Consider the following 63,904-nt stretch of genomic DNA (forward strand, 5'->3'; position numbering starts at 1 on the left):
GAGTCATCACAAACATCTAAACATACTACTCATTTGGGGAAACCGTGTTTAAAGACCAACTCTGATGAAAATTGTGTTTTTTTTTTTAATATATTTTATTTTTCTAGGAAAGTTAGATTACAACACAAATTGCTACACAAGCTCGTTCATTTCTTATAGCTTTCCATGCAGGTCATTACAATAATAAAAAAAAACAGAAATAGAAAATAGGGTATAGAACAATGAAATACACACCAGAAAGAAAATAAATAAAATAATGGAGAAAAAAAAAACACTTAGTAACTGGACAGCAATCTGTCTGACAAAGATAAAATAAACCAAAGTAAACACACAAACCTAGATTCATATAAGGGACCACATAAAGACTAGCATTGGGGTCTAAAGAATGTACAATCCAGCAATTAGTTTGTAAATCTAACCAGGTCTGTTTGACATATTCTGTCCATTTACACCATATTTGGTTGAGTTGTTCTGTCCGTAGTTGAAGTGAGAATGAGAGTTTCTCCATTGTGTAGATGTGTTTGGTTATTGTGATCCATTCCTCTGCTGTTGGTGGGTCTCTGCTGAGCCATCTTTTAGTAATTGCTTTTTTACTCGCTGCCAGCAGGATGAATGCAAGTTTTTTGTCTGATGGGCTAAGACCTTCATGAGTCCAGTTACAGAGATACAGACTTTCAAAAGAAAATGGAAAATCAATCATAAACATATTCTTCAGGTGTTTGTAAATTTCTAACCAATACTTCTGAATAACCGAACAGCTCCAAAATATATGAAAATGATTTGCTCCCTTGTTTCCACATCTCCAACAATCATCTCCACTGTTTGGATATTTCTTCTGTACCGGGGTGATAAAAAACCTTATGATATTCTTCCAGCAGAATACACGCCATGAATTTGAACAGGTGGTTGTCCATTGTACCCGACATGTACTCTCCCAACTTTGTTTTGTGATTGATATACTTCCTTCTTTTTCCCATTTTTTCTTTACGTACCATGTATTATGTCTTTCACTTTGCATCATGCCGTTATATAGCTTAGAAATGATCTTAGTTGGTGATCTTATTTTTATTAACGAAATAAATATTTTTAAAAAACTATGGTCTTCAGTTGGGATTTTAATGTTCGGGTTAAAGTAGTGCCTCAGTTGTAGATATCTTAAAAAGTCCACTTATATTTTTCCTTAAGAGTATCAAAAGCAGGAAACGCCCCCTTGTGGACAAATGAGTAGTGATCTGTCAACCCCTTACTAGTCAAAAACTGGAATCTGCTGTCTTGTTTGTTTGGAATAAATTCAGAATCGTCAGCACACCATCTTAATATCTTTGAATATTCCTCCAGATGACAGTTTTTTATTGCTTTGTTCCAGGCAGAAAACATAACACTACATTTGTTTTCACGTGATGTATTAATTTTGTCTTGTAATTTCGGGTCAGCTATTAAGGCTGCGAGTGGTATCCCTCTTATAATAGTTCCTTCTATGTCCTTCCATCCTGCTGTATAGGTTTAGAGCACAGACATACCACTGGCCTTAACTGAGCTGCTAAGTAATATTTTTGAAAGCCGCCCTTATCCTTTTGTATTTGCAAAGTTTCATATTTGACCCTTGGTTTTTTACATTTCCAAACATATCTGGAAAGTAATCTATCTAATTCTGTAAACTGTTTTAGAGGTATAAAGAAAGGAAGAGATTGAAATAAATAAAGAAGTTTTGGAAGGATGTTCATCTTAATCGATTCTATCCTTGGGTGTAGATCTAGGAAGGATAAGGAGTTCCATCGTTGAATATCAGATTTTATTTCCTTATAGAGAGGCTCGTAGTTGACTTCAGGAATCTTATCTAAGTTTTTATGTATTGTTATACCCAAGTATTTTATACTGTTAGCTTCCCATTTCCACTTGTACTCATCTCTTATTGTATTGGGCGGGTCATAGCTCAGTGCTAACACTTGAGTTTTGTTAACATTAACTTTATATCCTGAAAAAGTGCCGTAAGTCTTCAGCATTTTAATAACTATGGGGAGGGTGTGTGTTGGATGTGATAATGTTAATAGCAGATCATCTGCAAATAAGGCCAGTTTCTGCTCCATCCCCATAAGAGATATCCCTGTGATCTCGTGGCTTTCTCTGATCCACTGGCTGAGTGGTTCAATACATAAAGTAAAGAGGAGTGGAGAGAGACAGCATCCCTGTCTTGTTCCTCTTTCTAAAAGAAAAGGTTCTGTGAGATCTCCATTTATCTTAATTCTAGCTACAGGTTTTGTATACAATCCAGAGATTATTTTGATAATGCATTCATGAAAACCAAATTTATCGAGCACTTTATAGAGGAAGGACCATCTCACTGAATCAAATGCTTTTTCAGCATCCAGGCTCATCACTAGACTCTCCAATTTTTGTTGTGATATGTGTTTCAGAATGTGTAGAACTCTTCTAATATTATCCTGTGTTTGTCTCCGTTTAATAAACCCTGTCTGGTCCTGATGGATTAAATTTGGTAGAACTGTTTCTAATCTTTTGGACATGATAGAAGTGAAAACTTTGTAGTCTATATTTAACACACTAATTGGGCGATAGCTGTTACACTCTACTCGGTCCTTTCCCTCTTTGAGGATGACGGAGATAATAGCTTTGTTCCATGAAGGAGGAATTGTTTTCTTTTCCATTACCCAGTTAAAAGTTTTCAGCAGAGAGGGGGTTTAATAGTTTTGCATGGTTTTATACCATTCTGGGCCAAACCCATCTGCTCCTGCCATCTTTCCTTTTTTTAACCTTTTAATCGCTTGCAGAATTTCTTCTTTTGTTATAGCAGAAAGAAGAGCCTTATTCTGTTCATCAGTAACAGCGGGTAGATGTAACTCGGATAGAAAGGAGTCTATTTCCTGTTGATTGTCTGTGAAAGGTTGGGAATATTTGGCTTTATAGTAACATAAAAAACGTATATTTTTCCGTTCATGTTCTATTTTATTATTAAGAGGGTTTTTCATTTAATTTATGGATCTTTCTGCTTGTTGTTTTCTCAGTTTATAGGAAAGAGTTTTAGTGATTTTCCTCCCCCCTCAGAATATTGTTGTTTATTCAAAAGAAGTTTTCTCTGAATTGCAGCTGTATTTATTTCATCTATTTCTCTTCTCAGTTTTGATATTTCGACTTTCGTCTCTTCTTTTAAACTTATTGAGTGTTCTTGTTGTAACTTAAGTAGTTTGGCTTCTAAGTTTTGAAGTTTCTGTTGATTTAGTTTTTTATGCTGCACTGAAATACTAATAATTTTACCTCTAATTACTGCTTTCATCGCATCCCATACCATTACTGGAGACTTCGTTATTGTCGTTAAATTCTAGATATTCATTCATTTCTTTTACAATTATCTGTTTAATATTTGAGTTATTTAAGATATTTGTGTTTAATCTCCAGAGGGTATGTCTGTTCTCCTTCTCTATGAGGAGGTTAATGTTGACCGGATTGTGGTCAGACAGACTATTAGCTTCAATTGTACAGCTTTTTATCTTAAGAAGGTCATTTTTAAACATGAAAATGTAATCAAGTCGGGAGTACACCTTGTGAGCGTGGGAGAAGTGGGTATATTCTTTTTTAGTTGGATTCATGTTTCTCCATACATCAACTATTCCAAACTCCTCCATGAGCTGCACAAGAACTGTGCAGAAAATGGTGTTTTTAACACCTTATAGTAGCATTTTTCTCATGATGGAGGACATACATATAATAATCAGATTGTGAATCAGGAACAGATGAGAAAAAAACTCTAAAAAAAATAATAGTTGTTACGACAAGTGGAAAACAGCATGTAAATAGTAAATGGGATATACTTGTAAACACTGTTCTACTCTCTTTGAAGGCCCAAAGCACTTTACAGTCTCAGACCCATTCATCCATTCACACACTGATGGTGGCTCTGCTGCCCAACCTTCTACCAGAGGCAATGTGGGGTTCAGTGTCTTGCACAAGGACATTTCGACACATGGGCGGGAAAGGGAGGAATCGAACCCGCAACCAATCAGTAATCGACCGCTCTACCGCTGCTCCACAGCCGAACATGTACTCATCACCAACAGTCCTGCTGACAATTGTGAGGGGCTGCAGAAGCCGCAGAGTGTTTAGTTAAAACCTCTTACCAGGTTCTCATTGAATCTCTAAGGCAGGAGCGTAAAACTCAACTGAACTGGGGGTCAAAATTCAAAAGACACAGCCAGTTGCGGGTCGGACTGTGGGATATCATTCCTTTGCCTGTCTGGGCAGATTGGGGTTCAAGTGTTTTTCCAATGTGTCTGGCTGTTTTACTCTGTTTAGTTATTTAATCTTTATCTTTGATTCTTTCTGTACTATGAGTGGGAGGGAGGAAGGAGAACAATGGCACCCTTGTGATGTAAAACGCTGTGTTTAATGAGGAAAATCCAGAAGTCATTCTAACTGATCTCTCTGGCTCCATGGTTGTAGTGTTGCTTCAATATGTTAGCAAGATAACAAAGAGCGCTAATAATAATAATAATTATATGATCTGGAGGGCCGGATAAAATTAGGGCCTTGACTTTGACACGTGCTCCATGGTGATCCAGAATTCTATTGCTGTAATATACTTTCAGCCTCCGGGTGGCGCTGTTAGCACTTTCTTTGCATGCAGTTATGGGTGAAACAACCCACAAGTGAGTCAGTCCTGGGCTTTTTTTGTTAGAAATTCCCAATTCTTCTGATGCTTATAGCGTCCTTTTTCAGCTAGCCAAGATTGAGTGACAGCGGCAAACAGATAAAGTCAAAAGAGCAGCTCTACTTCTCTCATTAGATCCCAGTTTCCTGTTTGTATTTGACCCGCAGACCAGCATTTAGATTTTGGTCCTTTGAGCGAAAAACTTTGGGCCCCCATGCTCTAGACCAACAGTCCCAAACACAAAAGAGCAGTTAAAGTCCTGCTGTTCTGCAGAAACTATTTCCTAGAACATTACAATGATTATTTTTTTGGCCAAAAACGGCATAATAATCATTAACCCTTCTGCTCTCTTTGGGGTCCAGATGACTCCACCCACATATTGATGTGATTCCTTCCATGACAAATGTGGACAAAGGTGGACAGGATTTTATGTCTGCCGTGGACATTAGTGAAACTCAAAAATCAATGATGAAAAAAACTTGTGGGGTCCAGATGACCCCACTTTAATGTAAACAAACCAAGGACAGCGGACCACTGGGAAAGATTTTACAATAGATCAAAAGCTGATCACAGTGGGACTTCAATGTGATTGATTGACTGATTGATTGACTGATTGAATCCTCACCTGTCTCTCCTGGTTTGTTTGGGCATCTGCTTTCCTGCCAGCGCACACAGTTCTCCCTCTGAAGGATGCTTGAATCTGAATAAACTGAGAGGATCAAAAAGCAGAGGGTTTATCACCACAGCAGGTAGGATTGATCGATGAATGAATGAGAGTCTGCCAGCACTGCAGCAGCAGGTGAGTTTTACCTGCCGTTACAGAGGAGCCAGCGAGCAAAGGAGAAGTGAGGAGCCATCCTCTGCATGATGCTAGCGGCCAGCAGGCTGACCACCAGCTGGACCCCCATCAGGGCCTGTCAGAGGAAACAACAAAACTTTACAACAGAAAATAGAGAGCGAATGCAAAAGCACTACTGAAGTAGTAACAACCTAAAACAATAACAAAGTCACGCATCTAAACTAAGACGTGGCGTGCTTTTGCAAAATGAATTGAAGACAGCAAATGACAGCAAATCTAAATTTAGCTAAAACTCCAGCAGCTGTCCGTCCGCCTGCTGGGACTGTTAGCCAGAGCTAGCATGTGCGGTTCATGTGGGCGCGCGGGCCGATCCAGCGGTGCTGGAGGATCAACATAAAACCTCACGGTAACTCACCATCTCCTCTATCGAAACACGGGCTCACAACGAGACAAGCTGCAGTTTCACGACGTTTCTGAGCATTCTTTAACGTCTTCTGAAAGTTACAACGGCTGACATGTGAACGACCCGACCCGGATGTGGATATTACGTCACTTCCGGATCTCACGTGCTTCGTGTTTTTGTTTTTTTCAATTTCTTTTCTTTGTTTTCAATAGTTCATACGGAGTTGTTAAAAAATTAAGTTCTAAAACAGCTTTAAAAACGGAAATTCCTAAATAAACTTAAAAAGATTTTAAAACATACAAAAAAAAAATCCTTAAAGGGTAACCAAACAGGGAAGTCGGAGGCTGACGCCACCCACAGCCGAAAAGTGAAAATCCAGTCAGACTGGTGGGGCTTGGGAACAGGACTGTTATCATTACTGAAGATACATATCATGACATGAGACTTCTGAAATGACGTGGGGCTTAAATGGTTTGACCAATCACAAAATTAAACTGTAATATCTTCTTTCAACCAATAGGGGACAGCACGCAGAGAGTTTTTGGCTATATTTCAAGAATTAAACAATTTTATTTTCTTTTCTTTTTTTTTAAATTGTCAATGACCTAAAGACAGAACATTTAAAGCCCTATTTATAGAGGTCAACAGACAAAAAACGTTGATTTAGGGTTTGGTTACACTTAGACCGTCAATTACCCTCCTCAGCAAATGTGCCTACTTTCTCTTTCCGACCGGGTCTAAACACAAGAGAAAGATGGATTCACTGCGGTCTGAAAATGCTTGCCAGGATGTTCACTTATTCAAATTCTGTATTTTTCTGATGTATTTTGATCGTCTGTATGAAGACCAGGTTCAACAGTTTTTACTGCAGCTTTGGTACTGTGGAGGAATCCTGCATGACGGTTACTGGAGACGCTACGGCTACACATGCTAACAAGTGTTTGTGACGTGTAGATTGTTGGTAGAATCAATGTGAAATACGTTAAAAGTTGTTTTATTGAGCATGAATTCATCCGACCACATTTGAATGAGTTTCCGTGTCTCATCGTTGTGGTGTAATTTCAGTGTTTTTAAGAGAATTCTGTTGGAACTACAATAGAGCTTTAAGATGACGTCACGGCAGCAACCCGCACGTGCCGCATAATAAGACACAGAAAAGAGAGTCATACGTTTTTCAGTGTTAAAATAAACGTTGTAACAAGTAAACAGTCATAACAATCATTTCCTTTCAGCTAACATGACAATCAAATGCTCTACATTTGTCACCGATTGTCTCATTTCTAACATGTTTACATCACATGACTATCGGGTACGGTGGCCATTTTGGTTCAGTTGTTCCTCTTGGTTCGTTTCGTATTCAGACTGAGGAATCTCAGAGTGAACAGAAGTTCAGTCTGATTGAAAACGAACCGAGACCACCTTGAAAGATGGGTCAGATTGCTGTTCCTACTCCTGTGGTGCCAAGGTAGTTATCCTCTGCCAGCATACAGATTCTGGCAGGAGATAACTGCCTCGGCACCACAGCTCTGCTGAGAAAGTGGGTGTGTTTTCGTTGTAGTCTGGGGGCGGAGCTTGCAGCACAGATTTCTCTTGGAGGGAGCCGTTTGCATCGTGCTGACATCAGCATGATACCACCCGCTCGTTTTGTGGGTATGGGAGGGGCTGCTGCAGACAGCGCAGGTTTTTAGAGGATAACTCAGAAATTGATGAACGGATTAAAACACCGCTTTGGGGTTCTGAATAGTGAGGAATGAACAGTATAATACACTTAAAAGCTCAAAAAGCAGAGTTTTTATGGTAGGGCCCCTGTCAGGCCTAAAGTTCTTTGTAGTCACAGTCCCACTCACCCATGAACACGCATTGACACCCTGATTGAAGCTCTACTGTTGAACACTGGCACCAACTTGTAACCACCAGGAGCAATGTGGGCTTCAGTCAAGGTGTCAGGAGTCAGAGCTCTGTCTCCCCCTCTGGTCATTGGTGGGAGCAGTCTCCAGAGTACTGACTGGACTACATCTCCCAGAAGCCCCAGCCCACAATCCCAGAATGCCACTCAGCTCTAACAATCACCCACCTGCTTCGCAGCATGCAGAGCCTCACTCAGTGTGAAGTGTTGTTTGTGCTGTGAACCTGATCCTACTTTATCTCTGATTGCTGCCTGCCCTGACCCTCACCTGGACTCTGACATCTCTAGTCTCTTTTTTGATGATCCCATTCTCGTGATTGGCCTCAGCCTGTCTGACTCTGATTTATCTTTGTGGACTTTTAGCTGTGCTTCATTCCTGTCTGAACTAATAAACCTGCTGCAGGTGGAACCAGCTGTCTGCTCTATTGTGACACAAGGACGCTTCAACACATTGGCAGGCGGGCCGGGAACTGAACCTGCGATCTTCCAATGAGAGGTCGACCACTCTGTCAAATGAACAGATTTTTCCTTTGGGCAAGAATCTAATCAACTGAGCTTGTAAATGCTGATTACCCAGGCCCAGAAAGGAGGAGGATTGATTGATGAAGTTCAATAGTATGACTGGCTTATATTATACTTGACAAAGTGAAGTAGCGTGTCTGTGTGTCTGTTTGCTGTGTTTCTGTCATGGAGCAACCTGCTGCTACCGTCTCCAGTCACCAGAGGGAGCGCTCACCAGAGTTCTGAGCTCACCACCTGCCATTACCTGGACTCATCAGCTCAGCTGTTCTCCATCACCTCATCACCTCCTCAGCTCATAGTCTGGCTCCACACTCCACTCCCCGTGAAGCTTTGTTTGTGCCACCTTGCCTGCAACTCTGAGCGTTTACTCCTGACCTGATCTTCTGCCTCCGACCCTGCTACTCTGATTGCCTGCCGCCTGCCCCTGACCCTCGCCTGGACTCTGACTCCTCTTCTCGCTCGTCTCGGATGATCCCATGCCCGTGTATGACCTCTGCCTGTCTGACCCTGCTTATTCTGTGGACTATTAATAAACCTGCTGCACGTGGAACCAGCTGTCTGCCTGTTTGTGACAGTTTCCTGGGCTAAATTGATAAGCTGAAAATATTAGCCTGTTTTTCTGCTAAGAGGAACTGGTCTCTGCTTCTCTTTTTTTCCCAAAACCCAGCCGCCCCGCTCCCTGCTACGGAGCTCAATATACCTCTGCACAAGTATAATTTGGGGGTGAACATTTTTCCACATATCCCATGATGCACAGTTCCTTGGTTATTGAATTTATTATCAAAATAAGTGAATTGTGGTGTTCGCTGTACGAGTCCATGGTCTTGCCTGATCCTGGCTCCGACCCTCCCCAGTCCCTGCCTGAAGAACTTCCTGTTTCCCTGTTCTCTCCAGCCAGATGAAAACACCTGGTTGACCAGTATCCTCACCTTGTTCACCTTCCTCCTGCTAACTCCACTCCCCCTCTCTGAGATCCTCTCAGCGCTGCCCCTTCAGTAAGGCGGTGCCTGACCCGTTTCTCTCTGTTCAAATATCACTACCTTCTGAATCAACCTGTTCTCTAACTAATCTGGGTTTTTGCTTCCTGGGGTTTGGCTACTTTCTCTATCTCAAGTTCCTGTTTAAGTCTTTGGTGGTGGATGGTGTTTTATTCCCATTCCTTCCACTTTTCCTGTTAATGAATCTTCCGTCACTTCTGTGTGTTTTCCAGCTGAGAACAGCCACTCCTGTTTTAGGGCTAGACTTGTACGAGGAGAAGGAAACAGCTTCCTAATGTTGAGAAGATCTAAATACTTCTGAATTAAGTATAATTTGTGTTTTTCTCTCTTTCCATTTTGGAAATAATCTTTTTTTTTTATTGGGTTTAGACCCAGTTAACATTAAAATACATTATTTTCAGTGTCATTATTTTTTACACGTTATTACTGTTGTTATTCATCATCTGACCCATTGTAACATGAGGAATGTGAATAAAACCCCTTTGGAAAGCATCATAATGTGAATAACGGGGTTCAGTTCCACCACTGTAGTGAGGGATGTTCTCCCTCCTTTGTACAGTCAAACTTAAAAACAACAACTGTCCATTCTTTGGTGCCTTATGTCTTTCTGCTTTATATGATCACATCTCATTAAAGATCCTATTGAATACATTTTATTCCCGGGGTCCAGCTTGCAGCTTCTCCTCATGATGATGCATTTTCCTCTCATACGCTTTGGGACCGTCTCGAAGGCCCAATCCGACTTCTTCCTGTCTCCCTTCCCCTTTGTTTAGCCCTCCAAACACAGAGTTATGAACAAATAGTGTTTCATATTTCGGACATCACTTTCTTCGTTGACATCATAAATAATCACCAGTCTGCTAGCATTAGCTCTGAGTTTCCAGCACTTGAATACACATACCAACAGCGGTTTTATAGCTTTAAAAAGATCACACTACAACAAAAAGTCATTACTTACATTTAAATGGAAACATCTGTGCTTCAGAGCGCACCCACGTGAAGGAAAGCACTTCTCAGCGCGACGCGGAGGAGGACTTTGTATCCCTCGGCTTGGAGGGTCGGATTTAAAAAAACATTTCCTGGACACACTTACACTTAAACTGCCTCTTCAAACGGAGGGGAAGGGAGACGGAAGAATTCGGACTGGGGCTAAAAGTTACTCATGAAAACTTTCACTTTCTGGAGTTTTCTTGCTGTATCATTATTTGTGGTTTCCTCCATGGTGTCCTCTTTGGTCTTCGCCATAGAAGACTGTCGGATGGGCCGGGTTCAAGGTCTGGATCTTCTGTTGTTTCCTCACAGCTCTTGCTGACTGGTACCAGTTATCGCTGAAGTTCCTCCTGTTGATTTAGTTGTTTTGTTCTTTTCATTTAAAGCCTCTTTTTGTCCTGAAAATATTGTGACCCATCATGGTCACCATTTGTAACTAGAAAGGTTGCATTACCAGCTAGTGTGGCTGCTTTTTGCTGAAAGATGCTGAAGCTTTTTGCTGAAAAAAGTGATGCAATTTACTTGTATTTCTGAAGGGATTTGCTGGAAATGCAAAAGCTATGCAAAACGTTAAATTATAAAGACTAGAAATTTCAAATTTAAAGAACTATAAAAGATTGTGGAAGTTGACTTATATTTCTAAAAAAAATATGTAGTAGAATTGCTTAAAAATCCTTAATGCCGTACATGCCAATTTTGCAAACATATTTAGTGTGTTCCTTAAATAACAGCTGGACTTCAAACTATCCCCAAAATCTTAATAGATTCCAAATTAGCCAAAAAAAGCTAGTTTGTTGCTTAAATTCTAGCTAAACTCCAAAATAGCCTAAAATTCCTTAGTAAACTAAATTGGTCAAAAATGTTGGCATGCTGCTCAAATAAAAGCTAAACTCTAAATTAACATAAAGAATCCATTAGCCAAAAATGTTAGCATGTTGCTAAAATCGAATCTAAACTCCAATTTTTTTAAAATGACTATAAAATATCAAAACATAACCCAGGAATATATTTAAAGGCTTGTTGCTAATTTATTTCAAATTTTTAAATTGAAGACTTTCTCTTCAATTTCCTATGGGAAATATTTTGCTCAATATTTCAAAAACTATACAGTTTCTGAATACCAAAAATACAAGCAGTAATGTCCTGAACGAGATGAATGTTTTGATACCAAGATTACTGAAATCACTGGAAGTGTGATTGAGTTTTTACTTGCTGACATATGGAAAGGAGCAGGAGAATCACTATAGTGTGAATGCTGACGAAACAATCACACAATTACAGTAATTACCACAAAGGGACTGGATTCAAACAGACTGCAGGTTTTGGCATGTTTGCTAGTGCAGTAAAACACTTGGTTCAGTGGTTTTTAAGTGTAATCCACATAAACACTTTGATGAAGAGCACAGACTTGCTGTAAAAACATTTCCTCATTAGAAAGATGCGACCCACATTCTTTTTATGAATTAAATTAGCTGAATATTGTATTTACACAAACAACAAACATTCTGCAAATGCTGACCAACACCTTCCTTGTTTTATTTTAAACTCAAGTTTTTTTTCTCTCACCATAAACTTCTCACTCTTTTGGATTTTTACATTTTTCTTTCAGTAAATTATGTTTTTTACTTTTATTGTATCTGTTGTTTTCTGAGAAAAAAGTGTTTGGGCGACATGTTATGACTTACTTTGACATATTTTTTTAAATAAAATTATTCAATCTCTGAGACCCTCCACCTCTAAAACAACAGCCACTCCTCAATTGATGTGAATTTGATTAATTAATGTACCCTTTACTAGAGTAAATGCTATGATGTCAAATCTATCAATAGAAATAAATACACTGTTCTGCAGTCATTGGTAAAATCATTTTCATTTATTATAATCCAGAATTTCGATAAGTTTTATGTTCTCTTGTGGATTAAATGAGCTGCTTAAGTGTTTTATCTCAGAGCTCTGTGGCCTTTTCAGGCCTTACAGACACCAGTCACTTTCATTTTTCAATTTCTTTTATTTTAATTCAGTTAAATTTACAGCAGAACGTAGTTCCTCCAACCAGAGGCTTCCAACCATGTTTTACTTAAGTGTTTAGACTCTAAAAAGACCTCGGGAATCCTCAATCCCTCTAAAAGATTGGACGTTTTCCGTTATGCCTGCAGTTGTCATGAGCAGACGCTGATGCTCGAGCATCTGCGTGCAGCAGGCCGCGCCTCAGCTGCAGAGCTGCAGGTTGCTCTACCTGACAGCTGCTGCGGCTGCTGAGGCTGCGCGGCATCACTCTGCAGCGGGCTGCGCATTCAGGCCTGAGCCTGGAGGCCTCGGCGAGGCTGCAGTTTCGCGGCTGCGCCGTTAGGTGGCGCCTGACTGTGAAATTCATAGAAATAAATGTGTCCAATCAAATCCGCCTGGTCTGTAGTTCTAGAAAAACGAATGTTTTTGTACACAAACATCTTTCATGATTTATGACACTTTTTCCACCTCTGTTTGTTTTTTTCTTGTTAAAACCACAAATGATTCCATTTCACGACTTTCTGAAAGGATTTCCTGACATAAATATGCATCAATGTTTTCCTAAAAAATAAAAAATGTTATTTTCTCACTGAACTCGTAAAAGTGGAGCTGCGCGCGCAGCTCTAAGACGGTTTCTGTCCAACAGGACTCTGGATCCAGCAAGCGCGCGCATTGGACAGCGCGCGGATTATTTCACCCGCTGCTTGACGTCAGCGCGCAAACATTCACGCAATCTCCAGGATCTCCTGCTCCATGCGGCGCCGGCTCTTGCGGGGACTCGGCTCGCGCTCGGAGCTCTCAGACCCGCACAGACGTTCATCATGACCCGGCGAGGAAGGGGGTGACGTCATGGAGCAGCAGAAGGTGATGCTTCTTCTTCTTCTTCTTGGGATGTTGCGGGGCTGCGTCACACGCGCCGCTTTCATCCTGGTATGGGGGTCCCGTGCATCACGCGTAGAGTGACCGCGCAGCTCCTGGTTTGGCTCCGTATTTTCGTCAGGATGTGGTCACAGGTGCACCAAGGAGGAGGAGGAGGAGGAGATGCTCCGCGCAGCATCAGGACCTCTGGAGTCTGGAGCTGCGCGGCTCCCTCTGAGGCTGGGATCACGTGAGGACTGACCGGCTCGTGGATCTCTGGTGTTTTCCCCCTCTAGAGCCCCAGCTCCGCCCCCCACCAGCACGCGGGACGCGCACCCCCACGTCCATCAAATGCTGGCAGCCCGTGGAGAAGAGCAGAACCTCAGAAGGATGGAGTTTGCTGGAGTTACGCAGACCAACAGCCGGGAGTCTGAGCGCGTGCGTGATGTCGCCTTTGTAAAAACAAGTTAAAAGAGAGCGAGGGCAGCTCCCGCCCGCGCGGACGGACGGATGGAGGGCTCCTGCGGGAGCTGCGTGAAGGAAGGGCCCAGAAAGGTTTCTGCTTGGATCGGATCGAGTCATGATGTCATCCGGACTATCGGAACTGCTGAGTCCAGATTCTGAAGGGACCTGAAGTGGATCCATGAGCTGTAAGTATGACTGAACTTTACGAGAAACCAGAACTACTTCGTGAAACTGATGACAGACAGACAGACAGCAGCTCCAGGGCTGGTTGTGCGTGTCCCGCATTGGCGAAGCCTCCATTGATGAGGCGGCCTGCGTGCGTTTACAAAGCAAACAGTTGCGTGATTGTTAGCAGAGCCTGGGAAAGTGTTCGTCCGGCCGGGAGGTGGAGGGGCCTGTTGTTCAGGAGAGCAGCGCCGCAGACAGCTTTGTGATGGAAATGAGCAGCAGCGCTGTTGAACTTGATGTTGACTTTCTCTTCTTTCACGCTGATCTTCAGGCTTTCAGGATGTTTGTCTTGTTTTTTCGCTTGTAGGAAAACATTCTGTGGATTCATTTCAATGAAACAGAAAACGACTGAAAAATGGAGCTGAAATTCTTTAGCTTTTGGTTTTATAAAGAAAGAGACACTTCACCAAATTTCTTTTTTGGTATAACATAACAAATTAATAGTGAAATAATTTAGCTTTATATTCTAAGACTCAATTCCTCTGGAAAATATGTAATAATCTTTTAATTTGCAGAGCAGAAACCGAATCAACCTTTTCTCTGTTTTCACTTCATTTACAGTAACGCCGGATTTCTCTTATTATACACGGTATTTCCCAAATCGTGGCATATGTACGCATTTTACTGAGACTGGGCTGCCCTTTAGATCAACCTGAACCTCTGGATTATTCATATCTAAAGTAAATAAATAAATACAAAGAAGTTGTTCTGGAGAGCTGCTTCCAACAGAAAAAAAGAGAAACATTGGATCGATGACAAAAAGTTTTGTAATTTGTTATATTTAAAATTATTAGTTTTCATCAAATTACAACTTTGAGTTGATGGTTTACTCAACTTAAGAAAATATATAATAAAAACTAATCTTTTTAAATGTAACAAATGACAGAGCTTTTGTTAAATAATCCAATTTTTCACTTTTTGCAGTGTTGGCTGTTTCTTTAATTTGAAATTATCAAGAAAATCATTGACTTCTTCATTAAATGGCGCCACGTTTCCCTATTATCCCCCAAAATAAAACAAAATAAATAAATAAAAGCCAGTCTCTTAAAAGTGTCACTCTATTAAATGTAGTAGAAGAATTTACATTTATTTCCGTGTGTGCTTCTTCTCCACAATCTGCACTGGGATCTTCGTTTCAGCACCAAGGACAGATGCTCTCTTCCTCCACCTCACTATTTGTACACGTTCAAAGAATTCTTTTGGATTAATCGAAGCCTTTCATAAATATAATCTGGCAAATATTTAAATGTTTATTTGTATAGTTTAGCTGCGCAAAAAATTGAAATGAATATTTCTGTTAATTAAAGAGATTTTTGTGAACATAATCCTGTTTGTTTTGAGACAGAGAAAAGCTTCTTTTAGAATTCACAAATAAATAAAATAAAATAAAATAGAATACAATAGAAATGATTCTCTGCAGCTCCCGTTCGTGTCAGATATAGAAATAGTTCATGACGTGCCAAAGCAAAGATCACCGTGAGGCTGATCAGAACAAGAACTGACGTCTTTACCTTCTTTAAAAAGAAGCTACATTTTCAAAGTACAAGCATAAATATTCCCACACAGTAACCCATCAAATCAAGCATCTGAATTGAGGCCTTTTTGTTGATTCAATGCTGTGAAAACCTGTTGAAAATCTCAAACAAGCTGCAACATTTTCGGAGCTTCAGGTTTGACGTCGCTTGGAGCTGATTTCTTCCAGATTCACCTGGAAATGTTTCCTCTGCTCCTCTCGAGCTGCAGAAATCGTCAGAGTAGCTCGTCAAAGCTGTTCAGAAAAACGATCGTTTATTAAGGCCAACGGAGACTTTTCCTTCTGAATGTTTAGTTGAACTCTGGTGAAAAGTGAGGGAGTCCGTCCATGTGAGCGCGCGCTCTGTACCTGCTTCTCCATCTGCGTGCAGTGATGATGATGTGATGATGATGAGGAGGAGGAGGATGAGGAGGAGGAGGAGAGGCCATCAGGAGACTTCCCATCAACTCCACAATTACTGTAGAAAGGAAGCTACCAAGACTGAATTAAATACATTCACAAACAGAACCTAAAGATAATCACATTCAGTGATTTGTAATGTTGATTTACCAAACAAACGGACATAAATTCCACTTTTGTTTTCTGTTTAAATGCGCGCGTGTCCGTTCAGTCAGGCCGGGTGTGTTTGAAACATGAATCCATCATCACTCTCGGGCTTGGCGTCGGTTTTACGCATCATTTTGACATATTTTATGTTTAAATACCTAAATATTGCTGTAATTTTCGGGTGGAGATGTGAGGAGCTGATCCGGGGTTTGGACGTGTGGACGTTGGTCCATCACCTCAGACCTCACCAGCGTGGACCCTCAGATTTTCCCTTAAACTGCCTCCTAGTTCATCCATTTGTACCGTCAGTGCGCACAGGTCTGTGCCCAGATAAGCCCCTCCCACCCCTTTCACGTTAATGTTTCATACCCCTTTCGCTTCCTTCATTTTTTCATATATCAAAATGTGGCCTTGTTGTTGGTTTATTTCTGCCTAACGAACACGCTCGCGCTGGCTGACACGAGCCTCTTCACAATGGAAGCTGCTGCGCCACGTGTCCCAGCACGCGGCGCAGCATGAAAGGAGACACACCTGACATGAAATGAGGAGGATCATTTTCAGATTCTATTTGAAAGAAATGTCAGACAATCATTTCAGATCTTTGGAGAAAAGAAAACGTGGTAAATAATTCACCACAATCACATCACTATCACAGAACTATTCACATGCATGCTTGTTTGATTGCTTGAAATAAACCATTAAAAGAAATAGAAATTTAAAATTTAAAAGGAAGTCATCAACCCGGAATGATTGGTGTGGATTAGTATTACTCCACTTGGGTTAGTTTAAAAATGTGCATTTACAGATGTATCCGAACACAGATGATTATCTGGCGACTTATCCTGAACACATAATTGTGTTTATGTGCCGTGGTTAGCACAATCACAGCAACAAGGTCCGGCTGGGACCTGAAACAGAACCACCAATGGGGACCTTTCTGTGTGGAGTTTGCATGTTCTCCCTATGCATGAATATATGGGTTTTCTCCAGGGACTCCGGCTTCCTCCCACAGTCCAAAAACATGTTTCACTGGTGACTCTAGAACAGAGGGGTCAAACTCCATCACACCAGAGGCCAAAATCCAAAACACACCTTAGGTCTCGGTCTGAACAGGAAAAACATTTATTCAACACACTAAAACTACATTTATAAAACTTTAAAACAGTAACTTTTAACATAATTATGAACTAGATATATGGCATTACCTGTGATAATGCTAGTGTGAATGCTCTAAGCTGAATTTGGCTGCTCAAGATTCTGAAATTGATAGCTAAAAAACTGAAGCTGATAGCTGAAAACGTTGAAACTGATAGCTGAAATTGCTGAAGCTGATAGCCAGCTAAAATATTAGCTAAATGCCAAATTAGCCCAAAAAATCTTAGTAAATGCCAAAATAGCCAAAAAAGCTAGCAGAAGGCCCATTTTTAAAACTTTAAAACCGTAATTTTTAATATAATTATGAATAATATAAAGTCAGGAATATTATTCCAGAATAAATCAACTTAAACCTTAATTAACTTTCAATATTTTACTCTCCATAAAATATATTTTTTTCAAAACTACCCAAGTTAGAAATAAACACAAGATAACATCGGGCCATTAATAACAATAAGATAAAATTAAATTACCTGGAGGGCCGGATCCGGCCCCTGGGCCTCGAATTTGACACATGATCTATATTGTCTCTAGGTGTGGATGAGGGTGTCAATGGCTGCAACAGACTACTGACCTGTCCAAGGTGTATCCTGCCTTCGTCAATGAGTGCCCAGGTTAGGTTTTGGCAGGCACATGACCCCGAAAGGGACAAAGCCTGCAGTCATCCGCTTCTGTCAGCCTGCAGTCTTCATCCTTCTCTGTTAGCATGCAGTCATCCACATCCTCTGTCAGGCTGCACTCATCATCATCGTCTGTCAGGCTGCAGTCATCATCCTTTTCTGTCAGGCTGCAGTCTTCATCCTTCTCTGTTAGCATGCAGTCATTCTCATCCTCTGTCAGGCTGCAGTCATCATCATCGTCTGTCATCCTCTCTTTCTGTTAGGCTGCAGTCATCTTCATCGTCTGTCAGGCTGCAGTTATCATCCTTTTCTGTCAGGCTGCTGTCGTCCTCATCGTCTCTCAGGTTGCAGTCATCTTCATCGTCTGTCAGGCTACAGTCATCCTCATTGTCTGTAAGGCTGCAGTCATCCTCTCTTTCTGTCAGCCTGTAGTCATCTTCATCGTCTGTCAGGCTGCAGTCATCCTCGTCGTCTGTCAGCCCACAGTTATCCTCTCTTTCTGTTAGGCTGCAGTCATCCTCATCGTCTGTCAGGCTGCAGTCATCATCCTTTTCTGTCAGGCTGCAGTCATCCTCATCATCTGTCAGGCTGCAGTCATTATCTCTTTCTGTCAGGCTGCAGTCATCATCCTTTTCTGTCAGGCTGCAGTCATCCTCATCATCTGTCAGTCTACAGTCATCATCTCTTTCTGTCAGGCTGCAGTCATCATCCTTTTCTCTCTTACTGTCAGCCTGCAGTCATCCTCATTGTCTGTCAGCCTGCAGTTATCCTCTCTTTCTGTTAGGTTGCAGTCATCCTCATCGTCTTTCAGGCTGCAGTCATCATCCTTTTCTGTCAGGCTGCAGTCATCATGTCTTTCTGTCAGGCTGCAGTCATCATCATTTTCTCTCTTTCTGTCAGCCTGCAGTCGTCCTCATTGTCTGTCAGCCTGCAGTCATCCTCTCTTTCTGTAAGGCTGCAGTCATCCTCATCGTCTTTCAGGCTGCAGTCAGCGTCTCTTTCTGTCAGGCTGCAGTCATCATCCTTTTCTCTCAGGCTGCAGTCATCCTCATCGTCTGTCAGCCTCCAGTCATCCTCTCTTTCTGTTAGGCTGCAGTCATCTTCATCGTCTGTCAGGCTGCAGTTATCATCCTTTTCTGTCAGCCTGCAGTCATCCTCATCATCTGTCAGGCTGCAGTCCTCGTCTCTTTCTGTCAGCCTGCAGTCATCATCCTTTTCTGTCAGCCTCCAGTCATCCTCTCTTTCTGTTAGGCTGCCGTCATCTTCATCGTCTGTCAGGTTGCAGTTATCATCCTTTTCCGTCAGTCTACAGTCATCCTCTCTTCCTGTCAGTCTACAGTCATCGTCTCTTTCTGTCAGCCTGCAGTCATCCTCTCTTTCTGTCAGTCTACAGTCGTCCAGCTGAAGGCCTCTGGTAGTTAATCTTTTTCAAACAGACCCCATTCTGCTGCACTAAAACCGTGGTATGGGGGTGGAGATCAGGTTAGTTTGAGCTTTGCATTGATAACTAGTTGGTTTGTGAGGTCTGGGCTGTGCTGGAGTGTCCATCCTCTGGTCTGGTTGGTTGATCCATCATTTAGAGCTCATGTGAAGATGTTTGCAGGGGAAGTCGTGCTTTAACAACAGGGGGTGTCCGTGGATGATTGGGGGTGTCATCCTCCTGAGCCCGGATGGAGCATGCTGCAGAAGAAGAAGTTGATGCTTGATGATCAGAGATCTTAGTCGTGCACGAGCTCTCTGGATGCGTGACTTCTCTGCGAATATATGCGGGATATTCATCATATTTCTCATACATGACAACAAAGCCAATGAGTTCTAACCTGTTTGGTGCCTGTGCGCATTCAAGTACGCACGTGAGAGTCAGGGGGAGAGAGGAAGGCGCGCGCGCACACGCGGGCGGAACGCAATGGTTCCATGTGACCACAACACACGCAGCTCCGCGGCGGCCCCTTTAAGAAACGTGGCTTAGTTTTTCTCTTTGGTTATCTAGCTGTATGAGTTTCTGTAATATCATAAAGCTAGAGAACCGAATGTAGAAACTAAGTCCGCTGTCATCACGGAGGAGCTCGGACAGCCTGGATGCCGGAGCGGGGGGGACTGATGGATGGATGGAGGGAAGGATGCGGGCACGGAGGACCGGGAGACCGACCGCAGCGGCGTCCGCGCCGCCAGAACCGCCTCCTCAGCCCGCGGATGCTCGTGTTCGCTAGACGAGGATGCGTGGAGTGACAGCAGCCTGTAATCGGGGGCAGACTCCAGTGATGGTGATGAGGAGGAGCGCCGCGCGGCAGTGATGCTGATTCTTCATGGAACAGACTTGGATTGTTGGTCGTTTCAAATGCCCTCAAATCCGGTCCGTGAGTTGTATTTTTCATAGTAGAGTGACTTGGGTTCGGACCAGAAGGACAGATCAGGTCTGAGGAAGATGATGTTGAAGGTACCCGATGGGAGGGCTCTTTGAGTCACGTGGTCCACAGCAGTCGTTCCTTTGGTGAGGGCCTGTTTGGGAACCCTTTGTGCCAAAGCCTGCCTGCATGAGTTATTAAGGCCTAAAATATTTGAAAGATATAATTCAGTACCATCATCATGCAGTCTCGAGGTCTTTGCTTTCAGATTACTGCACTCAGCTCAAAGGAAAATATTATTTTGAAAAGAAAAATTTTCAGATGTGGTGCTTAAACACAAAATCTGTAACATACTGTAACTTTTGAACCGTTTACAGGTTCAAAAGTTGCTGCTTTTCTCCTTCAGATTCTACTGGAATATCCTGTTAATGGTTGAGACGTTACAGTAAATCAAAGAACAGAAACACTAGAGCTCCGGTGTTAAAGGGTTAACCTCTAAGCTTTAGAAGGTGGTAAAGGGGGACATTTATGTCAAAGAAAAAAAATCCTAAATATGACTTGAATTGTTGCTGCATTTTAAGGCAAACGGCACTTGCTGCCGTTGCGTCCTGCTGGACCTTTTTTCCATCCAGTCCTTCTGCTCACCTGGCAGGTGTGGCCAATGTGGCACCTGCTGGCTATTTAAGACAGAGGAGGTCACGCCGAGGCTGGCAGGGGGCAGAGCAGATTGAGGAGCTGGTTGGGTTTGTTTGGTGTGGTGCTGGTTTGTTTGATTCTCTTTTACCTTCTTTGTCTTCCGCAGTCTGACACTGCTGGGTTTTATTTTAGTTTGGGGTTGGACTGTGGTAGTCTTAGTTTACAGGGTTTGTTTATTTATTTTTTTCTGGTAGATTGTGGTTAGGGAGCTGCTGACTCCGACAGTCGACATGTCCGGGTCAGCGGTCTCTCTGATTCATTTAATTCTTGCCCAAGGTTCCAATTCCTTTTGGTTTGTCTTTTTGTTGGAACCAGCACACTAATTATTTCATTTGGTTCTTTCTTTCCAGACACAGGGTTCTGTTTATCTAATAAACTGTTCCTTTTATTCTTATTGGTGTCCAGTTCTTATGTTACTGCCTCCTTTTGTATCTATTCCCCTTGACCTGAGCCAGATGTGCCTGTTGGGGACGTAGCATGTGGGGGCTCGTCCGGGATCAGCCATTATTAACAATGATTGACAAATACCCCTATGCAATTAAAAGAGGTTCTTGTGCCACAAACAGCTCCCAGCCAGGTATGCAAAGGAACATCAGGTCAGCAGGTGTTTGGAAACGCTGCTTGGACTGCACATCCAGATCTCCTCCCTCTCTCTGTCTGAGTCAAAGGGGAGCCGTTTGAGTGACAGGTTGTCCTCCATGGTGGAGAATGTTGAATTTTAAACACCCAGTTGTGTGCTGCTGCTGCCGCTGCCTCTGACTGTGATGGTGAAACTGCACAAACCTAGAGCTGTTTTTCTCCCTGTCCGGCTTTGGTTCCATCACTAACTGGAATAGCAGCCGGTTTAGCTGTGGCTACTGAACCTTTACATTCTTAACTGCAGCTTTTCAAAATGTTGCTTTATTTCTGTAGTTTGATGTCATTAGAAAACTACATATTTTCCACCAATTTCTTTAGAAAAAATACAAACAATTAAGGCAGAGTTGAACGCTTTTAGCTGGGTGTCCCTTCAGCCTTTCAGCTTCCTCTCTAATATGCTAGTGCAACGTTAGTCCGGGCATTTCTGACCCAGCAGGATGTGTCAAGTGCGATTGTTCTGTTCTGACTCCTCCACCCTGTTGCAGTGAAAATGAATGCATTGCTGAAGGCTAATAAATAGAGGAAGCCTTTGAGATTCAAATGCGAGGCAGGCGAGACGTCACTTTTCCCACATTATTCTACGTCTGTCTGGGGCCCTCTCCGCCATCAGGAGGAGGCCCCTTCAGCACCAGATGGAGCCCCGTCTAGACTGAGTCTAGCTTACAAGCATCTGCTGCTGGGCTGCATTAAGTTGGTCATTGTCCAGCGATTCCTCCGTCTCAGCTTTGGGGTCGTTCTGTAGTGAATGTAGAGGATGTTCATGTAGGATACCAGGTTTGTTCAAGTCTCTAGCTCCTCCTGTTTGGGATTTTTAACTGATTTCATCAAACAGATGGGGGGTGGATTGCATATTGAGAAGAATGTTTGGACAAAGAACCCTTCCCACACCTCTAAACCCTGCAGAGCTCCTGATTCAGGCTCACTGTCCTGCAGCTAGCTCCAGCCTTAGCTAGTGTTGCACCAGTGTTCTCACACATGCCTCTGTGTGTTTTTGTTCGTGCACTTCCATTTGAGTGTTTGTCTGTTGACTCTGCGATTGCACTGCGTGTACCTGATTATCACATCATGCATCCATTGGTCACAATAAGCATAGCAGGAAACTGTGGGCCACAAAAAGAGATTCTCCTTTACAATTTAGGACTCATCACAAATCTGCATTGTTCATATTTCTGAAAAAGGAACCCTTTATATCACATTTTTACTATTTTTTAATCTGTTGCATGTATTATCATTATTTCTTTAATGTGTGAAATAATGATTCTTCTGCTCCTTTCTGTACGTTTTTTGTCACGTATAAACTCACACTATGAGCTATTTTGTAAATCTTGTTTTTAAAACGTTCAGAGCATTCCTGCTTTTGGTATTCATATATTTAGCAGTTTTTTTAATTTTACACAATTTACACAATTTTTTTTAAAACCCGTATAAATGAGAAATTCTTCAAATAGTTTGTGCTCTTCAAAACATTTGGAATATTGATATCAAAACATTCAGGAGATGCATGCTTGTACTTTTCGTATTTTTTACAGTTTTTAGGATTTTATGCAATTTCTGCAAATTCACTGGCCTCATTGAAAATGAATGGACACTCTTCAAATCCTTTAAAAACTTATGCAATATTGGTATCAAAATGTTCAGCATGTTCAGGACATTATGTAGTAATTAAAGTAAATTTCTTCAGTGAAAAGCATTCGCACTAGCATTATTGCAGGTCATTCAACTTTTCTAGTTTAACCTTGATTTGAAGTAGATCATATAAACCTTTTTATTTCAACTGTGACGTCTGGGTTTGGAAGCTTATCAACAGCCTCTAACCCAGAGGAGGGCAAACTACCAAACTACACCCGTTAAACTATTTCATCTGCCCTGCTCTGCTGGAAGTAATTATATTGATAATCCATGTTAATGTTTTATAGTTGCCTGTAGTTTTGTTGTTTCCTTTTAGATGGTGCAGCAAAAATAAACTGATTTGTGTTTAGGTGCAGAAAGTTGTTTTGGATTCACGTTGTGTTGAAAGATTAGTAGTTTTTCTCACACTCACGTGTGTTTTTGAGTCAGACATTGTCCAATCATTAAACACAGCAAACACGATTTTTCAACTTTTTCCCTGATAGACATGCAGTTGGCACTAAAATAGGAACAAACACAGGTTGTAAAGACGTTTTTGTCCAGATTCCATGCTCTTTCTTCCTTATATGAGGTCGTTTACCAAAACCCCTCACGCATCTGATCCGGCTCCTCTGTCACGTCTTAGAACCCTTTTTGGCCCACGGGTCTAAAGGTTTGCCCACACCTGCTCTAACCCGTACAGGACCAAAAGGAAAACAATTGTGTGTGAATGAGACTGGTTTTGTTTTGGAATAATAGATTAGATTAGATTTATTGTTGTCGCTGTCACAAGTACGACATTTCAAATGCTCTCCAGCCAGTTCATCGTTCAGTCTTTTTCTAAAACAATCAAAATAGGATTTATACCTAGAGTTTAAGAATAAAGTAAAATAAGTAATACAATATGTAATCATTTGAACAGTCATTCCTCATAACATAGTCATGAACTGTGAGCAACTACAGAAAATGTGTAAAAATATCTACATTCATACTCTAAAAACAAACAAAAACACTTTTAAACCGTCGTATTATATTGTTGGTAATGATTGAAGGGCTTGTTTGAAAATGCCTCCTATAGTCAAAGGGTTTCCTGAATGTCGGTGAAGTAAATCCCTTTAAAGTTCTTTTGACTCTGTAGTTTTTAATTTATTAATCTACATTTTTCCCCATTTTTCTTGAAAATGCTGATTTAAAATATGTCTATCACTTCAACCTTCAAAAATAAAACACAAAGTATTTGACAGAAGGTTTAGGTATTTAGTCTGTAATAAATACACTTAAATTGAAACGAGGGACATATCACTGTTTCCTCACAGATGGACTCACTCTAAAAATGACCTTCTGTGTTTTGCAGTCGTCCGTGTTGCTGCTGTTTGGAGAGAGCAGTGAGGTTCTGTCAGGGGTTGCAGGTGAGATACGACACGCTACGCTAATGATGTCCAATCTGAACGGGTGTTAGCAGGCAGACCTGGTCCTCCTTCAGGGCCTTGACTCTGTCTGGTTTGTGGTTTTGTGATGAGTGTTGATTCAAACATGTTTGTGTGAATGTTTCAGAGCATTCACACTACAGTCATTCTCCTGCTTCTTTCTGTGTTTTTTGGCAAGTAAACACTCAAGACTTTCAGTGATTTCAATAATCTTGGTATCAAAACGTTCAGCTACTGCTTGTACTTTTGACATTCAAAAACTAGTTTTTGAAATATTTAGCAAAATGTGCCCTATAGGAAATGTAGAAGAAAGTCCTAAAATTTTCAATTTTTAAGTAGATTAGCAACAAGTCTTTAAATATATTCATGGGCTATGTTTTAATCTTTTATAGTAAATTTAAAAAAGGGCATTGAGCTGTTATACTAGTAATATGTTAGCTCACTTGGGTAACTTGGATGAGGTTTTTTTAAATGGTATTTTAGAGCTTAATTAATATTTCAGCAACATGTTAATGTTTTTGACTAATTTAGTTTACTGAGGAATTTTAGGCTATTTTGGAGTTTAGCTGGTATTTAAGCAACGAGCTAGCTTGTCTAGCTAATTTGGCTTCTAAGGTTTTTGAGGCTACTTTGGAGTTTAACTTATATTTAAGCAACACTAAATATTTTTACAAAATTGGCATGTATTGGGGATTTTTAAATGAATTTTGTAGAAATTTTGTACAACTTCAGCATTCTTTCATAGTTCTTCAATGAAATCTTCCAGCCTTTTAGCAAATGTAACATGTTGCAAAAAGCTTTCACATTTTCAGCAAATCCCTTCAGCAGTTAAAGTAAATTGTGTCACCATTTTCAGGCAAAGCTTCAGCATCTTCAGCAACTATTTTCAGTAAAGAGCATTCACACTAGCATTATCACAGGAAATGCATTTTTTCTAGTTTTAAATAGATTTCCTCAGTTCTCGTTGCCTCTCATGTCTTCGTTTTTACACCTCTGATCTAATGCCCCTCATCAGTGGAAGGTGTAGGGAGGCTGAAACCAGCCTGTTTTGCTCAATGTCCTCTCAGCTTCTGTCAGATTGAAATGACACAAAGAGAGAACCCTCTCAATCCTCTGACCGCTGCAGCAGACCGTGAAAAGGCCCAGAGCCCTGCTCAGTTCATGTGTGAGGAACTTCCTGTGGACAACAAAGTGGAGGGAGAAATGGATGAGGCGGGAACAGGGGAGGAGATCCAGCTGGACCACGGAGGTGGACACACCTAAGAAGGGATTTTCTTATTTCCCTCCAGGGTTACATGAGCATTCTGTGACATCGGCCAAGTTCTGGATCCGCCTGCCCCCTCCTGCCCCCAAACCAGGCAAGAGAAGAGAGATCAGAGGAAACGTCACAGCCCGTGGCTGTATCCTCTGCTGTAGTTTCGACCACCTCTACAACCTGCTTTGCTCTGCCACAGCTCAATGAAGGTTGCCGGTTTACTTAGTCAATATTATATTTCAAACCAGATAAATCAATGCAAACAAGCTTTGGCTGGATGCATGCTTTGGAAGTGGAGGCGGAGCTCCGGGCCACATTTCACTGAGAAATGCATCAATTTGAAAGTGACAGTCTTCACATCTTCACTCACAGAGTTCATGAGTAGGTTTGCATTTGTTTAACATAGTCAATGATGAACAAAAGTCTTTGACTTACTGTAACTTTTCATCCATGAACACCATCATTGCAACACTTAAAATATTTGGGTGGTAAACATTCCTATTTTTATAATTACCCCTCAAAATACCCTAAAAACAACAAATACCTCTTATTACAACAACTAAACGTAGCCTTGGGTGCAGTTAAAACAAGCAGTCAACATGCAGCAATCTGGATCTTAGCTGCTCCTATTACATGAATTTCCATCAGTTTTTGTGCTGATCGCACTTAAAACATGTGTCATCAACCAAAATAGAACCTGATATAATAAAATCTGCTCTAATGAAAGGTTGATATCTTCAATAGAACCTCAAATATTGAAGGATTTTTCAAATTTGTATTTAGATTTACGAACGAATTAAGACAGGAAATAAAAAAATAAAGTTCAGCAGGACATTTATAAAGTAAATATTCTACAAGTTTCTGTTGAAATCGATAAGGTTACCTTTGATTATGTGAAATTGTGTTGAACAGCGATCAGCTGTCAACTTTGAAGTTCTAAACCTGAACACTGTTAGTCATTGTTCACATTTTCAGCCCTGTCACCATTTTGTCTGACGTCACGGTGAAAAGGGTCTGTTGCTGCATTCGGGTGCACTGGTAATTTCTAACATTTGCACAGACTGATCTCAGTCGACGCAAACACTCACTTTTTGCTCCATGTCCTTGTTACTCTTTGAAACGACAGAACAACAAAAGTGATCTGTAGGAACACACAAAAAGGCTAAACATTTTCAATAAACATGTCTTTTCTATGCATGACATTCTTGAAACTCCACTGTGTTCAGATGATGAAAATGTGGATGGTCTATAAAAATTACATTTAAACAGGTTTTTTTTCTCAAGAATTGTTCACCTGTAATGCATTGTGGTCTATATTCGCTAATCTAGTGAGTATCGATGCGCGCAAGTTTTTCACAGAGACTTCTGGGAAATTTCTCGTGCACTCGATTTTGAATGGTAGATTCAGACCGCAACACAAAAAGAGGAACGCACCATATAGTGAGTGGAGAAGGAATTTGGACACAGTGTAGGTCTACATTTCTGTAATGTTCTGACATAAGACTACATCTTCAATTATTATTAGTCCTTTGTTTTTGCGAGACAATAATCCTCACCTGAAACTAAATAAATACATTGTTTCGTTAGGAAATATATAAATTATTTTACCATGAAATCGTTTGGCTGGTAGAGTCCAGATTTGATTGGTAGACTTGAATGTTACCGGAGTGGGTGGTAACATCCATTTACCGGTCGGTGTTAGCCAACTTTTGGTTAGTAACCATTAAAGTTCATTTAGAGCCCTGCTGTCAGAGAAGTTCCACCACTTACAGTTTATTTAAGACCGTCAAACACTAATACAAAAAGTTTAAAGTAATTTGTTCATCAGCATCATCAGAATGAAAAGAGCACTAGGAATGATTTTATAATAGAAAAGTTCATGTCTGGAGTGGAACTTTAAAATTATTGTTTTTTACCTTTTACAAATGTGTTAGAATTTGATGCCGTTTTAGAATTAGTCAAATAAGAAAAGATTTTGATGGGAATAAAAATGATCTATAATCATTACCAGCAAGAAAGTAGCAGAAAAGTGGATCGTATAGTAAAACCAGATGAAACGTGTGAATCTCAAAGTTCTTTGGTATTTCAGGCCAATGAGATCGTTCAGTTTGTGCATCCCTGTCTAGAAAGGAAAGTCGTGTACTCTCCATTCTCTTTTTCCTCAAAGAGATGAGTAATGTCTGCTCATGTGGAGTACTTACTGTAGCATGTTTCTGTGTTAATGCTCTCACTACAAACCTGCCTGCACTGAGACTGAGAACAGCAGAGCATCTCATGACTTTTATCCCACTCCCTTCTCCTGTCACCATACTCTCTTCAGTCCACTGATCAGCCGTCACAATTGTCTCACAATGATTCACCTTTCCATGAAAATGTGGTTACAGGTTAGGGGGAAAAGACAGGAAGAGTCCAAACAGAAATGATGAATTCCAGATGAAGCGTCCTAACAAATGTTCAGTAGATAAACCAGGAGCCTGCAGTCTGTTTGCTGCTGCTGGGACTGATGAAAGTCATCCAGACCTGAGGAGTCTGATGATGGCACAATCATTACAGCAATAAAACAAATGATGAAGGCTCTGTTCTGGACGTCTCCTCACATCCACATTTATTGTGAAGATTTCAGGATTTTGTGAACACACACAAATGTTTACACTGAGGTACAGTAGAAAACAACTACACTGGTTTCCTTCACTTTCTGTCAAAGCTTTCAAATTTACATTTTCTTTTTTTTATTTTCAATATTATTTTTTCACATTTTCAGTAATTCCTTCAAGTTTCCAATATGTATTTTTGAGTTTGAGACTGCTTTCATATCTACTTTTTAAATTTACAATTCCTATTTGTGATATTTTCAGTCTTGTTTTTCGTAGACTTTAAGCTGGTCCTGATTTGACCCCGTACACGTCGTCCTTCTTCTGCCACTCTGAACTTCTTCTTGAACTTGGGGAGCCGCCGTGGCTCCTCCTGGTCCCGACTGACCTCGGTCCTTCAGGCAGACAAACGTCTGTGTCCTAATGGAGCAGAGAGACGTGCAGAGGGAGGGGCCCGCTGTCTATCTGCCCTCAGCACCCACACACAATGCAGGAGGGCATCTGGCGGTGGGGGGGTAATAGTGGTGGGGGTGCAGGGCTGGACTGGGGGCTTTCAGAGTGTTCTACACAGCCCCCCTCCATGGAATATGATTATATGTTAATGACACTTTAGACAGAATTAGCTTTTACTGTGGGGACTCTGGAGGGGAGGGGGGGGGGTATAGTGCAAACAAAAAATGCTTTTAGGACATTTATAAAAGTCTATTTTAATCTTAAATCTGTGGAACTGCTGTGTGTTTATGTAAGTAAGTAAACTGATGATTTTTAGGAAGCAAAACCCCAAACAGACTGCAGACGTCTGACCGCGGCCCCCGCCTGCATCTCTCTGAAAGCTGTCGCTCGTGTGTGCGTGTGCATACATAAACCACATGAATGTGCATATGCATTGTGGGAGACGACGGGCTCCGAGCATGTATTGGAGATGTGACTTGACCCTGGCAGACTAAAGCAGGTCTCTGCTCGGACTGGGCGTGGGAAAAAGGGGAGACCTCTTTTCACAGCTGCTCCGTCCGTTGCATTGAACCAATAGAGGCCCCCACCATCGCTCCAGCACCCCCAATCTGCCTGTGCTGCTCACCCCCCTTCCCTTCCCATTCACGCCGCTGCTTGTTGCCTTTCAGTGGACCCCTGTAGCCCCCCTCGGTTAGTCACCCTTTGCACGCCTCAATCTTAGCCACCACCGGTCTTTAAGGCCGTCACCATTCAGCCAGCATGCATTAAGATGCCAAAGACCTTTGTGCTTGAAGAAGGGAAGTAAAGGAATAACAGAGGGAAAAAGGAATTCATTTCTGGGATCCACACAGCAGCATATCTGGAGAATGTAACCACAACAGATCTCCATTTCTTCTCCTGCGTTTATTCAACCGTCGAAGGTGCCCTTTATGGTTCAAACCCAAATACTCCTCTTTTTCACTGGGTGGCTTGGTGCAGAGGTAGAGAGGTTGACCTCTGATCGCTGGTTCCAAGTGTCCTTGAGCTAAACCCTGAACCCACATTGCTCCTGCTGGTTACAGGATGGTGCCGGTGTTCAGCAGTGGAGCCTTCAGTGTGTGAATGTGACTGTAAAGCCCTTTGGACCTTAAAGCAAGGCAGTTGAGCGCAATAGGAGTATTCATGATTTACCAACTACAATCCACTGAACCTGGGTCCAATCAGAATTCTTCCCTTCATTCAGCCCTCCAAACGGAGAGTTATGAAAAATAGTGTCTCATTTTGGACGTCACTTTTGTTTGATGACATTACATACAGCCTCGGCCCTGGGCTAGGTGAAGAGTGACAGCTGAACAGAGGAGATGACCTGAACACCAGACACTTAAATGCCCTGAGGTTGATTAACTAAATGAAAACAGCTGTAGATGATTAACCTGAACATGGTGAGACCAGAACACGACAGAACCTAAGCTCAGAATCCTGACAGATACACACATTTATGATTACAGGCCAGCACGTGTCCCTCAGCATTGTGTCCCCAGCCTCCTGTCAGGGAGCATAATGTAAGACATCATTTCATTTAAAGTTCAGGAAGAGCAGAGCCAGCTGCTTCTGCACTCAGATGCAGAAGACCACACAGGTCCAGCACCGACATCTGACAGCAGGAAGACCCGGTTCAAATCCCAGCTGTCTTCTCTGTGTGCAGAGTTTGCATGTTGTTTTCATGCATGTGTTTATCTGGCCAATTCCACATCCAAAATCTTCTTCAGTGATTGCTGTAAATATTCCCTCAGGACTGACTGTGCGTTTGTGTGGTCCATCATAGCAACAGCAGTCTGGAGGTGAGGCACATCCTGGACGGCTCTCAGGTCCACTGCAGGGCCAAGGCTGGACTCACACACTGTCCGGGGGGTTCCCCCTTCAATCCGTAGGAGCTGGGATAGGCTCCAGCAGCCCCAGTGACCTTGCACAGGATAAACTGGGGATAGAAAATGAGTGGAGAGCCCAGGCAATGGAAAATGAAACTGATTTCACACGCACAATTGTGTAAAAATGTTAACCCTTTAACCGCCTCTTCAGTCAAATGATTGAGCACACGTTTTAAAAAAATGTATATTATGTCAGCCAAAGCAATCAGGAATAAAAACCATTAAAAGTTATTAAAGAATAAAAAGGTCCAAAAAACTTCATGCTCTGCTATACCAGGGGGGTCAAACTCAATCACACAAGGGGCCAAAATCCAAAACACACCTTAGGTCGCGGGCAGAACAGGATAAACATTTATTGAAGACTCTAAAACTACATTTTTAAAGCTTGAAAACCGTAACTTCGTTACAAAATTTTGAACTAGATATTGAATTTAGGCGCTGAAGATGCTAGTGCTAATAGCTGAAGTTGCTGAATTTAAAAACGCTCAAACTGATTGCTGAAAACGCTGAAGCTTATAGACAGCTAAATATTAGCTAAATCCCAAATTAACCGAAGAACAAACAAAAAAACAAACAAAAAACTTAGGTTAGCCAAAATAGATAGCATGTAGCTGAAAAAAAGCTAAACTCCAAAACAGGCAAAAAAAAACTTTTAAAAGCCTAAATTAGCCAAAGCAGCTAGTATGTAAATAATAGCCTAAATTACAAAACAGCCTAAAAAAACTAAAAAAAAATTAGCCAAAACAGCTAGCATGTAGCTGAAATATTAGCTAAACTCCAAAATAGTCTAAACAATTTTAGTAAATACCAAAATAGTCCATAAAGTTAGCAGAATGATAATTTTTAAAACTTTAAAACTGTAACTTTTTAACATAATTATGAATAATAAAAAATCAGGAATATTATTCCAGAATAAACAACTTAAACCTCAAATAACTTTCTACATTTTACTCTATAAAAATATATTTTGTCAAAATTATACAAGTTATAAATAAGCGCTAGTTAACATCGAACCATTAATAACAATAAAATGAAACGATCTGGAGGACCAGACTTTGACACACGTGTAGTAGAATGTCAGGAGCAGTTCTACTATTCTGTCCACAAACTGGAGAAACTCTCTGGTGAAAACATAAGAAAGAAAGTTGAGTCAAATGCACACCACTGTTTCACCCGGTGGGGTGAAGACATGAGAAGGAACTGGAGAGGACTGCCTCTCCTTTGGTACGGTGTCATGATGAAATGGGGAGTGATCTGAATGGGTTTCCCTGGGGTGGGGCACTGGGGTGAATGTAAGAAGAGGTGGGTTTGGGTTTGAGGGGAAACAGAACCACTGAGCTCCGTCTGTGAGGCAGAGACGGTGGACCAGGTCTTCTGGGTACATGATCAGTGTCAGCCTTTCCTCACTGAACAAGCAGCCGCGGCGTGTGTGAAATCACTCATCTTTCAGCTCCTCCTTTTCTACAGGACTGATCAGAACATGTAAAAACGTTTTCATTGAGTTGTTTGCTGATTCCATATAATTTTCATTCTTGAGTGATGTACTGGGCATCTTTCTGCTTCCTATGCAGCACAGACATCATCCCCCAATCACACCCACCACCAAGATGCACAGAGCTGCATGTTGGCCACTCGTGTTTTAACTGAACCTAAGGCTAAAAGTAGTTGTTGTATTAAGAGGTATTTGTTGTTTTTCTGGGGTATTTTAAGGGGGAATTGTAAAAAAATTAATGTTTACCAAGTGGCACAGTGAATATTTTAAGTGCCGCTATGAAGACACGTATTCAATCAATCAATCAATCAATCAATCAATCAATCAATCAATATACGTTATTAATCCCCTTTCAAAATAAGATCAGCCAAGACAAAAGTTTAGCTCTGGCCGTACGCATTTATATATTTTTGAAACGATTTTTCTCCTCGTTTCCCTTTATTATCCTGCAGGATCAGACACGGTTATGATCAACAGCAAAGTGGAGCTACATCAGAAAATAACACAACAGTTTTTAGTTTTTCTTTATTGTCAGACACGTTGAAATTGTCTGACTTTATCTCTGTTTTTAGTGATTTTTGAACACAGAAATGTAATCAACTTTAACTTTAAAGATCTTCTGCAGATCTACGTCTCATCAAGCTAGCGTTAGCATTAGCATCAATTAGAAGAGTCAAATCTGAATGACCTTCATAATCAAACCAGCAGCATTCAATGAAGTTCCTGTGACCTTCATCTAACTATGACCGGGTTGTAGAGAGAAATAATCCACGACGGGTTTAATATCATCCAGAGGATTTTGGGAAGCAGCTGTGGATCATTCTGCAGGAGGAATACTGACGTCTGATCGAAGAGGGAAAACAATACAATCCGGTATCTAGAAAATTCCTGTTACAATTGGTTAGCTTACCTTTCATTATTTACATAAAATTACTTTAAGCAGCGTTTAAACCGAATATATAACCAAAGGACACGCTGCACATTAACCGTTTGTGTGACGTCACGTGAAAATGGTTTATTCCATGCAGCCCCTGAATGCACCACCTGCTGCGGCGAATAAGAAGATTAAATCAGCAAATTCAGTTATAAAGTCAGAATTAAATGTTTGAACCGACTCTGCGATGGATGTTTGTGGTAGTCAATGGGGAGGGAAGGCAGACACTTTAAAGTCATTGCTGTGAGCTTGAGTTCCCTGTAATTGAGGATGAACAATACCTCACCCGCCAAATTAAAGTTTTACCTCCATTTGGTGGGTATTAATTTGCAGGCCTGTCTGAAAGTATTCAAAATAGTTTCCTATTAAAAGTCAGAACAGGGATTTAAACTTCTGCTCTGATTGGTCCTTGCTGTGAGCAGCCCTGGACACGCTTCCTTCTATTTGTGTCTGACTGAGTGGGCCGCGCTGGCTGCCACTGCTCGCTCTGCATGTGTGAATATCAGTGCAGAGCGAGGTCTCACAGAGAGCATCCTCCTCTGGTGGAGCGGCCTGAGGGGAGTTCTTTCATGAAGTCGAATAACATCCAGTCGACTCTTCCCTTTTTTGTAAGAGTTCTTTAACCTTGGTAAATGAAGTGGAGGAGGGATGGAGGAGAAAGTTGTGAGCAGTTGCAGGATGAAGTTCTGAGATAGCGGGAGAGACACCAACTCCCCATCCGGCTGGCCCTCAGGATCAATAATGTTGGGAGAGGCGCTGAGCACTCCTGTCGGGCAGCTTCACCATGGGGTACGGAGGACATGGACATGGAAGGAGGGAGAGTGCTGGGAGAGTATCTTCATGTCCTTCCTGTCACGCACTGTTTTAGTGAGAAAGAAGAAGTCCTGATAACTGGACCCCAACAATCCTACGCTTAAGTAACACAATCATCAACTGGGTTTGTCATGAAATGTCAAGACGTGGCTGTGCTCTGTGACAGGCTGGTGATCTATCCAGGGGGTACCCCGCCTTCACCCAACAGTAACTGGGACAGTTTCCAGGAACCTACGGCCCCCGCGGGTCAAGAAAATGGATAGAAGATCTTGACCAAAATCCTCGCATTGAGCCGCCATCTTGAATGTTTATTCCCCGACTATTTGATCTTGTCACTGAAAACGTCACATGCCCAAAACTGGGTCCCTGATTGGTTGACGCACCGCGTCAAGCTCGCCGCTGAAACCGCGCTGCAGGAGATCGTGTCCCTACATTGACTTAACATTGAGACTAGGCGCCTTCGCCACGCCTGCTGCATTCGGTGTGTGAGTCACCGTTTCTATGGCAACCACTCTCACCAATCACGAGTGACATTTTTGGAAATCCACACCCCTACCACTTGAAAGACATTAAATCTGTCAATCAAACTTTTTGAAGGTTGGACCTGAGACCTCCTACTTTTTTTGAGGCGTCTGATTGGTCAGTTTATAACTTTAAGAACTTGAGCTACATTTAAAATGTGAAAAAAATGAGGATTATTAAGAAGATGTCAATAAAAAAGTGTCAGAGCAAGAATGGTTATTCTGACAAATAGAATGAATATAAACCTTTAGCTTCTTGGTGCCAGCAGGTACTCAGTGTTTGTAGGGGGAGGGGCCACTCAATCCACTTCTCATATATATATATATATATATATAACGAATTTCCCCCCGTGGGATTAATAAAGTATATTGATTGACTGATATACAGTCAATGGTCCAGGGTAAATCATGGGCAGATGTGGAGGAGAGTGTCTGGTAGGCTGTAACATTCCACAGTCTGGGGTACCACAGGTTTAGAGTCCAGTCACTGCCTTCCCTGACATTCACTGTCCTGAATTTAACCCCTTAACACCTGAGGCGTCACCAGTGACGTTAAAACACAAAATCTTTAACATAGTGTAACTTTTCAACCGTTGAAAAGTTGCAGTAAATCAAGGAACATAAACATTGGAGCTCTGGTGTTAAAGGGTTAAAGAGTAGACTTCTCTGTCCTCCTCTTTTTAATCCTGCACCTTCATTTTGTCAATTTTCTGGTTCATAATGAAGTTAGGGATCTTTCTAATTGTAGTAAACATCCATCCTCCCATTGGCCATAAGACAGCACATTCTCAACCACCTCTGAGTCCCTTCATGAACCTGGACCTGCCAGCTGGTGAAGGCAACATCAGAACCTCTTCCTCTTAAGACGTCTCAGAGTAAATTAATCCATGTTAACAGAATTATTAGATTACAGGCTCTTAAACGCTACCTACAGTTTTGGTGTGCTTCAGATTTTTCCTCTGGTCGGCTAATGCTGAACACACGTTTGTGTTCCAGTTTGTTGATTCTACAATGCAAACGCACACACCCTGTGCACTAAGACCACCAAGGCCCGCCTGCTCCAGGCCACAGCACTCCAAGTACTGTACCTTACAGTACGGCATCTTCATCTTCTCTCTTTATCACACAGAGACACGCACAGGGAATGAGGAGGGAAGGTTGCCATGGGAACAGCTGGCCAGAGTTTACCAGAGGGGCAACAAACAAAGTAGTGTTCATGAGAAGAGCTTTCTCTGTGCAGAAGGAGCAGTGGTGCTCTAAGTGAGAGTGTGCAAACGGGTGCTACGGACGTCAGGGATGCAGATCTGAATACATTACTGTGACAACAGATCAACTTTTTTTACATGTGCTGCTCAACGTGAACGCAGATGTTTAGTATGAAGTGATTTGGTGCCACTATGTTGATTGCAGAAGTTACAGTTTTGAGACCAACATTTTCTAAATTGCAAACAAAATATAAAATGTTGAGAATAAAACTTAATCATTTGCAAATGAAAATGCATAGTATATGCTTTCAAAAACTTTTATTTTTTTGCTTTCAAGAAATATTTTTTCCTTTTCAAACTTTTTTTAATTTTGTGCCTCCAAAAACATTTCTGCGTTTGCAACACCAAAGTTTTCAGATGCATAGAGCCTCGCTTTTGACCTATCTTTGATTTTCCATTCACAATTTTCTCTCAGTGTTAAGTTTGTTCCACCCCTAAAAGCCGGCTTGGCCTCCAAGTATGGCAATGCGAGGCAGAGAAACCTGGCTGGACAGAATCTGGACCAATCACCTAATGATGAAATGAAACTTGTGAACGCAAAATCAAAGATAGGGTGAAAGCGAGATGAGGCACTAAACATCAAAAACGTTTGAGCTGCAAACGCAAAAATATTTTTTGAAAGCAAAAATAAAAAAAACGTTTGCAAGAGAAAAAAATATTTTTTGAGAGCAAACATTATGTATTTTCATTTGCAAATTATAAAGTTTTATTCTTAACCCCTTTATAATTTTGTTTGCAAACTAGAAAATTTTTTGATCTCAAATCTGTCACTTTTGCATGTAACATGGTGGCTCAAAAATCACTTCATAGTTTTTTACTTAAAAAATGAGGATCCATATTATGGCAAGTCATATTAATTTTTTTTTTTGGATGTAGTTGTTTAAAACATTTGATACGTTACTCTCTTCTCATTGTTTTTTTTAAGCTCTTTTAGACAGTAGACCCTTTTCACGGTGACGTCGGATGAAAAGGCGACAGGGCCAAAAATGTGAATAGTGACTTTTGGTGTTCAGGTTTAGAACGGCAAGGCTGGCAGCTTAACGCAGTTTAACACAATTTAACATTTGATCTAAGAGGGAAAACAATACAACCAGGTAGGACATTTAGAAGATGAATATTGTACAAATTCACGTTATAATTGGTTAGCCTTTATTATTTACGTAAATTGCTTTAAACAGCTTTCAGCCGTCAGCTTCTAAACACGTAAACTGGAAGTCCCTTTGCACACTCACCATTTTGTGTGACGTCACGTGAAAAGAATCTATTTTAGGTACTTCTGATCTTTTTGGAACGCTTGTCTTACCTGTCAAAACAGATTATTAACTAACCCCTTGTCCCTCAAAAATATCTTATTTTACTGTGTGACTCTTTTTGTTGAGGAGCTAAATGCTGTCGGACAGTGTAAAGGATGATGCTGTCAGATAATGTAATTCTGCTTTTCTTTTAACATCTGCATCTCCAGCCTTCTTTATTTACATCTGTTAGATTATGTAATTTATCAGCTTAATTTTACTCAAGCAGACAGACAAACATTCTTCCTTTTCCTTCCACTTTCCAAACCTCCCTCCCTCCGTCCATGGTGCCTGTTTGGGTACAATGCAGGCGCTGCGGCCTGCGGCAGGGAAAATGCAGCCCTGAACCAACACTATCACCACGGCTGCCTGAATGCGAGTCTCATTGTGCTCTGTCAGAGGGGAGTTAACACCCATGTCTGAGCCCATGAAAAGCATTATTGTGTCTGAGACGTACTCCGCACCCCGGTCCCCCTAACTCAACTTACCCCCACCCAACATGCTTCCCTTGTCCCAGCTGAGTAACCCCCACACCACTGCTGCCCCCCTTCAGCCTCTCAACAGAAAACTTGAACTTCTAAAGCCTTGCCACCCCACTGACTCTGAGCCTCGGCATTTTACTGCCCTACTTCTCTGGCAGGGAAGCCCCTGGGTAATTATTTTAAGGTGCAAAGAAGATGTAGGGAGTAGCGTGATGTTGGTGTGGCGTGGTGGGGGTTGAATTTGCCCATGGCTCCTTCTCTGTTTAGGAACATAATGGGACCATGAATCCTGAAAGAAATGTTGCTCTGTCTGCTATTATCATAAGAAGAGGGCCGCTCAACCCATCTGAATAACTCCAGATGATACAAAAGCCGAGATGTTTCTTTGAGCAAGTTTCCATGGGGTTCCACCAGCCTGGCAGAAACATTTGCAGTATTTCACATTTAATGTTTTGTTATTATTATATCCATAAATAGATAAAGATAAATTCAGAGCTATATTGTTTGAAACTCTGAACTCACTGCAGCGTATATTCTGTAGTTTCATAGAACTAGCTGAGAGGACTTCAAATAATCGCCCTGGACTCGCTCCTGATGGAAAAACAGGGAAAAAAACATTTCCAGTAGTGTTTTAATTATGATTAAGAAATTTGTAACCAAAATCCCACAACCTAAATGTCTTAAAAAGACGTTTTTCATGTAGATCTGAAGCCTCTGTTTCCAAAATCTCCTCTGAGGGGGCGTGGCTTTAAGAAGCTCCGCCCCTGATCCCCCCTGTCTGATAGCTCCGTGTCTCTCTAGCATAAATCTTCACCGCTGCTCCATAAAAACATCCATCAATCTGGGTAATGTCCAGCCGTATGGTTCTGATCCGGATGTCAGCTGGACGAGGAAGTGAAGATCTTCATGGACAGAACTTCCTCCAAAATCCTGATTCTTTCTCCTTCCAGTTCACCAAAGACTCTTTTAGCTAATTCTCCAATGTTTATTGACTGTGATCAATACATTCAATCATTGGTTTCTCAGAGTTCTTGATAAAATAATCAAAGCTAACATCAAAATGCTCTTTCATTGATTTACAATCCTTTCCAACTGCGGTCAAATGAGCCGCCGTTCACATTTCCGTGGTCACATCAAGAAGCTCCGTGGAGTCTGGTGGAGATTTTCCAGCGTTCTCAGTCCTGCTACCGTAAGTATTGGATGAAACTCACACCAAAAATCCAGTGATGCTGATTTGACCACAGAAATGTGAACGGCGGCTCATTTGACTGCAGTCAATGTGAAGATACCATCTTCTCTTCTCCAGAACCTGAACTAGACACTAGGAACAGATGAGGGTTTAGTGCATGTGCAGCAGAGCTGTTGATGGAAAGAAGATCATTCATTCAGACAGAGTCTGTCCAAGACAGTTTGGTTGATTTAAGAGGAGAAATACTCAGAAATGTAAAAACTAAATGATTTATGATTACATTTGTTCTCTTTCAGAAGAAAAATGAAACACAGACATGATAAAAACTCTAAAAACAGGATTTTCATCAGAGGGGGGACTTTAAAGATGGTAACACATTGAAAGTTTTGATTAATGTGTTGTGTTCTTGTTTGTTCACAACAGGAAAAGGAAGAAGAGGAGGCAGCAGAGGAGGAACAACGAGAGGCAGAGTGGGTGGTGAAATGCATGGAGAGAAGGACTGAAGCCGTTGGAGGAGGTGGCTGAAGTGAACCCAGAGCAGGTGAACGCAGCTGTGGATCGCCATGGGCTCTCTGGCTGCTATCCTCTCATGGCCCCAGTGTTGCATCCAGGGGTCCCATGGAGCTTGCAGGGGCCAGCCAAGGCAGCAGCAGAGTGGGCAGAGTGGGCCAGCCGAGCCAGAAGAGAGGCAGGTGAGGCGGGTGAGCTCTGTTCTCGTTCCCGCTGGCTAGGAGCCTCCTCGGCAGAACGGAGCAGCAGAAATCAATACAGAGGAGAGAGGCTAGCAGAGGTTGCCCAGCACCGCCTGCGGGCCTCAGAGCCCAGGGACCAACCACCACCACTCCCATCTCCTCTCTCCATCTCTCCTCTTTTCAACAGCAGTCCCACCGCCAGCCTGGGTTAAGGCGCTAACCTTGTAACTGCTCCACATGCAGTGTGTGTGTCAGAACATTCATTTTGTGTGTGAAAAACAGAGAAATCAAGAGAGAAGATAAAGAAGCGATGTGTGGTTCTGCTGGAGGGGGTTTTCTCTCTGGCGCCCAACATCACTTGATAAAACTTTGTCAAAGAGACACAGGGACAGCCAACAATAGAAGCAGCACCAGAAGAAGACACGACGAAGGACTCCTTTGCTTCTTCTTCACTCCTCCATCACTCCTGGAATTCAGTGGACTTTTCAGCTCAGTCCCATTTCCAAGCAGTATTCCTCAGATCTCTTGAGCCAGGATGAAAGACTAGCTGAACTTTTTCTCTCATCTACAGTAACAGCCACAACCTGTCTTTTGCCTTAGATTTTCTTGCCTTCACAAGAGCAGCTCTCATCAGAGGTTTGGCAGAGCCGTATCGATCTGAAAGGTGGAAAAGAGAGAGTTTGAGCGGGGCTTTCATACTTCTGGAGAAATGGCATCTGAAGTCCACTTCCTGCTCTGCAGCAGAGATGCCAGGACACTGGACTCTGTTTTCACCCCTCAAACATCCAAAAGGATCATTCTGAACTGAGAGTCAGCTTTCAATAGACACTCAATAGAACTACAGAAAATAATGAGGAAGTGAAAGGGCTGATTTTGGATCAGTGAACACATGAACATCTTCAGTACAGAGAAAGCAAGTCAAATCACAGCTAAAAGCTCGGCTTTGGAGCTTTTTATTCACACGTTGAGCGCTGGATGTACCAAAAAGGATGAATTAAGAGTGGCTACTTCCAGAGATAAATTCACCTCTTTGTGAGTATGATTTCATTTTATATTTCCAAAAACTGACTTGTTATATATTAGATTAAAACATTTCTGGCTGGGAAGCACCACAAATGTAAAATAAAAAACTTTTAAAACTCCTGCTGACATTCCACTACCTATTACTACTAGATTTGCTGCAATGAGATAATCCTTTGTGGTTCCGGGTGTATTTTATCTTGAAAAAAAGTCACATGTACTTCTGTCAAAAGTTTTTAAGTATTTCCTAATTTGGAAAAAAAGTCTATTTATCTTTAAAGAAGAAAAAAAGTAGTTAATTTATATTTATAATAATAATAGCAAGTATATAAATACAAATCAGCGTCTTGTGCCTGGTTCACACTGGACGTGGAAGCGCGGCGGATTGGAGGCCGCTTCCATTCTGCGCCCTTGTTAACTATGGTGTGGTTCAAACCAGACGCGGAGCGCTGCGGTCCTCCGTGGAAGGCTCGTGCGGTGCAGCGGATTGTTTCAGCGTCTGATCCGTGTCAATCCTGGAAGGAAGTTACATCAAGATACATGAGAAAATCAGGTTTATTTTCAAAATATAACCAATTCTTCAAAATAAAACACCGTGATTGGCAAATGTGATCATATTTTTGTATCTAAAAATATATGTATATAATATATAATAATGTAATATGTATATAACAATATTTTTAAGTTATTAACTTACCCATGATGGCAAAAACAATAAAACGCTCTAGCAGAAGAGCTTGTTGATCGTCACGTAAAAATGAGCGTCTGGTGTGAATTTCAGGAGAGTGAATGCGGTGCTCACTTCTGCATCCAGCTTTAACCTAGCGTCATTCAGCATTTGGCTAGGAGCTCGTTCCAGTCTGTACCAGGAAGTGGGTTGTACCAAAACCTCACTTCAGGTCCAAGCTATTGGAGCTCGGAAAGACCCTCAACCTGGCAACAATCCTTGTGGACAAAATGAGAGCTTCTTGTTTATTTTCTGCAGTTGAGATTGTATTTGATCAGTTTTTAACCCTTCAATGCTGGAGCTCTAGTGTTTATGTTCTTTGATTTATTGTAACTTTTCAACTGTTAACAGGATAATTCCAGTAGATTTTGAAGGAGAAAAGCAGCTCGATGAGCCTTCAAGATCTACTGTAATTATCCTGTTAATGGTTGAAAAGTTCCAGTATGCTGAAGATTTTGTGTTAATTGTTAACATCTATGCAAATATCTTGTCTTTGTTTGTGATCTGCTTCTCTTTCTGGGTTGTAAATAATAGTGAAGATGTAGGAGAGATAAAGGCAAACAGGCCCTGAGGGCCTCTCCATTGAGCAGTTGGCCTGGCTCTTTACTTCCCCTTAAGCTCTCCTTGTGTCATTTGCTACACTTGTGCTGTTTTCCCATGTTGAGGCTAAATAAAGATGCACCAGCGACTGGCTTTCCTCTCAGTTGCAGAGAGTGACGTTCCAGCCGGTGACGAGCAGACTCCACACTGTAAAGGAAAAGCAAAAGAGAGGCATAACATAATGACCTCATTAGCATGCTCCGCACTCTGCTCGGCTATAGGCCCTGGTGCGCTGCTGCGCCGTGGGACCCGACGGCGTACACCCTTCTCACAGCACTCAGCGTGCAACATTGTGTTCTTCCCACACAATGCAGCACCTCATACAGGCTTTATTATGCTTTGTCAAAGCGCAGGGATCAGGAATATCAGCGCGGAAGCAGCAGGAGACGCGCTGCGGTGGAAGAACAGGAGCTGTCTCTTTGCTTTATGGGTTTTCATCGGGTGTTAGCTAAAGCCTCTGCTGCTGCGTGCTGACGTATATGTTAGCGCTAGCTTTATTTGTTGCTGTACTGATGATTGTAGAAAGGGATTTGGTACATTGGCTTGTTTAAGACTGGGCATCACAGCGACTGAAGAACTTGAGTCTTGAGTCATCTTTCATCTGCACAGGAAGGGTGGAGGTGGCTCTTCTGAACCGTTCCTTGCTGTTTCTCTCTAGACTTTGATGACATAGAAGAGAGTTGTTGAAGTATTTTCAGTTATTTAGATGTCCTGTTGATTCTCTTGAAGGTTTGACAGGAATCGGAATGATTGTCATGACTACATTTTGAAGGGAGTGATTAAAGCACGTCAAAGTCAAGGCCCGGGGGCCGGATCCGGCCCTCTGGGTAATTCTATCCGGCCCTCCAGATCATTTTATTATTAATGGCCCGATGTTGTCTTGCACTTATTTTTAACTTGAATAATTTTGAAAAAGCATTTTAATGGAGAGTAAAATATTAAAAGGTATTTAGGGTTTAAATGGATTTATTCTGGAACATCAGTCTGCGGCTCCAGGGCCACATGTATGGGGTCAATCAGAATCAGCTTAAAGTCAACGACAAACAGATTGAAGACTTGAAAAATAGACATTTTAACTGAAAAAATGGAAACATTTGAAAATTTGAAAAAAAAAGTGAATTTGAAGTTCTATCAACAGAGGTAAATATCGGTAGAAAGATACGTCAGTCATGCAACAAATGACAGATCGCCTGAAAGGGAGAGGGAGGAAGTGATGTATCTAATCCCACCACGGCTTGACCATACCATTTCTTTAACATGAAGGATTATTTCCAGGTTCATAACTTCTGATCAGACACTTTGACCTCACTAACAGCTACAGGCCATTAGAAATCCTTCAGTATATTACATGACTGTGTATGAAGACATAACACTATTTCAGACTTTATCACAGCATATGCAGATCAATGATCAAGGTTTAGCAAACATCAAAATAAACGCAGATGGTTTTTCATTAATTCAAGGGTCGAATGTGTTAAAAATAGAAAATGTATACAGATTATTAGAATTACTGTTATTTTTATTCCATCAGGAAAATAATGTCATAAAATCATTAATACAAAATTATTGTTTATTTTCCATTAGAAAAATCAAGTGTCAAAACTGAAAATGTGTGCAGATTATTTTCATCAAAAAGGTGATTAACATAAATCACACTTTAAGACTTATATTTAATGACATGATTAGAGCGGTAGTCCATGGTCTGTGTTCATTTAACCTGTGGGAGCAGTGTGCTCTGGTCCTGTCAGCAACATATGAATGGAACTGTAACATAAACAAACATATGAAATAATTAGCATTAAACAGTAAAACTATTGTTTGTTTTCAGTTTCTGAGAAATGAGTTATCATTCAAACTTGGGCTTGTCATATATAACCTATGTTTCAAAAGTGTGTGTGAATAAATTCTAAGACATTCTATAAACCTCAATTGCTCTGTATATGAGCCACCTTACTTTATTCTACATGTTAGTGAACATGTGAACAACAAACACACTGACTCACAGGTACAGAGCACTCTCGAACACAGTGTCCTGCTGCAAAGCTTTTATGCTAATGACAGGTGATACACGTGTTTCTGCTGCAGACATCCAGCCAGGGCTCAGCACATGAAGACGTGGACACTTTGGCGCTCCTCAGAGTTTGCATTTTAAAGGCATGAAATTAGACATTTCAGCTGACAAATCCCCCCAAAAATATATATGGTTTTAACTCTGATTCTAACCGTTCTTCATGTGGAGTCACCATAGTGACTGAACCCTGTTCAGTTTTATTTATTTCACATTTTTCCCAGAATCACTTTTGTGGCAAAAAATCAAATTTGCTTATGGACAGCATAACATTTATTATAATGAGACAAAGATTTAGATTCAGATTAAGGTTTTTTTCATTCAGATTTAGGTTTAGATTTAGTTTTAGGTTTAGAGTTTGATTTTGATTTTGAAATCAATTTATATTTAGGTTTAGGTTTTTCACATAAAAACTAAATGATTAAATGTTTTGGAGATACAGTAAATACAGAGAAGCAGATGGAGATGTTTTTACACGTTGAGAAGAAGAACAACATTGATTATGGTGAAAGGATGATGAGGATGGAGATAGCAGGAGAGAGGTCACGAAGAAGACCACAGAGGAGGTTCATGGATGTAGAGGAGGAGGACATGAGGGAGTTGAGTGAGTGAGGATGATGCAGAGGAGAAGAATGGATGGAGGTGGACGTTTTGGTTTGGATGAAGGAAGAGCACGAGTTCTTAAAACATCTGAGTGTCAAATGATGTTTTACCTACATAAAATGGAGGGGGATTTAAAATACAAATAAGCCCTTGGAAAGTATTTATTTATATCTGTACCTAATCCATATTACCCTTTAACACCTGAGGCATCGCAGGTGACGCTTAAACACAAATAAACAAAAAATCTTTAACATACTGTAACTTTTAAACCAGTAACATGATAATTCTGGTTGTTTTTTTTTCCAGTTCCGGGTCATGAGCAGACGCGTGTCTCCAGCTCTCCTCAACTCTTCGCTCTGAATCTAAACTGTCAGCTCTGCTGGAACTTCAAGATAAACTATCACCGCCAGAATCTATTAATATTTGATATGAAGTCCTGAACCGGATGTTGATAGTTCATGTAGAGAAAATGGTCGAGTCGGGGTGGGATTATATAAGTTCGCTTCCTTCCACTCCCTTTAAGCGATCTACTTGTGATTGATTAAGTGATATGTTATGTATTAGGACCTGATTGCTTGAAATAAACCATTTCATTCATTCAATTCCAGTAGATTGTGAAGGAGAGAAGCGGCTCAGTTGAAAAGTTAAGGTAAATCAAAGAACATAAACACTGGAGCTCCGTTGTTAAAGGGTGATTTGATTTTGATCTCTTTAGTGTGTATTTTATTTCTCAGTCCACTCCAGCTTCTCTCATTCCCTCTGACTTTAACCTGTAAGTTGTTTCGGTATTAACTGACTCCAATATTCCCATGTGGATTCAGAAAAAATGAAACTTAACTTTCAATCTCTGGTTTTACATGCATTTTTGTAATAATACGTGTTGTTATAATTGGGATAAAGAAAAAAAACTATTCTGTGCTTGTTGGAGCTGCAGTTTTTCAAACTGAATTCATGTCATTGGTGTTTGAGGTCATTCAGAGATTTCTCTTGAAGCTGCAGGACTGAGCCTCTGGTCTGATTATAAACGGAAGGAAAAGCATGCAGGCATTTGTCCAAGTCACTGATTATGACATTTCAACAGGCAGCAAACACTCAGATGGGCTTGACAGCTCTGAGAGGTGAATTATGAAGCTGGAGTGGAATGGCGGCTGCATGAAAAAGGAAATGAAAATGGAGTAGTGCTGTACGTGTGATTAAACTGCTTTGTTGGCAGCAAAAAGCCACGCTGCTGAAACACGGCTCTGAGACTTGACCATAATGAAAATGGGAAAGTGGTGGGCTTTGAACCCCCTGAATGAACATGAGCGCACAGTCACACACTACACTCAGTGTGTGCAGCGTCCAGACGTGCACGGGCTGGAGAAACAGAACGCGACAAATCAACACGTCGAATTAGGTCTTTAGAAGGGTTTGAAACCAAATAGCATCCATCCATCCATCCGTCCGTCCATCCGTCCGTCCATCCATCCGTCCATCCATCCATCCATCCATCCATCCATCCGTCCATCCATCCGTCCGTCCGTCCGTCCGTCCATCCATCCATCCATCCATCCATCCATCCATCTGTCCATCCATCCGTCCATCCATCCATCCATCCGTCCATCCGTCCATCCATCCGTCTATCCGTCCGTCCATCCGTCCATCCGTCTATCCATCCATCCGTCCATCCGTCCATCCGTCCGTCCATCCGTCTATCCGTCCATCCGTCCATCCATCCATCCATCATCCATCCATTTTCTTGTATTCATTTGGAGCCTGGTAAGGTCAGCAGTCTCTGCAGATTTCCTCTCCCTGGTTGAACTCGCCCAAGGCTGGGGCCTCAGTGATGCCAGTCCAGACAGCTTAAACGGATCTGTTGCAGACTCGCTAGTTGGTTCTGATCCGCTCCTTCCTGGACCAGTCACCAAAGGCCAATCTGGCATGAGGGACCCTCCCTACCAGGGGCACTATCCAAAGATAGCTCAGCTCTGAGGATCGCTCGAGCTGCAGAACCCCCTCACCACATTGGGGTTCGTTCATGGAGGGGTAACTCCCATGCAGAAATGCTGTTGCCCTGAGAAACAGCTGGATGAGAGAGCAGCAGTCACATAAATAATCTAGTGAAGGGGTTGGATGCAGAGAGAGAGAGGCCGTCAGTCATGAGGCGTGGGAACAGCCTAAATGATCGGGGGGAAGGGGGTTGCTGTTCATGGCCAGACACCCCAGCTGCACTGACTTTCATTCAGAAATAGCTTAATAAGAACCTCAAGGGTCAAGGTTAGAGGAGGTGGGGGAGAGGGGTCACGGCTGCCGCCCAGACCCACACCAGTCTGTTCTGGTGTTTGCATCAGTCGCCTGCTGTTCATTGCAGTCGGTCGCTTTGCCTGCATGTAAGCTATCTCTGTTTGTCTCAGTCTTTTTTTGAGCTGAGAGGAAGGGGAATGCCCCCGCCCCCAACGGAGCCAAGTCAGTCCTGCAGCCCGGTCAACACCTTGGTCAAACAACCCCCAGCCTGACGCAGTCAGAGCCAGTCAGACACTCTGACAGCCGTGCTGGTCGGTCTCAGTCTGCTGCCTCCTGTAATTTAACATGTCTGCTCAGGGTTCATGGAGTGTGCACTCCTCAATCAGACATTTATGTCGTTCATTCCAAATAAGCCTGGGAGAGTTTGTGCTTATTTTGGTGGATAAAAAGAAATAACAGACTGTGTGATATTCTCATTAAATGTCTACAGTTTCTTACATCTCCACAATGGAAAATGAAGAGTGTCTGTCACAAAGAAATTTCATCAGATCGACAATCCTGCAGCAGAACCTCACAATGCTTCAGAAATAGTGTAAGCCCTTAAAGCACACCCCCCCCGATGATAATCCTGCCTGTTTTTAGAGTTTTTAACACATCTGTGAGGCATTTTTCTTCTGAAAGAGAACAAATGTAATACGAAATCATTTTGTTTGTCTGGACATTACCCAGATTGATGGATGTTTTTATGTAGCAGTGATGAAGATTTATGCTAGAGAGACACAGAGATATCAGAATCAGACAGGGGGGATCAGGGGCGGAGCTCCAAAAGCCACACCCCCTCAGGGGAGATTTTGGAAACAGAGGCTTCAGATCAACATGAAAAATTGCTTTTTAAGACATTTAGGTTGTGGGATTTTGGTTAAAAACTTCATAATCAAAATTAAAACACTACTGGGAATGATTTTTTTTAAATAATAAAAATGGTCATGGGGACTTTAAGAGGAGGAGCTGCTGCACATGAGAGTAAAGACAGGAAGTATGAAGGCAGGCCAGAGATGGAGAAGAGAACTGACTGTCTTCATTCTTCCTCACAGACCTGTTTTCTTAGACAGTCACAGTCCATTCCTTCTTTCCGCCTTCGTCCCGTCCTTCTCCCCGTGACCAGGAGGCCCCTCCAAAAACAAAACCAGTCTCTCTTCCTCCCCATTTCTACCTCCCGATCATCTCACCTTACGCTGGTTCTAAGCTTAGTAACAGAGCTTTCCCAAATCCCCTCCATCAGCATCACCCCCCAACCCCCATCGCTCCCTTTCTCTGCTCATTCACTCACCTTGGACAGACACACAACCCACCCACTGCTTAAACCCTCATCAGCATGTCGAGTAAATGTCTGCCCAGCTGGGGTTAACACACACACAGACCCACCCCACCACAAACGTACCCACATGGGTTCATTCTCTCAGACGTTCTGGAGCACAGCCCTGTGCTTGCTTCTGGGGGTAAGCTCCCCTCCCTGCTGACTCTATTCACCCCGTGTTGCCCTCTCTTCCCCTTTTTCCCGATCCCCCCCCTCCTTCTCTCCGGAGGCGCCGATCTGACAGGATGGTTAGCAGACTACATCTGTGAGGGGTTTATTACAGACCCCTCCATTCTGTTTTATTGTTGTCACATTCTAAATTTGACCAACCTGAGCTGATGACCCTCGATAAATATGAGCATCAAGTCTCCAAGAATTTCACCTTTTGAGACGGCCATGTTTTCAGGCGGGCTTCATCTTTCCTCTGTCACTCTAGAAGACCTCTACGACGTTCCACAAAGGATTCCAGAGTCATTTAAAAAGGTTGTGGGTGGTACTTGATTAGTACTTTTCTACCTTCATTGAAGGCCCAAAGGGCCTCACAGTCCCATTCACCCATCCACACACACGTCCACTAAATTAATCGGATTAATTCATGTGCGTTGGTTTTTGTTTTCTATTACCAGCTGTGTTTTGTGCTACGCGCTGTTTCTCAGGTTTCCAGGCTGCAGGTGTGTCCAGGTCTTCTCCAGCCCACAAATGCTGCAGTTCTGCTCTAGTTCTGCATTAGAGAAAGTTCAGATGTTGCAACACAATTAACCCTTTAACTCCGGAGCTCCAGAGTTTATGTTCTTTGATTTACTGTAATTTTTAATTGTTAACGGGACTGGGCGATATGGAATTTTTTTATGTCCTCATATCGTTTATTTTTCTCCATATTGTGCAATAACGATATATATCACAATATAAATCGAATAACTATATTTGTCAAATTTGAACACTCTGGCTCATAAGCTTTGCCCCTCCATGTGTTGAAGTGTCCCTGGGCAAGTCACTGAACCCCGCATTGCCTCTGGTGGACGGTTGGCGCCAGAGTTCAGCAGTGGAGCCGCCATCACGGAGTGAATGTGACTGTGAAGCGCTTTGGGCCTTCAAGGAAGGTAGAAAAGCGCTATATAAGTATACACCATTTACCATAACAGAAATGTGTAACCATCAGCCGCTTGTTTAGATTTAAATATGTATTTATTTTATCCCGATGACATAATTAAAAGATTCTATTCCTCAGTTAGTTAATTTAATTGAATCCTTTGGAAAAATATCAGGGTATAAAATAAACCCCTCAAAATCAGCATTAATGCTCCTGGATAAAACAGAAAGATCAAATCCAACTGCAAATGAAGGCTTTACATATTTAAGGATTCAAATTTGTCCTGATTTATCACATTTGATTTCTATAAACTATGACCTCTTGGTAGATGGAATGCACGAGATGTTAAACAGATGGACCCAAATGCCCATATCCACGATTGACCTTATAAATATAATCAACATGCTTGTATTACCTACATTTTTATATCTTTTTCAGGCTGTATCCCTTCCTTTACCAGACATATTTTTCTAACACATTAATAATTAGTTTAATCCATTTATTTGGAATAACAAAAAAGCTAGATTAAAAACAAAGCTACTGTGCTTACCATACATAAAGCAGGACTTCAACTCCCACATTTAAAATTATTTTATTGGTCTGTCCAATTGGTTAACGATAAACTGCTTTTCTGAGCTCCATCTTGGGTTACGATTGAGCAAAATACAACATCCGAACTTCATCTCAACTTATGTTCAGCCAGTCCTGCAAGGTTAAGTAGGAAAACAAGGAATCCTTTTCTTAAAAATTCTATTTCAATATGGAACTCAGCACATAAACATGTTAGAGACACACCAGTGTTATCACAATTCTCACTCGTCTGGGGTAATAATTATTTTACACTGGCAGAGCAGATGGCAGATTCAAGGTATGGTTCACCAAAGGTGTTAAAAAAGTTTCTGACCTCTACGCAGATAACAACCTCATGTCATTTAGTCAGCTATGTGAGAAATATAATATTTCAAGAAAACATTTCATTTTTTCCAAACACAAACAATTGCCCTTACCTGTCTAAAATCGAATATTCAACAATGTCTTGCATGGATGGAAAAGGACAGATTTCCATGTTTTACAATCTGCTTTTAGAACATTCAAAGAATCTTCCTCAAAAAAACTAGAAGCATGGAAATTGACATATCAGAAGACATTTCTGAGGACACAGCTGAGGGAAACGGCTTGTTTGAAGGCTCAGACACAGTCAACACCAAATCTAAGCTGCTACAACACAAATGGCTGACGTGCACTTACCTTACACCCAGACTCAACCACATATCCTGGACATTCCAGACATCTGTGCAAAGTGGACAAAGGAACTTTAATCCATTGTTTGTGGGAATGCCCAGTGATCCAGTGCTTTTGGAAGAGTGGAACCGGATATATTGGTCATATTATTGGAGGGCGGGTTCCATTGTGAGCTGGGTTATGTGTTCTACCCTCAAAATGTTGTTGTAACGCAGAAACAATCATTGCTCATTGACTTTTACCAAAAAGAGAAACTATTGCATTGCTGTGGAAGAGTATGAACACATCCTCAACGGGAATGTGGACAAAAGTATTGATGACACGCCTAGCTTTGGAGAGATTAACAAATATTGTTAAAAAAAAGAAAAAGAAGCCTTAGAACTCTTAAATCATATATAATTCTCATATATGATTTTTTCCAAACCCACTCAATGGTCAACAATGACCTAAACGTCTCTGTAAGAACATCTTACCACTGACTTGTGTTTTTTCTCTCTTTAATTTATTTTTCTTAATGCAAATTAGTGAAATGTAATCATTAGAATTTATTGCTATTCCTGTTTTATTGTTCTTGCCAGACTCTATATTTTTATGTGATTTTGATAAAGTTTTGAAACTCACAATAAAGATATTCTGAAACAAATGTATTTCTGATTTACCAATCAGAGATGCCCAGAGTGGGGCCAACGGTTATCTTTTGGACGGCCAAGTCGTGACTGCGGAAGGCCTGAGTGTGTAGTCAGAACCCTGTTGAGCTGCTTTTGTCCTTCAGAATCCACTGGAATTATCATGTTAACGGTCGAAAAGTATTTTAAAGGTTTTGTGCTTAAGCGTCTCCGGCGACACCTCAGGTGTTAAAGGGTTAGGGTAGATAAAAAAGTTACAACTTTAGTTCATTATGGAAGCATTTCTCATCTGTACTTTAGCAACTTAGCGCACAAAAAGCACAAAGAGCCAGACCTCTGCAGAGCTGCTGAATGGCTTTGCTTTCATGACGCTCAGCATTACTTTTAATTAGCTCTGTTTTGGTGGTTTATGCCGTATATCTGGAAAACACGCTTATTCTCAGAGAAAACCAAGAAAGAAATTCTAAGCTTAGTTTTTACAACAGGCATTCAAATGTTGCTCTAAACACTGTCCTGTAAAGGACGTGGCTCTCTACACATCCCCCAGGTGTGATGATGTGTGTTCATCTGAGAGCAGCAGGTATGCTGGGGAGGAATGACTGTCTGTCTGCATCACCAGCATCAACCATCACCTGCTTTTCACTGAACCTCTGAATGACCAATACACACGTTCACCTGCACGTTCACCTGTATGTTCACCTCTATGCTTTAATATTAGAAAATGTTTAGTTTTTGTAACACTGCAGACATTGAAATCAAGAGGAAATGTGAACGTTCCTCTTATTACAAATGTGAGCTGGTCAGATAAATGAGCAAAACCATAGTGAAAAGGTTCAATCTTCTGTCAGAGATGTTCATTATTAAAAAAAAGTATATACAGTATATTCTTTGATGCACAGCACTGTCTAGTTCAGAGGTGTCAAACTCCAGGCCTCGAGGGCCGGCCTTGTGCTGGTTTTCCAGAAATCCCGCCTTTTCTGCTGCTGATTACCTGGATCAGGTGTGTTTGGCCAATAAGGAGCTTCAATAGCAGGTCGGTTGGAGAACATGTAGGACACCGGCCCTCAAGGCCTGACTTTAGTCAACCGTGGTCTAATTACTGTTCATAGAGAGTTCTTAAGGTGTATAAATGCATTCACAAGTACAGTCTTTTTCTACACAATTGTTGTGATGTTAATATCTAGTAGTACAAGGAGAAAAATGATGACGGCACTTAATGGGTGTCAAAGTCTATCACACTCGGGAGCAAAATCCAAAACCCACCTTAGGTCGCGGCCTGAACAGAAAAAACATGTATTGAACACTTTAAAACTAAATTTTTAAAATAAAAAAAAACGTAACTTTTTAACATTACTAGAGTAAAAATAGCCAGGAATATTACTCCAGAATAAATCAATTTAAATAACTTTTAAAATTTTACCCTCCATCAAAAATATTTTTCGTCAAAATTATACAAACATAAGACAAGATAACATTGGTCCATTAATAATAAATAAAATTATCTGGAGGGCCGGATAGAATCACCCAGAGGGGGACTTTGACACATGTACAGAACACTCAGGTCATAATCATAAAAAATTCCACGTTTGAAATAATTTTCCTGCATTTAAACACAAAGACGACATGTTTCGTCATTTCATTTTGTCATTGTTCTGTCTAAATTATATGTCGTGTCTGTGAGTTATCTTGTTTTTTCTTTAGTTTTTCCTACAACAAAAAACAACAATAAAGATGTTCACATCATGATCATAAATTACATCATGTTGATCCATTTAAAGATGCATCAGAAAATGTTGCTTTTTTGTCGTTGTTTTTTGGCACATCTTAGAAATATTTGTTTACAGTTTTGAAGCTCTTTGGTGAGCCCTCGTCCCTGGTTGATGTTCAAGGCTGTGGCTAAAGGGAATTAGTATGCAGAGAAGCAGACAGACGGCCTGTGGATCTAATAGTGAGCCATGCTAGTGGAGTAGAGAGAAAGAGTGTCTCGTTTACTCTCCTCCCACTCTTTTCTCTCCTCTCTTCATCTCGTCGTCCACCAGTGCCTGTCTAAAACCTTAATGAGAAGTCAGACAGACAGACCTCCTTGTTGTTACCCCCCCAAAGGGACACCCTCCCATCCCCCTTCTTCTCTCTGTTTGCTCTTCTCATAACTGCCTGCACCCCGGCTTGGATACATGCAATTTTCCAGAGACACTTTTCATTATCACCCCTTATATTTATTTTTGGGGGGGTCCAGACTCCACTGAAGACTCTGCTATCTTGCGCCCTGCTGCTGCCTTTCTCTATGGAGGGATTTTTGTGTTACCATAAGTCACAGTTTTGGAATCAACATTTTCTAAGCTGCAAACAAAATCTAAAATGTTGCAAATAAAATATTTAATATTTGGTATCAAAAACTTTTGATTTTGTGTTTGCAAACTTTTTTTTGACCCCCCAAAAAATGTTTGTGAACAAACATGTTTAGATACGTAGTGCCCCATCTTGCTTTTGCCCTATCTTTGATTTTGCGTTCAACATTTTCTCTCAGCGTTCCGTTTGTGCCACCCCAAACAGCCTCCTGAAGGCTCTAGATTCTATCCAGTCAGGTGTCTCTGCCTCGCACTGCGGTGCTGGAGGACCGAGGCTGACTGGACTTTCTATCGGCGCTGTTCGGTTGGAGTTCTACAGTCTTCAATTATTCTGGCCCGTTTCTCTTGGAGCAGAACTCAGCAGGAGCAACAAAGCTCAAATGTACAACAGGGTTCTGGATTTATTCTTGTTAGTGTAGCGACCAGCGTGTTTAAAATGTCTGCAGCAGAAAAAAAACATCTCAGTGTTATTATATTATAATATAAAGTAACGACTAATCGAGTATTAAATTAGTCGTCGACTGTTTTAATAGTTGATTAGTCGACTAATCGTGGCAGCTCTACTGTACATTATTAAACTGTTTTTCTGTGTCACTCTGGAGTCGGGTTTGTGAGTGTCTGTGGGGGTCTGCAGATATTTCTGAGTATCTATTACATATTTTAGGGGCGGCCGTGGTGCAGCGGTACGGCGGTCGACTCCTGATCAGAAGTGAGCGGGTTCGACTCCGCCTTGCCCGCCCATGTGTCGAAGTGTCCTTGGGCAAGACACTGAAACCCGAATTGCCTCTGGTGGGAGGTTGGCGCCAGTGTTCAGCAGTAGAGCCACCACCAGTGTGTGAATGTGTGAATGTGTGAATGGGTCTGTGACTGTGAAGCGCTTTGGGCCCTCGAAGGAGGGTAGGAAGCACTATACAAGTATACACCATTTACCATTTTATCTTGTTTTTTTACTTTATTCTTAAACTCTTTGGTGTAAATCAGGGGTCCGTAAACTTTTTCTTGTGAGGGCCACAAAACGGTCTTCCTCTCTGGTGTGGGGGTGCAGTCTGTTTGTAGGCTGACAGAAGAGGTGTAAAAATGACTGGGTGTGTCTTAATGTAAACATATACGTATATTTATATATATATATATATATATATATATATATATATATATATATATATATATATATATATATATACACAATACATCTTTACCAGAACAGTGTTTCGTCATTTATTGCGGGAGTTACGTTCTAAAAGTAACTGGTGAAGTTAGGACTACAGATGTGAAACTCATCACTACACTCTTGGACATTTGCACACTTTTCTCTCTTGTTTAAACTCTCAAACTTTAAAACTTCGTAGAAAATAAGTCCAGTTTTCTAGAATGAAAACAAAGATCTGATTGTGATTAGAGCTGCATGTGTCACATGTGTCAAAGTCAAGGTCCGGGGGCCGGATTCGGCCCTCCGGGTCACATATCCGGCCCTCCAGATCATTTTATTTTATTGTTATTAATGCCCCGATGTTATCTTGTACTCATTTCTAACTTGTATAATTTTAACAAAAAGTATTTTTATGGAGAGTAAAATATTGAAAGTTATTTAAGGTTTCAGTTGATTTATTCTGGAATAATATTCCTGCTTTTTTAATATTCATAATTATGTTAAAAAGTTACAGTTTTAAAGTTTTAAAAATGTAGTTTTAAAGTGTTCAATAAATGTTTATCCTGTTCGGTCCGCGACCTAAGGTGTGTTTTAGATCTTGGCCCCCTGTGTGATTGAGCTTGACCCCCCTGATGTATCAGATAGGAGCACAGACTGCAGAGTCTCAATCGCATGGCCTGACTGGGAAAAAAAAAGAAAAAAAAAATCATGGGTCAGTGATATTGTTCAGGGGGCTGGGGCAAATGTGGAGGCCCGTAGTTTGGGGATCCCTGGTATAGATTATAATGTTATTTATTTTAGAAACAGTATGAATGAGGCAGTGACTAGTGAGCACTAATAAATGATGTTGTACATGTGGCAATGACTATAATAAATCTGTTCTATAGGGGGTCGGGGTGTGCCAAAATAATGACACATTTAGTCCTGCGATCGAATCTCGATGGGTTCTCATCAAGTACTGATCTTTTATTTTCATTTGAAGAGGCTGTAAAATTATTATTAATATATTTTTTTTTACAAACATATGAATCCTACAGCTTATTCCCCATTTGACTGACGACAAATAAGTGTATAAATTTAATTTCAGTTCTACTTCCGTTTACAAACTGTAACAGGAAAAAAAATCACCCAAGACTGTTGTTATTGACTAACTTTTACTTCTGAATGAAGTCTGTGCTGCTCTTCCTGAAGAAACAGATGAATGCAGTGGCGGGCCGTGCATTTCACACCTAGGCCTTTAGTAGTGCTCCATCTGAATCAACCCAACCCTCATTAACTATTTTATGGCAATAAAACTTCTACTGCAGGTACAGCTGCCACACACACACCAAAAGCATAAAAAATAACCTGATAAAATTTCAATATTATGTAGGGAGATAGCAAAATTTTACTCACCAAAAATCCAGATTATTTAAACACAAAATCCATCCTTTCTATCCTCAAGAAGATTTCAATCACTCTGTCGTGCAGAATCCATGCGTTTCACAGATAGAAAGTGTTCCGTGGCTGTGATAAGCTGGAAAATGTTCTGGTATTCCTGAAGCCTCTTGTGGTCCAGGAGGGAGACAAACATCAGTTTTTGTGATCTTGAAATCAGGTCTGTGTCTGGAAAATAATATTGTCGGTAGTGCGCGCGAGGATTTTGCGCTGCACGCGCCCGCGGTGCGTTTAGAGGCCTCGTAGATTTCCTCGTATCAGCTTCACTCCCGCTCAACGGAGTCACGGAACTCCTTTACCCGTGCCAGACAAAACTGTGCCACAACTTTACCCAGACATTCATTTTCCACCAAAAATCAGACGATCAGACGCTTTCCACTGGTAACATCTTCAAACCTGACACGCCGCTCCTCGGCACCTGTGTCCGTCACATAACGCAGAACCAGAGCGAGCTGCGAGCTGTCCAATCAAAGCTCGTGAAAATGATGACGTTTCCGTGCGCCTGCTAGCTGGCCTTGGTGTCGCCTACTCCAAATCTGATTGGTTGAAGCAACAGTTTGGTCGACAATTATTTTATGCTACAGGGCCCGCAGAACTGATTGTGAAGGCCTCCGGGCAGATTTCTTTGACCCTAGCAACAAATGGTGCTGCAATGTGATTGGTTAATGCTTAAATAGGAAAATACACGTCTGGAAGCAGCGCAGCCAGGGAGACAGCAATGAAAGGACGAAGACAGAGCATTTGGAATTATAGAATACGTATTCACGGAAATAAATAATAATTAATATCAGTCTGTGATTCAGATATTTTAAGGCCAGCAGAGAAGGCCTTGCAGGCCCTGACGGCCCGCTACTGGATGAATGTTCTGTTTGTAGAAGTCTTCCTTTTCTTTCTTCAGTGTTAAAGTCTCTCTGTCTTAGTAGAGATCAGTGACGTGTCTAAACAAATTCTTGAGTTTAAGGTGAAAAAACGTAATCCTCCATTTAGAAATTGATGCTAAACAATAAGAAAGAATAACTGGACGGCTGCACTAGACTTACTGCCGTGCAGCCAAGAAAAAAAGTTCAGAACTGACTGCAGTATTTACAAAATTACATGTGAATACCGTTGTCACTTTTCATTTGGGCTAATGCTAGCTAGCATGAAAGACACGTCTGATTATCACTGTCTTTATCTTTATGACCCGTTAGTTCTGTTTCAATTACTCCACAGTCGAGTGTTTCTAAAGGTGTTTAAATGTAATTTTCAGTGTCAGGTAGAATCAGTCTGAGACGTGATTCATTTCCTACGTCTCAACAGAGGCGAGATTACCATTAGCTCACGCCGCTATCGCTCCATGAAGAAGGCAGAAGCTCCTCATCATCAGCTGAGAGTACGATCAGTAATCCAAAAGTCACTTTGAAGTTTGTTTACACATAAGAGGTTCTGTTGAACAGGTTTTAATGTTCTAACAGAGCTACGTTTCATCCCAAGAAGTCACATGATCATACAGTACATGATAGCGTTTCGTGAGTGTGGGGTGTTTGGTGTTTCAGGAAGGCAAACTGTCTTTTTGGATGTCATTGTGTGTTTAATCATAAACTATTCCATTATTCTTTAGCCACGGTGTGGCATACATTCTCTGGGCTCACCAGCGCCCTCTGTTCTGTGGCATGCGTACTGCGGTGGAGTGCGGACTGTCTGCCTCACCTAGTATGATTATGAAGAGCATTTTAGCAGATAAAAAGACTAAATGAGTCACAAACTGGCATCAATGTAATCAGACAGAAGAGGAGAGAACCAAAACAATACAGCGCATGCGCAGGGGAGGCGGGGCTACAGCTGCCTCACCCAATGCTGTTTGGCGGATTTGAACAGGAAACTCGACAATTTGCTGCTTTATTACAGAAGAAACGTTGAAAACCCACACAGAAAAAATAATAGTTGAAAAGATGTCTAAAAAAATAACATTTGATTTTCTTTTCCATTTTAAAAAGTATATTCATTTTATGTAATTATTCATTTTCTTCAGCTATATTTTTCTGGGGAGGCTCTGCCTCCCCTGCCTGCCCTGACTGCACTTCAGTCCTTCAAGAAAACTCAGCTGGTGCTGCATAAACAGGAAATACTGTGAGAAAAGTACAAACTTAACAAATATTTCATGTCTGTTTGTCAGTGGAATGACATTTGTCCAAATGCAAATATTTATTGAATGAGCTAATTTCTAAATTTCCTTCATTGATGCATGAACGTCCCGGTCTCCTCCACGTCCGTCTTGAACTCTTAGAGCGCTCTCAACCCCTCTGCATCACTCGAGAGCTCAGCTTTATGACCACGCAGATTCTGAGGCAGAGTGTGCGTTTGCATGTCTGGGGTCAATGTTGTCTGTCTGGATCCTAGTCCCAGAGGTGATATTAGTCTGGTGGAGGAGGAGCCCACCCCCTGACAACGTCCCCTCAGCCCAGCCTGCGTTTGTGTGTTTTGCTGCTGGCTCCAGGGGTCAGCCAGAAGGCTCAGACGGGATCTGCTTTGGCCTTTGACCCCGCTCTGTCTGCGAGCTCAGGGGTCAGGCACACCGCACCGTTGATGCAGACAGCTGATAGACGCACAAACGTGCTTGCATGCACAAACCCCTGCTGTAAGCATTAACCGCTCAGTGAGCCTATGAGCTGCATCGTCCTTCCTAGATGAGCGCACAGTCATTTAAACAAAAATATCCATATATGCACTCAGTGCTTGTCATTTTTTCCTAAACTTTTAAATAAAACTACAGTTTAACCCTTTAATGCCTGAGGCTTCGCCAGTAACGCTTAAACACAAAATATTTAACATGAAAGCTATTACGTTGTTAAAATACAAACTTATCTCAGAATTAGCCCAAAAGACCTCAGCAGATACCAAATTAGACAAAAAAGTTAGCATGTTGCTAAAATGCTAACTTAACCCAGAATTAGCCCAAAAAAACATCAGTAGATGGCATTTTAGCAAAAAAGCTAGCACAAAATACTAGCTTAACTTAGAATTAGTGAAAAAAAGAAAAAGAAAACGAAAAAAAAAAAACCTAAATAGATGCCAAAGTAGCCAAAAACGTTAGCATGGTGCTAAAATATTAGCTAAAATCAAGAATAGCCCAGAAAACCTCAGCAGATGCCAAATTAGCCAAAAAGCTAGCATATTGCTAAAATATTAGCTTCACACTTAATTAGCTCAAAAATCTTCAGTAGAAGCCATATTGGCCAAAAAAACAAAACCAAAAAAAAGCTAGCACGTTGCTAAACTCAGAATTAGCTCTATAAACCTCAGTAAATGCCAAATTAGTACAAAAAGTAAGCATGTTGCTAAAATACTAGCTTTAGTCAGAGGTAAAAAATGAAAAACCTCATTAGATGCCAAATTAGCCAAAAAAGTTAGCATGGTGTTAAACTATTAGCTCGACGAACCTCTTTTCTACTTCAGAATCTGCTGGAATTATCATGTTAACGGTTGAAAAGTTACAGTAAATCAAATAACATAAATGCTGGAGCTCTGCTGTTAAAGGGTTTTTAGGATTTATATTTTACTCACAACTCTGTTTAAATGTATTCACAGATGCAGTCTATGAAACGCCACCGGGATGATGAAAAGCAGTGGTTCCACTGAGCCTTGAAAAGAAAGCAAACTGCCCGTAGCCCATTCTTCTGAATGTAATAAGTTCTGGCTTCACATGGAAAATGCCACGTCCACGTCTTTACCATCCACCCATGAGAGGGCCCGAGTGAGCCAAACGGCATTTCAACAAAGGTAAGCTTGGAGGTATAAGAAATTTATTCATAGAAACCATTTTTAAAATATTATCAATATGAAATTGTACAAAACTGATCTTCTAGGGCTGGGTATCGATATTTATTTCCAGAAACGATTCAATTCGATTTTTTTTTTTATTCTTCAATTCAATTTGGACTTGGAGTTGGATATTGTTGATATCATCCAGTGTTACATGGATTCTCTAAAGGAGAAGTTCTAACTAAAATGTTCAGATCATTAACATTGGAAACATTGTTCTGCTTCTCCTGGAGGACGTTTCAGTCTGACCACTAGGTGGAGATCACGCTATAGCATTACACCTTATTCCAGAAGAAGGATGTTTTAGACCAAAAATAGTTACTTTCAAACAAATATGTCCTTAATAGAGTTTGGCAAATTCATGTCTGTGAGTTTATAAAGATGTTCATTTAGTCAGAATGTATGTTTGGGTCGACTGAGCGTTAGCATTAGCCACCCTATGGGAAATTCCATTAAACCTTAGCATCACGCTAGCAGACTTAAGCTTTATGTGCTAAATTGATTTATATTTTTATGAATCGATTATTGATCTATTAAGCTTAAATCGATTCAAATTGATTAATCGATTTTATCAACCCAGCCCTACGATCTTCCCTTTTTCTGTCATTTAAAATCAAGTCTTTAAAAAAAAAAGTAGTTTCCTTTAAAAGATTCAATCATTTTCAATGTGTAAATGAAAATTTATTGAAAAACATGTATGGACCAGTTCAGGTGTTCTGAATAAAGTTCATAACAATGTGACATGAAAAACTCTCTCAGTTGTTGTGTTTTTATTCATTGGTTTTTGAATTGTCTCATTTTTTTGTGCTCAAATTGTGTATCCTAAACAGGATGTTTCCTGTTCTTAGCAGCAAAGTTCAACATTTCTTGCCCCTTTTTGTTGCATCTCTTATGTTATCAAGTAGCTGCTGATCTTTATACTGACAGTCAAAATTCTAAAAAACAAAGACAAAATCCAAACATGTATTTATTCCCAGGGGCATCTCTGTGGGTTATTCACAATCGTACACAGATATCAAGAGCAGAGAAGTCTTTGATTTCATGTTTGGAGGAGAGGCCTCAATCTGCTGTCATGAACTTTAAGGGTGATTTAAAAGCATAACCATTTTTTTTTCTTTTTTTCTTGGAACCTTCTTCTGTTTGACTCAACAGACAACAGAGGAACTGTATGGAGGTAAATTGGAGCCAATATTATTTGAAACCCGAATAAAAAAATTGAAAAAATATTGGTGTTTGGCAAAAAAAAAAGAAAAGAAAATGGAAAATGTCCAAAATGTTTTGCTATTCTAAAATAAATGTAAATATTGTCAGCTTCAAATCTTCTGTTTTTTTAGTTTTCACAACTCAGAATTTCAATTTACATTTTTTTTTCAGTTTCAAATCTTTTTTTTACTTTCAAGTGTTTTTTTTTCATTTTTGAATATTAAAAATTCAAAATCGAAAATGAAAAAAAAAGTTGAAAGTAAAAAAAAAAAAGAAAAGATTTGAAACTGAAAAAACAGTTTTGAAAATGACATTTTTCCAACCTAACTAACCTGATGAAGGCTGAACGTCTCTGTTGAAACATGTCAGGTATGATTTAAATCGCATGTCTGATAACAGAACGATCAAAAAAGTTATGAATACTACAGACACTATGAACTTTATCTCATTAAGGACATTTTGAGTTTTGAAACTTAAAAATGTTTACATTTGAACCTGAAAATAATTACATTTATTTTAGAATAGCGAAAAGTTTTGGACATTTTACATTTTTTTGCGAAACACCAATATTTTTTCAATTTGTATTATTTGGGTTTCAAATAATACTGGTCTCAGCTTTGCCCCATAGAATTGCTCCAATAGCCCCAGTGTGCTCCAGCTCTTAGGGCTAAAATGAGTGCTCTGTTCCCATCCAGTTTCCCGCCTTTCCCCCCTTCAACCCCACCCTTGGTTAGTCTAAACCCCCCCAATCCCATGGCCTCCCCCTCACCTGAAATTAAGACCAGGCACCCCTCCATGGTTGAGTCAGATAGAAAAAGAGCCGTGTGCCGCACCACGGCCCTGAAAGAAAGCCAGAGATTATCCTATTCTGTGTGTCCAGTCACCAGTGCAGTATTGACCACGCCGGGCCACCCAGGGAGCGTCCAGCCAGCCGTGAGATGGCCTGATGTATGTGCTTGCAGGCCCGCTCTCAGTGGGGGGAAGGCCGAGCCCTTCAGGCTTTCTAACGGCACAGTGTGCAGAGTGACCAGCCCTCCATTCTTAGTGACACGCAGCCTCAGAGCACAGCCGTTTCAGCCCTCTGTACAGTAAGAGACTATCAGCTCTTTTTCTGTGTCCTGTGAGGCGAATCATAGGTCATCGGGAAGGAGGGAAAACCTCTTTATAGAGAGAATGGCGCCTCAGCACACAGATCTGGAACCTTTATGTCTGAGAGAGCCAAGAAGGACAAACATTTTACAATGTACTTCTGTGAAAGCCACAATAGTTTCTAACAAACTGTGAGCATTTAAGACCAACAAGTCTGAAATACTGAAAGCTAACCAACAATAAAAAGAATACTTCATATAACTATCACAACTTCTGATGCTGCACGTTTTGGCTGGTTGATACTTTTAGCTTTATTTCTACTTTGAAGCTTCCATCCATAACATGATTGTGACCTCCATGACTTCACATGACCTCCTGGAGAGAAGAGTGGACGACGGGGAACAAGTAAGAAGGAATCCTGTCATTCTGACTGGATGACAACTCCGGTCGCAATGCAGCTAATGTTAGCATGGAAGCTAATGGCAGTGATGCTCAGGCAGCAGATGAAAGCATGATGTTGGGTCATTTCTTGAATCCTGAAATGGTGTTATGTCTACTAACAAAGTCGCATGATTTACTGATACACGAGGATTTTTAGTGGCCTGTAGCTGTTAGTGAGGTATAAATGTCTGATCAGAAGCTATGAAAAATGATCATTCATGTCAAGGCAATGGTACGGTGGAGCCGAGGTAGGATTATATAAGTTTGTTTCCTCTCACTCCTTTTCAAACAATCTATCATTTGTTTCCTAGTTATCTGATTGATGTCTGACGTATATTTTTACAGATTTAAACCTTTGTTGATTGTACTTCACATGAATTCTTGTTTGATTGCTTGAAATGAACAATTTCAATTAAATTTTAAAACATTGTAGATTGGCTCCTTTGGCTGCTGACTGAAGAAGGTGCTGATGAGTTAATCAGATCAGACAGAATGTTTGTGTCAAAGTTTGAGGCTTTAAATCAGAGGGGCCTAAACCTTTTCACGCAAAAAGCCAAAATCTAAACAGGATCCCGGTCCGCGGGCCAAATACAATATTTGTTTGCATGTCATAAAATAAAAGAAGAAATTAAAGAATTTTTTTTGGATTTTAATTTTGATTCTGTATTAAATAAGGTTACACACAAGAGTAAGAATAAAAGTAAATAACATTTGTCTGTGAAAGCTTTAACAGCAAGGCTTCACTGGACATTTTAATCAAAAAATAAGAGTCATCCAAAACAAACTTTCTTCCAGTGAAAACAGCAAACTGGGATCTAGTGAGAGACGTGGAGCTGCTCTTGGACTTTATCCGTTTGCCGATGGTCGTTGTCGCTCCATCTTGGCTTGCTAAAGAAAAAGCTAAAAGCATCAGGAGTGACCGAGAGAGCTCTTGGGAATTTCTAACATAAAGACAAAGCCCAGAGCTGACTCATTTGGGGGTTGATCACCCAAAGGTGGCAAAGAAAGTGGTAACAGCACCACCTGGAGGCTGAAAGTATATTACAGCTGTGGATTTTTGGAACACCATAAAGAATCAAGGAGAAACAGGTAAGACACTTTAACTAAACACTTTGTGGTTTCCACAGTCACGACATGGCGGGCCAAAAGATAACCTTTGGCGGGTGAAATGTGGCCCAACTTTGGTGTCCAAAGCTGCTTTGACTGAAGTTTGTGTCTGTAGATCTATGTGTGCAGACTAACAGAGAAACACCAGTGTGCATGCATGTGGGCTGTTTTGAGGATTACAAAATTATTTCTGAAGACACAAAACTTTTTTTCCAAATATGATAAACAATGATATATTTATAAATATTTCCAACATAAACTAAATAATGAATACAAGAAAAAAAATGAACTTGATGCACAAATGTTGGCAGACTGTCGACTTCATTACAGGAGGAGATATTATTAAACATAAAATCTTTAACGTACTGTAACCTTTCAACTGTTAACACGATAATTCCAGCAGATTCTGAAGGAGAAAAGCGGCTTGCAGGGCTCAAGACTAGATTTCTACACTGGTTACAACAGCACTAAATTTTGGAGCAC

At 41.1% G+C, this 63,904-nt stretch overlaps 1 protein-coding gene and 1 long non-coding RNA gene across 4 annotated transcripts in view; one reads left to right on the forward strand and one right to left on the reverse strand.

The window, feature by feature from the left end:
- Positions 1–6,129, reverse strand: part of tmem161a (transmembrane protein 161A) — a 17,168-nt gene extending 11,039 nt beyond the window's left edge. Inside the window, exons 1-3 of one of the 2 annotated variants that reach the window (XM_024258911.2) lie at positions 5,875–6,129; positions 5,471–5,574; positions 5,286–5,369 (exon numbers count right to left, since the gene is read on the reverse strand). In XM_024258911.2, the coding sequence (XP_024114679.1) occupies positions 5,286–5,369; positions 5,471–5,574; positions 5,875–5,877 (191 nt within the window). In that variant the 5' untranslated portion in view covers positions 5,878–6,129. The remainder of the gene's footprint in view (positions 1–5,285; positions 5,370–5,470; positions 5,575–5,874) is intronic. The other variant, XM_024258910.2, reaches the window with a different exon arrangement.
- Positions 6,130–13,021: 6,892 nt separating this feature from the next.
- Positions 13,022–60,352, forward strand: LOC112136907. Of its 2 annotated transcripts, XR_002917447.2 has the most exons (5): positions 13,028–13,149; positions 13,440–13,793; positions 24,334–24,388; positions 39,024–40,324; positions 59,348–60,352. It is a non-coding gene; the product is annotated as an uncharacterized LOC112136907 (long non-coding RNA). The 2 variants fall into 2 exon arrangements; XR_002917446.2 differs by having other exon boundaries at positions 13,022–13,793.
- Positions 60,353–63,904: the final 3,552 nt, after the last annotated feature.

The sequence above is a fragment of the Oryzias melastigma genome, linkage group LG4 (assembly GCF_002922805.2).
Source record: "Oryzias melastigma strain HK-1 linkage group LG4, ASM292280v2, whole genome shotgun sequence".
In the NCBI taxonomy this organism is placed as follows: Eukaryota; Metazoa; Chordata; class Actinopteri; order Beloniformes; family Adrianichthyidae; genus Oryzias; species Oryzias melastigma.